The sequence below is a fragment of the Prionailurus bengalensis genome, chromosome B3 (assembly GCF_016509475.1).
Source record: "Prionailurus bengalensis isolate Pbe53 chromosome B3, Fcat_Pben_1.1_paternal_pri, whole genome shotgun sequence".
Lineage (NCBI taxonomy): Eukaryota > Metazoa > Chordata > Mammalia > Carnivora > Felidae > Prionailurus > Prionailurus bengalensis.
In genome coordinates this window covers 33,668,384-33,740,472 of record NC_057355.1, presented here as the reverse complement: position 1 = coordinate 33,740,472, position 72,089 = coordinate 33,668,384, and the positions used below count along the sequence as shown (strand labels likewise).

The 72,089-nt window shown below is 41.4% G+C and overlaps 2 protein-coding genes across 6 annotated transcripts; one reads left to right on the top strand and one right to left on the bottom strand.

The window, feature by feature from the left end:
- Positions 1-15,090: 15,090 nt before the first annotated feature.
- Positions 15,091-42,288, bottom strand: HEXA (hexosaminidase subunit alpha). 4 transcript variants are annotated; one of them, XM_043553965.1, is made up of 14 exons: positions 42,036-42,288; positions 25,957-26,049; positions 24,996-25,061; positions 23,300-23,346; positions 22,434-22,544; positions 21,442-21,543; positions 20,617-20,749; positions 19,812-19,992; positions 18,706-18,792; positions 18,365-18,437; positions 17,425-17,608; positions 17,143-17,233; positions 16,411-16,515; positions 15,091-15,335 (listed from the first exon to the last, which is right to left on the bottom strand). In XM_043553965.1, the coding sequence occupies exons 1-14, from the start codon at positions 42,286-42,288 to the stop codon at positions 15,272-15,274; spliced, it is 1,590 nt and encodes a 529-aa protein (XP_043409900.1). In that variant the 3' UTR covers positions 15,091-15,271. The 4 variants fall into 4 exon arrangements, with proteins under 4 accessions (XP_043409900.1, XP_043409903.1, XP_043409902.1 ...); XM_043553968.1 differs by lacking the exon at positions 42,036-42,288 and adding an exon at positions 41,703-41,817; XM_043553967.1 differs by lacking the exon at positions 42,036-42,288 and adding an exon at positions 26,605-26,726.
- A 242-nt stretch (positions 42,289-42,530) lies between these two features.
- On the top strand, positions 42,531-71,864 carry LOC122467576 (transmembrane protein 202-like). Of its 2 annotated transcripts, XM_043553970.1 has the most exons (6): positions 42,531-42,662; positions 43,808-43,952; positions 44,124-44,226; positions 70,336-70,485; positions 70,815-70,946; positions 71,417-71,864. In XM_043553970.1, the coding sequence occupies exons 2-6, from the start codon at positions 43,824-43,826 to the stop codon at positions 71,611-71,613; spliced, it is 711 nt and encodes a 236-aa protein (XP_043409905.1). In that variant the 5' UTR covers positions 42,531-42,662; positions 43,808-43,823; the 3' UTR covers positions 71,614-71,864. The 2 variants fall into 2 exon arrangements, with proteins under 2 accessions (XP_043409905.1, XP_043409904.1); XM_043553969.1 differs by lacking the exons at positions 42,531-42,662; positions 43,808-43,952; positions 44,124-44,226 and adding exons at positions 60,767-62,728; positions 62,949-63,204.
- The last annotated feature ends 225 nt before the right edge of the window (positions 71,865-72,089 follow it).

Genomic DNA, 72,089 nt, shown 5'->3' with positions numbered 1-72,089 from the left:
CAATCGGGTTTGTTCTTCAGGTACATGCGTGTCTCTTCAACCTGTAGTTTGAAGGCTTTTAATTTCAGAAAAATATTATTAAAATATAGTTTTAGTAGATATTCTGTTCCACTGATTTGGTTTTCCTTTTTAGTAAATCCTATCATACATATGTTAGGTCTTCTTTGACTATTTTCTTTTTCTATAACTTTCTCTCAAATCCATTTTTATTTCTTCCTTCTTTTATTTATTAAAAAAATATTTATTTATTTTGAGGGGGGAGGGGCAGAGAGAGATAATCCCAAACAGGCTCTGCGATGACAGTGCAGGGTTCAATCTCACGAACCGTGAGATCATCACCTGAGTTGAAATCAAGAGTTGGACGCTTAGCCGACTGAGCCATCCAGACGCCCCTCTTCTATCTTTTTAAAAAAGTCCTTCATTTAATCTTGTGTGTTTGAAAATATTACGCATTGTCATTTTCTCTTGTGTTCCTTCTAGTTTAGTTTTCAATTCAGAAATAACTTAGTTTATTCTCTTTCCTGAGTTCTGTAAACTTACTTTCAAAAATCTTAATTTTGGGGGGCATCTGGGTGGCTCAGTCAGTTAGGCATCCAACTTCAGCTCAGGTCATGATCTTGCAGTCAGTGAGTTCCAGCCCCGCATTGGGCTCTGTGCTGACACCTCAGAGCCTGGAGCCTGCTTTGCATTCTGTGTCCCTCTCTCTCTCTGCTCTTCCCCTGCTCATGCTCTGTCTCTCAAAAATGAATAAATGAAACGATTCTTAAATACTGAGAACAAACTGAGGGTTGATGGGGGCGGAGGACAGGGGAAAGTGGGTGATGGACATTGAGGAGGGCACCTGTTGGGGTGAGCACTGGGTGTTGTATGGAAACCAATTTGACAATAAATTATATTTAATAAAAAAAGAAGAAAAGAAATAGCTAATAAGAGCACAAAAACAGACATCTCAAAGCATTCCAGATGCCAAAGAAAAAGAAAGTCCCAGAATGCTCAAAAGAGGCTTCCAACCCACTAGAAGAAATCCCTTTGAACCTAAGAGAAAAAGAGTCCATATAAGCCACACTAAAAGTTAGAATTTATTGTTTATCAGTATGTTTAATAAAATTTATTTTGAAAAGTATATTAAACAGCACAATAAAATAATACCATCTGTATTAAAAAATCAAAAAAGAGAATAAACGTTAATTTTTTTAAAACTCTTAATTTTTTCCTGTTATCAGATTTCTGAATTTTTCTAATTCTTACTTGTAATGATTTTTATAGTTTTTTCATTTTCTTAATGGTTTCCTTCTTTTTTTCTTTTTAAAAAAATTTTAATGTTTATTTTTAAGAGAGAGAGAGAGACAGAGCAAGAGTGGGGGAGGGGCGGAGAGAGAGGGAAACAGAATCCGAAGCAGGCTCCAGGCTCCAAGCTGTCAAACCCACAAGGCTCAAACCCACGAACTGCGAGATCATGACCTGAGCTGAAGTTGGATGCTTAACTAACTGAGCCATACAGGTGCCCCTCTTCTTTTTTTCTTTCTGGGTAAATCTTTCTGTCATGCTTTCAGTGTCAATGGGGACATTACTATTTTCTCTTCTTTAAATCTTATAATGACTATGTATGGGATTCAGTTGATACTAGTTTCAATTGCTCATGTGTAAGTGTAATGAATTTTTCTGGTTACAAGGAGCAATGGGAAGCATAACTATTTTAGCTTCAAAGATTTGTTCTGGAAGGAAGTTTTGATTTGTTAGTGTCAAGATATTATAAGGTTTCAGACCACTTCAACATCTCCAGAAATTACTGCAGATCCTTTGCATTTGCCTGCAAATTGAGTCTGTATGACTTCCTCCCAGTTTTGGTGCTATTCTCAGATTGTATTTAACCATTTACTTCCTGTCAGTGATTTGTAGGTTCTCTCATTCTCAAGAATATTATACCCCTCATTGCCTTCCCTTTGCTTTTTTCCTGTGCGGATGCTGAATACATGTTGGTTGTATAGGCATTGATTTATCCCCAAATGCTAGTATTTTGGGGATTGTAGGGTGATACCTTGTTTTAAAACAGCTTTATTGAGGTATAATTGAATACATTAAAATGCATCCATTTAGAACAATGACTTTTTAAAAAAGATTTTAAGTAATCTCTACACACATCGTGGGGCTCAAACTTACAACCCCAAGACTAAGAGTTGCATGCTTTACCAACTGAGCCAGCTAGGCGCTATAGAACATATAATTTGATAAATGTTGCCATATGAGCCTATAAAATCACCACACTCAAGATAGTGACTAGATCCATCACATCCAAAGGTTTAGTTGTGCTCCTGTTATTTCTCTCTTCTGCTCCTTCCCACCTATCCTATCCCCAAGCAATCACCGATACATTTTTTTTTTGCTAGTATAGATTACTTTGTACTTTCTATAGTTTTGTACAAATGGAATCATACAGTACATACTCTTTTTTTTTTCTGGCTTCTTTACTTAGCAAATTATTTTTAGATTCATCCATACTTTTGTGCATCAATAGTTCATTCCCTTTTACTGCTGAGTACTATTTCATTGTATGTATATACCACTATTTGTTTATCCATTCATGTTTTGATGGTCATTTATTTCCAGTTTTTGGTCATTACAAGCTAAGCTGCTATGAACACTCATGTACAAGTCTTACAGGCATATATTTCTTTTTCTCTTGGGTCAATACCAAGGATGGTACAGAATGACTGGATCATGTCATAGGTGCATGGTTAGCTTTCTAAGAGAATGTCAACCTGGTTTCCAAAGTGGTTGTTACATTTTACATTCTCACTAATGGTGTATGAGAATTGAAGTTCTACTACATTCTTGTCAACAGTTGTTATAGTCAGTCTTTTAAATTTTAGCCATTCTAATAAGTGTCTAGTGATATTTCATTGCAGTTTTACTTTCCATTTCCCTAGTAATTAGTGATGTCGAGATCTTTTCGTGGGCTTATTTCAAATGTACCAGAATCTTTTCTCCAATAAGAAAAACTGGGTTTTCTTATCGTTATGTTTTGGGAGTTCTTTGGATATTCTTTAGATAGTTCCAATCCTTTGTCAAATTTACGCTTTAAAGATTTTTGTGGCAGGCTGTGGCTTACAGTTTCATTCTCTTAACAGTAACTTTGAAAAAACAGTTTTTAGTTTTATTTTTTATGATAAACAATTTATCAATTTGTAATTTAATGGGTAATGCTTTTGGTTGCATACCTAAGAAATCTTTGCATAAGCCAAGGACACAAAGATTTTCCATGTGTTCTTCTAGAAGTTTCCTAGTATTCAGTTTTGCATTTAGTTCTATGCATTATTTTTAGTTAATTTTTGTGTACAGTGTGACATATGGATTGAGCTAATTATGTATATATATACATATGGATATGTATATGGATATATACATATGGATACCATTTGTTGAGAAAGGCTATCCTTTCTCCACTGAGTTAGTTGCCTTTGTCAAAAATCAATCGCATGTATGTGTGTGTTTATTCTGGCCTATTTGGCTCCATTGATCTATTTTTCTATCTTTCTGTCAATACCATACTGCTTTGATTACTGTAGCTTTACTGTAATTCTTGAAATCAGTGTGAGACCCCCAACTTTGCTCTTTTTCAGAGTTGTTTTGGCTATTCCAGGACCTTTGCATTTCCATATAAATTTTAGAATCAGCTTGCCAATTTCTGCAAAAAAGTCTGCTGAGATTTTGCCTGAGATTGCACTGAATCTACAGATCAATCTGGGGAAGAATCAACACCTTAACAAAACTGAGACTTTTGCTATTTGAAGAAAATATGCCTTTCCATTTGTTTAGACTTTTCTCTCAAAAATATTTAGTAGTTTTCAGTGTACAGGTCTTTTATATATTTTGTTAATTTTCAAATTTTTAATTGCAAACGGTATCTTTTAAAAACTGCAACTTCTAGTAGTTGTTTGTATACAAAAATGTAATTGATTTCTGTATATTGATCTGTATCCTGCAATGTTATTAAATTCGGATATTAGTTCTAGTGGCTTTTTTATAGCTTCAACTGGATTTTCTCCACAAACAACCATGTCATCTGCAAATAAAGACAGTTTTACTGCTTCCTGTTTAATCTGTATGGCTTTAATTTATTTTTCTTGCGTGACTGCACTGACTAGAACTTCCAGCACAATTTTTTTTTAATTTTTTTTCAACGTTTTTATTTATTTTTGGGACAGAGAGAGACAGAGCATGAACGGGGGAGGGGCAGAGAGAGAGGGAGACACAGAATTGGAAACAGGCTCCAGGCTCCGAGCCATCAGCCCAGAGCCTGATGCGGGGCTCGAACTCACGGACCGCGAGATCGTGACCTGGCTGAAGTCGGACGCTTAACCGACTGCGCCACCCAGGCGCCCCTCCAGTACAATTTTTTTAAAGGTGTTTAATATTTCTTTTCATTTGTATTTAAAAATAAATCATCAAGGGGCGCCTGGGTGGCTCAGTCGGTTTGGTGTCTGACCTCAGGTCACTATCTCATGGTTTGTGGGTTCAAGCCCGGCGTTGGGCTCTGTGCTGACAGCGCAGCGCCTGGAGCCTGCTTCAGATTCTGTGTCTCCCTCTCTCACTGCCCCTCACCCATTCGTGCTCTGTCTCTCAAAAACAAATAAACATTAAAACATAATAATAATAATAAAACTTATCAAGCAAATAATCACAGAATTATAGGGCCTGACAAAGTTTGGCTAAATCTAGTTCAGTTTCCTCTTTTTATGTATATAAAAAATAAGATACTGATGGAATCCAGATCTCTGGCCAGAGTTCTTTCCCCTACATAATGGCAATACTCACTACGATCATGTATGATATACAAACTCTACCTCAGGCAATTTTGTTTTTAGTGTATGCTATATGACATATAAACCCCACCTTGGGCACATTTGTTTCTAGTATGTACTATACTATCATTACATTAATGTCTATAGCACACATCTGCAGTAAGCATCACCTAAATTCAGAAAATTGGAACATATGATTCTCCTCCACTGTAATCTTGAATATAAGAGGTGAGAATCCTTGCTTTGTTCCTAATATTAGGAGAAAACATTTAGTATTTCATCACTAAGTATAATGTCAACTGTAGATTTTTTTGTAGATATTCTTTATCAGGTTGTGGAAATTCCTTCCTCTTACTATATTGTTGAGAGCTTTTTATCATAGATCTGTTTTCTATTTTGTCCAATGCTCTTTCTGTGACTAAGAATGTGGGTTTTGTCTTTTATTCTATTAATATGTTGTATTATATTAATTTTGGATGTTCCTTTTTTTTTTTTGTATGTGGGTGCCCAGTTATTCTAGGACTTTGTTGAATAGAATAGTGTTCTCCATTGAGTTGCCTTCACTCCTTTTTTAAAGTTCAATTGACAGTATTTTGTTAGTCTATTCCTGGGTTCTCTATTCCATCCCATTGATCTGTTTGTTCTTTCACCAAATACCAAACTGTCTTTATCATGGTGACTATAGTAAGTCTTGAAATTAGATATTGTCAGACCTCTAACTTTGTTCTTCTCTTTCAATACTGTGTTGGCTATTCTGGGTCTTTCGCCTTCCCATATAAACATAGAATCTGTTTGTTAATGTCCATATAATAACTTGCTGGGAATCTGATTGGGATTTATAGATCACATTGGGAAGAACTGATAATATTGAATTTTCCTATCCAAGAGCATGAAATATCTGTTAAATCTTCTTTGATTTTTCCATCACAGTTTTGTAGTTTTCCTCATATAGATCTTGTACATATTTATTCTTAAATATTTAATTTTTTGGTGCTAATATAAATTGTGTTGTGTTTTAATGTCAAATTCCTATTATTTACTGTTGGTATATAGGATAGCAATTGACATTTGTGTATTAACCTTGCATCCTTCTAACCTTACTATAATTTCTTGTAGCTGTAGGAGTTTTTTTGTTGATTCTTTGGAATTTTCTTCATAGACAACCATGCCATCTACAGTTTTATTCCTTCCTTCCCATTATATCCTTTCCTTGTTCTTACTGCATCAGCAAGGACTTCTATTACAGTGTTGAACGTAAGTAGAGAAAGGGGACATCCTTGCCTTGTTCCTCTTAGGGGGAAAGCATCTAGCTTTTCACAATTAAGTATGATGGTAGCTGTGGGGTTTTTGTAGATGTACTTTATCATCTCTCCACTTCCTAGTTTACTGAGACTTTTTATCATGAGTGGATTGTGGATTTTGTCAAATGCTTTTTCTATATCTGTTGATATGATCATATAATTTTTCTTTTTTTTTTAATTTTTTTTTCAATGTTTATTTATTTTTGGGACAGAGAGAGACAGAGCATGAACGGGGGAGGGGCAGAGAGAGAGGGAGACACAGAATTGGAAACAGGCTCCAGGCTCTGAGCCATCAGCCCAGGGCCTGACGCGGGGCTCAAACTCCCGGACCGCGAGATCGTGACCTGGCTGAAGTCAGACGTTTAACCGACTGCGCCACCCAGGCACCCCATATAATTTTTCTTTAGCATGTTGATGCAATGGATTGCATTATTTTCAAATGTTGAAATAGCTTTGCATCCTGGAGTAAATCTCATTTGGTTATGGGGTATAATTCTTTGTATACATTGTTGGATTTGTTAATATTTTGTTGCATATTATGCATCTATGTTCAGAAGAGATATTGGCCTGTAGTTTTCCTTTCTTGTAATGTATTTATCTGTTTTTGGTATTAGGATAATGCTGCCCTCCATTTTCAAGAAGGAAGTGTGGAGAATTGGTGTCAACTTCTTCAAATATATGGTAAAATTTACCAGTGAACCCAACTGGGCCTGGTGCTATTTTGGAACAATATTAACTTTTTAGTACATATTGGCCTATTTAGATTATCCATTTCTCCTTGTGAGAATTCTGGTAGATTGTGTCTTTCAAGGAGCTGATTCATTTCATTTAGGTTATCAAATTTGTGGGCATAGAGTTATCTATAATGTTCCTTTATTATCCTTTTAATGCCCGTGGAGTCAATAGTGATGGCTCCTCTTTCATTTCTGATAAGAGTCATTTGTGTCTTTTTTCTTGGTTGGATTGGCTGGAGGTTTACTGATTTTTTACTGTTTATTTATTTTTGAGAAAGAGAGTGGGGGAAGGGCAAAGGGGGAGACACAGAATCCCAAGCAAGCCCCGCACTATCAATGCAGAGCCTTATGCGGGGCTCAATCTCATGACTGTGAGATCATGACCCGAGCTGAAATCAAGCTGGACACTTAACCAACTGAGTAGCCCAGGTGTCCCAGAACTTATTTAGATCTTTCGTCTTTGCTAATATATATATTCAGTACTATAAGTTTCTAAGTACTGCTTTTCCTGCATCTCATAAAATTTGATTTGTTTGCATATTCATTTAAAATATACATTTTTTTTTTAAATTTGAGAGACAGTGCATGCAAGCAGGGGGGAGGGGCAGAGGGAGACAGAGAGAGAGAAGTGTAGGTAGGCTCCACGTTGTCAGCACAGAGCCTGATGTGGGGCTCGATCCCACAACTCTGGGATCATGACCTGAGCCAAAATCAAGAGTTGGACATTTAACCAACTGAGCAACCCAGGTGCCCCCGTTTAAAGCATTTTTTAAAATTTCTCTTGACCCATGTGTTATTTAGAACTATGTTGTTTAATTTTCAAATATTTGGGGATTTTTGACTACACTTATTATTGAATTCTAGTTTAATTCCATTGTTGGCTGAGAGCATACATTGTATAATTTCAATTTTTAAAAATGTATTAAGGTGTGTTTTATGCCCCAGACTGTGTGTGGTCTAACTTGGTGAATGTTCCATGTGAACTAAAGGGGAATGCACAGATCTAGTTGAGTGCTGATGGTAAATTATGTTAAATGACGTTAAATTCTGTCACTACTAATTTTCTACCTGCTGAATTTGTCAACGAGTCTCCAATCGATAAAGTTGAAGACTCCAACTATAATAGTGCATCTGTCTGCTTCTCCTTGAAGTTTTATAAGTTTTTCTCTCATGTATTTTTATATTTTATTGCTAGGGCACACACATTAAGGATTATGTCTTCTTGGGAAATTGGCTCCTTTATCATTATGTAATGCCCTCTTTTTTTCCCTGATAATTTTCTTTGCTCTCAAGCTGGCTCTGTCTGAAAGATCGCTTTTCCAGTTTTTCTTTCAATCAATGTTAGCCTGGTATATCTTTTTCCATTCCTTTACTAGTAATCCATCTGTGTCTTTATATTTAAAGTGAGATCCTAAAGACAACATGTAGTTGGGTCTTAGTTTTTTAATTCTGACAATTTCTTTTAATTGGTGTATTTAGATCATTCATATTTAAAGTGATCATTGATAAAGGTAGATTACTACCTAACACATTTGTGTTTTCCATTTGTTGCCCTTCTTCATTTTCTTCTATTTTTGGTATTCTACTTTGTTTTTGTCTTTTATGGTTTTAATTGGGTATTTCATATTCTCTCCTTTATTAGCCCATCAGTTACACTTTCTTTTTTAACCTTTTTAGCGGTTGCCTTAGGTTTTGTAAAATACATTTACAACTAATTCAAGTGTACTTTTGAATAACACTATACTTCTTCACAAAGAGTACAAGAGCCTTAGAGTATTTCTAATTCTTCCCTCTCATCTTTGATAACATTGCTGTCATTTCATTTATTTATAAGGTATATTAACCAAATACACTGTTGGTATTATTATTTAACAAACTGTTACCTGTTAGATAAATTAAGAATAAAAAGTAAAATTTGGATTTTGACTCACATTTAATCTACAGATATTTAAATCCTTACAATTTTGGGTCTTCTCACTTATGAACATGTTACCTATCTACATCTGGGTCTTCTTGTGTCTTTAAGAAATTTAGTAATTTTCTCTAGAAAGTCACATCTTTTAGATTTATTCCTAGGATCATATAATTGTTGACTCCTGTTACATGAAGCATGCAATTACAGATACAATGTTACCTTTTTTCACTTAAACCAGGTTGAGGTGTTTCTTTGCAACTACAGGAGTCCTGATTAATACAGGTAGAATGTCAGGGAATGATGGAGAACTCAAGAGATACATCACTTTGAAAGGGAAAACTAGCATATCCTAAGTGAATTGAAACTTAGGGGCTATTTTGAAAAAATTAAAAGCAGAAAATGGACATATTACACCTATTTGTGTGAAGAAAGAAAGGAGCCATCTATAATGAAAAGGTCTGTAGAGCAAGGTGGGAGGAAATGGACTCGAACCCAGATGTAGTTGAGTACCCAGCTTTATTCGTGTGCCTAAGTGTAGTGTCCAAGAGAGGAAGAGTGCAGTGTGGGGCAGTAGCCAATGACCAGGTGCAGGTACAGTGTAGAATTAACTAGGTGAGCTTTGATCCATATTGCCTAAGTACAAATCCTGACTCAGCCTAGCTGTGTAACTAACTTTTCTGTGTCTGTTTTCCTTACCTATGTGATAATTTTTTTTAAAAAAGTAATAAAAAGTGAGAGAATAATATTGATACCTAACTCATCAGTTTATTTAATCCTCATCAAGTACTTATAACAATGCTTGACACACAAAGCACATAAGAATGAAGGAGCACTGTTTCCCTAGATGGATCTCCACAAGTACCTTCAAATTTCTGACTTATGTGAGTCTAGATCAAACATTCGCATAGTTTTCTCACAATTCCTATGTTCAAGTATCTTCTCTTTTATTTTATTGTATTTTTTTTTAAATTTTTTTCAACATTTATTTATTTTTGGGACAGAGAAAGACAGAGCATGAACGGGGGAGGGGCAGAGAGAGAGGGAGACACAGAATCGGAAACAGGCTCCAGGCTCTGAGCCATCAGCCCAGAGCCTGACGCGGGGCTCGAACTCACGGACCGCGAGATCGTGACCTGGCTGAAGTCGGACGCTTAACCGACTGCGCCACCCAGGCGCCCCGAGTATCTTCTCTTTTAGAATAGATTATCCAGATACTTCCATCATGCATTCTCTTACATTCAGCAGCACACCAGCACAGTAGAAATGCCCCTCTCCCCAGCCCATGTCTGCCTGCCAGCTGGTCTCTACACACACACACACACATACACACACACACACACACACACACACACACACACACACTGCTCTTTTGGGGGTGTCTTCTAAAACATTCCTTTTTAATTTGCTGTAAAGTAAAATATAAACATTTATTAACAATGAAGAAAAATCAGAAGTAAGTCTCAGATACTCCAAAGGAAATGAGATTTAAAATAAATTCTAGAAAGTGGTTATTTTGGTAAGGGCCTGGGACTGGGAAAGGGGACATATATAGTATCTCATCTCTAAAAAAATCTGAAGCAACTATAACTATTGAAATGTGATAAAGCTGGGTGGTGATTATTCTGTGTTTATTATTTTGTTCTCTACACTTTTGTTTGAAACACTTGAAATCATTAAAAGATATAAGTAGTTACTGTGGTAGAAAAGACATAACATGAATGTGGTTGGAGTACAGTAATTACTGTGAAAATAAGCAAGGCTCATGGACTTCTTCACTTTAAAAATCTCATTGAAAAATGCAGGAACACACACACAGACACGCACAGACACACACATGCACACACACACAACTGTGAGGACTGTGAAGATGTATATATAGAGTGAATGGTAATGAAAAAATTCAACAAGGAAACATTTCACTGAAATTAGCTAATACGTATTTATGTTATATATTTATTAACAGTTGGAATAAAAGGATACTAATTTTCAAATTTTCAGAGTTTATTTATAAAGAAAATAACAGAATGATTTTAACAGATAAATACCCAGTTTCTACTTATTTTCTTTCTTAGTGGGGGGGGGAAGCATATAAAACAACATTGTCGTGGCCTGTTTTGACAAAAACTATAAAAATTTAAGCTTTAGAATGAAGTAATTGTTGCCACCAGGCATGTATATGTTCATCAGTATAAATTAAATTCAGTCTATATCCATACAACCCTTTTTCACCCTTTTGCGTTATCGTTCGGCTTTCCTTACCCCTTCCGTTCTGCATCATTAGTGCTGCAGAGCACCTATACTCTCAAGTCCTCTGGTTTCCTATCCCTATGTGAATGTACAGAGGTACACTTGAAAACACGAGATTCTAAGCAGGGGGGATACCTGGCACATGCTCTCAACTCCTACCAAAGAGAGGGGAGGCTGAATGTCCTCCTAGCCTCCATTCACTCCTCCTTTACTTTTATTCCCATTAGGCCTACTTGGCATCCTTGCTAAGATTCATAGGAGAGCAGGATTCTGCACTAAGATGAAGAACCAGGAAATCAGTCTGGGCACTTCCCTGCCCCCCGGTGGTGCACTGGGAACACAAGCAGGCCAGAGCGGTCTGACCCTCTGCAGGATGGGGCACTAAATTCACAGCCAAATGAAAGAAGGGGAGATAGAGAAGCAGTGATTCTGTGCACTAGAACAGACTGGATATTTGCTGCAGGTACTGTCTCTGTGTCTCTGACCTGTCAGCAGTACGAGGTCTAGTGAGGATCTTCAGGTAAGTGCCCTCATGATCAGTGGGCCCACAGGAGCCTTGGGGGAGGCTGGGAAACAGCACGTCCCACAGGTGAAAATCTTAACTGGGCCACATTGGTTTTTTTTTTTTTTAATTGCAAAAATAGTAACATTACAGAAAATGCTTATAATAGGAATAAGAAATCATAGAAACTCACTGCTGCAACAGTGTTTTCATGGCCTCCTCCTTTATTGACTTCATTGAGACTTACAACCTAAGTGTCTGATCTTTTTATTTAACATTATCCCAAACAGTAACAATGTTAGTTATGATTAAGAAGAAAGCAGGGCATTTGAAGTGAGGAGCGTTTGTACAGGGTCTTTGCCTGGGACCACCCCACAAGCTTCTCTGGGTAATGGAGGTAAGGGGGCTCCTTTGGTAGGGCAGATGGTAGAGGCTTAACCTATATCTCTCTAGGCCAGAGCCCTGGGCTTGGCTAATATGGTCTGTGTGAAAACCCTGTCCCCAAAAGGATTCTGCTGATAAAAGGTACCCACCTTGTTCCTGTAAAAACAATACAAGAAAGCAGGGTTGGTGTACCTCCAACCAGGTCTCCAAGGGGGCATGATAAAGGGACTGAAAGATGCCATTTAAGGACCAATGTTACTCAGACCACTTCTCAGCCTGCCTTTCCCAAGTTTCTGTATCCACCTGAATGGAAACTTTCTAAAAGAAATGCCTCAGACTGCTCCATTGCCCTCTCAGCCTAGGACCAGGTAAAAGAATTAAATAATGATCAACAAAATCTTCATCCAGAACAGCTGCTTTCTACTATTGCCCCAGCCTCTGGGCTGCATCATTACCTCTGAACACGAAACCACCAAGGGGCAGTCTGGTCCAACAACGAGCCATTTCCTCCTAGGGAAAACTGGTTACATGTGCAAAGACCCTCTTCCAGAGCCACATGCCCACCTCCTGGCCCTCAGGGGCTTTCCTCTCCTGGTCTCAGCTGGGCCATCAATTCTTTGAGAAGATGCTATTGGGCTGCAAATGGGTAGGAGGCAGCAGGTGGAAACTGCTGGCATACTGGGGAGTTGGCCAGGGCCTCTGGGGACCAAGTCCTTCAAATTCAACACCTACCACCATGTCAAGACCACAATATATGTTCAATAATATTTAAATAATGGTTGAACAAAATTAAATTAACAAGAAACCCATGATACTCTATGTAGAAAGCCCTAAGACTGCACCAAAAAATTGTTAAAACTAATACGTGAATTCAGCAAAGTCACAGGATATAAAATCAGCATAGCATACAGAAATCTGTTGTATTTCTTTTGAACACCAATAATGAAGCAGAAAAAGAAATCAAGGAATCAATCCCATTTACAATTGCACCAAAAACAGTAAGATACCTAGGAATAAACCTAATCAAAGAAGTAAAAGATCTGTACTCTGAAAACAATAGAATACTTGTGAAAGAAACTGAAGACCACACAAAAAATTGGGAAAAAATCCCATGCTCATGGATTGGAAGAACAAACATTGTTAAACTGTCTATAGTACCCAAAGCAATCTACACATTTAATGCAATCCCTATCAAAATACCACAGGCACTTTTCACAGAGCTAGAACAAACAACCCTCAAATTTGTATGGAACCACAAAAGACTCCAAATAGCCAAAGCAATCCTGAAAAACAATAGCAAAGCTGGAGACATCGCAATTCCAGACTTCAAGCTATATTACAAAGCTGTAGTCATCAAGGCACTATGGTACTGGCACAAAAACAGACACATGGATCAATGAAAGAGAATAGAAAGCCCAGAAATAGACCCACAACTGTATGGTAGTGTAATCTTCGACAAAGCAGGAAAGAATATCCACTGGAAAAAAAGACAAGTCTCTTCAACAAATGGTGTTGGGAAAACTGCACAGTGACATGCTGAAGAATGAAACTGGACCACTTTCTTACACCATACACAAAAATTAATTCAAAATGGATGAAAGACCCCAATGTGAGAGGTCAAAATCTTGAAGGAGAATGGAGAACACAGGTAGCAACCTCTTTGACCTCGGCCAGAGCAATTTCTTATTAGATGCATCTCAGGAGGCAAGGGAAACAAAAGCAAACATGAACACTGGGACCTCATCAAGATAAAAAGCTTCTGCACAGTGAAAGAAACAGTCAACAAAACTAAGAGTCAGACTACAGAATGGGAGAAGCTATTTGCAAATGACATAGCTGATAAAGGGTTTGTATCCAAAATTTGTAAAGAACTTATCAAACTCAACACCCAAAAAACAAATATTCCAATTCAAAAATGGACAGAAAACATGAATAGATTTCTTCCCAAAGAAGACATCCAGATGGCTAACAGACACATGAGAAGATTCTCAGTATCACTCATCATGAGGGAAATAAAATCAAAACCATGATGAGATACCACCTCACACCTGTCAGAATGGCTAAAATTAGCAACAGGAAACAACAAATGTTGGTGTGGATGCAGAGAAACGGGAACCCTCTTACCCTGGTGGTGAGAATGCAAACTGGTGCAGCCACTGTGGAAAACAGTATGGAGGTTCCTCAAAAAATTAAAAATAGAACTATCGTACAACCCAGCAATTACACTACTAGGTATTTACCCAAAGGATAAAAAATACAGATCCGAAGGGCTACATCCACCCCAATGTTTGTAGCAGCATTATCAACAATAGTCAAACTACAGAAAGAGCCCAAATGTCCACTGACTTATGAATGGATAAAGAAGTGGTATATATACACAATGGAACACTACTCAGCCATCAAAAAGAATGAAATCTTGCCATTTGCAACAGTGTGCATGGAGCTAGAGTGTATTATGCTAAGTGAAATAAGTCAGTGAGAAAAAGACAAATATACGATTTCACTCATATATGGAATTTAAGAAACAAAACAGATGAATATGGGAAGGGGGAAGAAAGAGAGAGAGAACCAAACCATAATGGGTTGATGGAGGAAGGTAGGTGGGAGATGGGCTAAATGAGTGATGGGTACTAAGGAAGGCACTTGTGATGAGCACTGGGTGTTATATGTAAGTGATGATTCACTAAATTCTACTCCCAAAACCAATGTTACACTATATGTTAACTAACTAGAATTTATATAAAAAAAATTGAAAAAGAAACAAAATAAAACAAAACAAAACAAAACAAAATAAGAAACAAGAAATCCATAGCAGAAGAAAAGCTCTAGGGGTGGGAAGTGTGTGAGTACGCATGGGGGAGAGCCCTTCCCTCTCCCAGAACTTCCTCGGGCTGCTAATATGCCTTCTTCCATACATGGAACCCTTGGAGGTCCAAGTGGCCTCGCACTTGGAGGGAAGTGAGCAGACTGAGGATGGGGGTATGTGTTTAGACTACGTGTCAGGGGTGGGAGAGGTGTCACACAAGTCATAGGCTGCACAGGGTTTCATTCCCAGCCCTCAACTTGTAAGATTCCTCCAGGGGCAGACACTGAGCCCAACCTGGCTGGGCCCTGATAAGCCCGAACACTCTCAGGAGCAGAAGGCCAGTGAAGGCAACTCACTACCCCAGAGCCATTCACATTTTTCTTACACAGGTAGTCCATGTTCATTATGGAAAAAAAGCCACATCACTCTTTATTGGATGCTAGTGCCAACACTGGCCCCCTTCTCTCCATGCACAGGGGCACGTAGGCAAGGGGCTCCGTCCCCCGGCCGGGATGCAGTGGAAGCCTGGCCCCACTACCACTCTCCTAGGGCCAGCACCCTCTTCAGTGCCTGGGGCTGCTCAGGTTTGTTCAAACTCCTGTTCACAGTAGCCTATATTGAGGGGTTGGGCCTGGACACCTCGCCTGCAAGAGGACATGAAGAAACAGGGCGAGATGAGCCATTCAGACAGGAGTCAGTCTGAGGCCCCAGCAACACCTCCACCACAACCAACACTCTCCCCCCCCCCCCCCCGACTTCTCCTATTGCAGTGGATTTCAAACTGCCCCTGTACACCAGAATTGCTCAGGTATCTCTCATTTCCAGAGACTCTTGCTCGGACTGGGGTCATGTGTTGGCAAGAATCTGACAGGCGCTCCAGGTGATTTTGATACAGAGACATCCAGGAATTTGGGGGGACACATCCCTATTTCTAATCTGCTTATCTCTGTACCCGAGTCCCAAATAACTCAGTACTTTTAGAAAAGAGCTGATGCCTAAGGGATGCCTAGTGTTCTTGGCCCACTGAGCCCACCTTTAATGGCTCAAATGCTCTAAATGCAGTGGCAATGGGGAACTAATGTGCTGTCCTGTCCCTGCAGAGGTGTGGACATGAAATCCTTTTTAGCCTCACCAATTCCAGGATGTGACCAATCTCCATAGAGGACCTCTGGGCATGCCTCCTTTATTATCCAAGTGAGCTACGTGCTTAGAGATGGTAAGGAACAGGCTCAAAGTTGCCCAGTGAATTATACATAGTTGAAGCCTAGACCTTGCCATGGCTCGCTCTCAGCTCAGCACTAGGCTGTATCCACCAAGTCCTCAAGACTTAGTCAATAAATAAAACAGGGAAATGACCACCTTACTCAGGCCCATCCCCAACATTGGCACAGGTGTCACAGGAGTCCATAAAGGCATAACCATGGCTAAACACATAGACTTTGAAGTTGGCTTGGATCAAATCCTGGTTCTGAGTGATTTTGGACTGGTTACTTAACTTCTCTGTGCCTCACTGCCTATCTCTAAAGTGGGAATAAAACTACCTACCTTACAGAGTTGTGGTTAAGATTCAATGAGATAATGCCCATAGAGAGCTGAGAACAGTGCCTGCTACACAGTAACCCTCTGTCAGCATTAGCTATTATTAGTATTCTTTTCCTGTCAGTAAGCCCCCACTTGCCCACCACTGTGGGAAGGCCCCAACACAGCCTGCTTGCTTACCTTAGCAGCTCACAGCGGAACCGTGTCAGACGTTTAAAGGCCAAGTCCAGGTTAGTCACCGACTTGTTGCTCCACAGCCTCTCAGCAACGGCTGCTGCTCTGGGCCTGGAGGGAAGGGTCGTGTACCAGGTTGGCTCCCGCATTCCCTGCAAAGGTTCTGGACACCCATAGGCTACTCTCTCTTATTTAGGCACCCTAGACTCAGGGTCAAGGTTATTCAGAGCAACAACCTGGCTGGAGGGCTCCTAGGGACTTCTAGGGCTCAGCTCCATCGTCATTAAGGTACAGATCATTGATCCCACTCTCCTCCTCTCCCAAAGATATGGTACCAGAGTAAGTTGTAAAGGCATCACGAACTGTTATTGACAGGAGCAACAGGTGTTCTCAGAATGTACAATCTGCATACCCAGCCAGGCCTGGTCAAGCTGCTAGGAAAACAGCATTAAGGAAGTCTTATCACAGGAATCATGAACTTAAGTGCTGGGTCCCAAGCAAGTCATCTGTGCTTTCCAGGCCTCACTGTCTCTATCTGTGAAGTGGGGATAACAAACCTTATCCTGTGTGGAAGTTACGTAGGTGAGTATAATGTACAAACAGAAGGATCACTCCAGTGCTCCTTCTCTCAGGCCTTCTCTCAGGAGGTACTTTCTGGGGGTGACTGGACAGGAATGAGTCCATAAAGAAGAACCCATGCCCACAAGCCCAGCACCCACGTCCTCAGGAAACCCTTACCAGAGTCTGGGGACCAGATTTGTGCTGTCCACATACTCTCCCCACATACAGGCCTCTCCACCAATCACTAGAGCCTTCTGCTGAGCGCCACCTGAGAAAATAAGCAACAACAGGCTGCTGGGAACAAGGGGAGTAACCCTAGGGTTTCTACCACCTTCCCAATGTAGCCCTCTCTTCAAACAGCTCATCTCATCTAACCTGAAAGGTCTAGCCCAGACCCTCCTGTCTCCCGCTCTGTGCACCAGCCTCATCTGGTCAGCAAGGAGAGCTCCCTGCTTTCACCTTCAAATTCCAGGGGCTCCACCACGTAGAGATCTCTCCAGTCAGGGCCATAAGTTATGTGATTCAGGTACCAGGGGGCAGAGAGCAGGGCACGCAAGCCGGCTCTGGTAATTAGCTCCAGCTCCTTCAAATAATTTACTGGTACCTCTTCTCGCCATACCTGGATGATTGTATCTGGAGGAACCTGTCACAAAAGGTCAAATGGCAGTGATGGCACATAGCTGAGGAGATTTCTGGCCCACATTCTTATGCAAGCAAACCAGGCCAAGGGGTATGTGGCTGCTCTGTTCCCAAGCAGCAAAGTATTTCTCCATGATTCCTAACTATTGAGTTCCCAGCCCAGTGCAGAAGCCAGGGATTCTATTGGTCCTAGGAGTCCTCCCAGCTGCTTCCTCTTTCAGTCCTCCTACAGCCTCCTTGTCCACAATGAGATAGTAATACTGGCTGTAAGCTAAGGGAGGCAAGCAGTGGGGCCCAGGAGACTCGTCAAGAGCTACCATGTCAAAGAATCCCCAGATGTTTCTGAGGATGAGATAAAGTTCCCATAGAACCCCTCCATTTGGCAAGAGGCTGGGCTCTAACTGATCAAAAATGAAGAAGGTAGCCCTGCTCCCAGACCTGGAAGACCTTAGTCTATGACTCAGAAAGGAAAATCCAACCCAGCATGCCAGTCTCAGGAATCCTAAGTAACCCAGCAGCAGAAATAACTCTTGATTAGTTTGTGCTGAGGGAAGATAGACAGAAGCTCTGACACTCACACCCAGGTCTCAGACTTCTGTGACCTTTCTGGAGGAGAAAATGGAGAGATGGCCCCCGGTGCTCTGAACAGTAAAGCCTAATCTAAACTCCAGGTGGACCAGTCTGTGCAGAGGCAGGAAAGGGTTGAGAGACCAAAGGGAAGCACTACAGGTGGCTCCTTCTCTCTATGCCCCTGGCTCACCTTTACTTTATTATCAAACACTTCCTGCCACACCACATAACCTTTGCCATAGGCAGAGACGATATTCAGCAGTCTGGAGAGTAAAGAAAGGGTCTGGTCAGCTCAAATAGGTTCTAGGCTGTTGGTGCCAGTAGGGGTTCAGGCTGGCTAGGGGCCCATTCCTAATTGGGCAGTGTCTTCCCCAGTTGGGAGCTGACTACTCCAAAGCTGAAAGGATAGAACAAAGTACCCTTTCAGGGGCCCAGAGGGTGGTCAAGCAGGGCCTGGTCCTGGTATGAAAAGAGAGGACCCCATAAGGAGGTAATCCCAAGGGACCTTGCCCACCCTCTTTCCTTCCTCACGTCTGGATGTAGAAGGACTCCAGCTGCTTGAAGTCATTACCAAAGCCTTTCATCTTCATAAAGGCCTGGATATCTGGGTTGGACCTCCTGAATCCCAAGAGAAAATGGAGATTAATTCTTTCAACAGCCTCAAAAACTTGGCGATTAGTCACCTGGCCTCCCACAACTTCTTTTTTTCACTTGAAAAACTAATCAACTTTGGATCTCAGAGCCCCCAAATACGGCAGGTGTGGCTGAACAAAGCTGTGTGATGGGGGCCATTGACACAGGCTGAGAAAGGATGAGTTTGGACCTGAAGAGCTTTAAATTCAAACTCTCAACAAGAACGCACATTAACTTGTCTCGACTACAGCATGTGGGTTTGAGGTCTTGGTTTGGGGCTCTGGCACACTGGATTCTGGCTTCTCTGTTTAACCCCCTACCCACGCATATTTTGCTTTTCCCTTAAGATTGATTCTTTATTCCAGATTGGTACAAGTGTTGCTGTTACCTGCTGCACTTCCCTCCCCCAACAACGTTTATATTTTGCTCACATTTCCTCCTGGAATGTTTTCTCCCTCCTCTACCGCTCAAAAAAGCCAACTATTTCCCCAGATCCAGTTCTAGTGCCCACTTCTCAGAGAAACCCATCAACCTCTCTTGAGCTAAGTAAATCTGAGGGTTTGAACCTTACAGTTTAATACCTAGTAAACAATTACAAAAAAAAAAAAACAAAAACAAAAACAATTGCATACAGTATTCTCAAATTCACCTGTGTCTTCACTCTTCAACCAGACTATTTTAAGTCTTCAAAAGTGGGAATTATTTTTCCCTATCCTGGATTTTCCCAGGACAATTCTGTGCCCATATCTGGTTCTTCCATATGTATCTCAAGGACATGACCGGAGGAAGGGATAGTTTCATATTCACAATCTTGCCAAAATCAGGTAGGGCCTCAATACAGGGGTAAGAGGAAAGACCTAAGACTTGAGCCATCTGGACTGAGACTGTTCTCAGAAGTTAGCCCCTGAGGAGTACCTGAGATAGGTAGCCTCTCAGGAGCTAACCTCTATTCTGAGTGAGCAATTCCACACAGGCAGCAATGGGAAAACCAAAGGGGATCATACCAGCAGGTGAAATCAACCTCATCTCCTCCAAGGTGAAGATAAAAATCTGGGAAGACAGAGCTGACCTCCAAGAAAAATGTGCTCATGAATTCATAGGTAGTATTGAGAATGGGATTCACTGGTCCGAAGGTGCCAGAGGGACGAGACCCAGAGTAGCAAGGAGTCAATAATCCAGGGAAACCTAAGCCGACAAAGAACCCCACATAAGTGTCACAAATACATAGAAACCCCCCCCCCCCACAGTCATATACTTAAGGACATTAAGTTGCACAAAGTAAGATATTGTGCTCATAAAAACTGCAATGCACATAAGTAGGAACATCAAGAACTCACATACACTGGTGACCATGAACTTTTAGTCACAGTCAAAGAAATAAAAATATATTCACTATCATGAGTCTGGGTTACAGCCAGACTGCGATCAACATACACACTCTTGCCTTGACATATTGCTTCCAGCAGGGGTCACCCTTGCTCCCAAAGGCTGCTCTCCTACCGCCTTTAGGCAGGAAAGCAGAGAGCCTGATGCTGCCAAACTGACAAAATCTTTCTTCCGCTCTAGGGCACAAATTGCAAGAGCATCATTAAGACAAAGGCATCTGAGAAGAATCTGCCCAGAGGTTAATACTAAGAAGTGGCCTCCTTTGTCCAAAATAAATTCTGCCTATCTAAATTCCCAGGTGGAAGTTATTGATGGAAACCATTCTTCCAGGGACCAAGGCCAGGCACACCACATCCAAGAGTCAATGCCCTGAAGCCCACTGAGGGGGACCAGTAGGCTCCCTCTATCCGACATTATTCTTACCTGGTCCCCAGGACAGAGTGTGGCCAGGAGTGTCAAACTCTGCCAACACACGGATACCCCGAAGCCGTGCATATTCAATCACTTCTTTCACATCTTGTGCTGTGTAGACATGGGTGACAGGATTGTAGGACCCCTGAAAGGCAAGAGACACCCAAAACAATCTCACTTCCTGAAGGCTAGCAGAGTAGAAGACACTCAAAATGCCTCCAGGACTCCCTGGATATCAGAAAATCTACCTACAGGTTTTTGTTGTCGTTGTTTTAATGTTTATTTCGGAGACAGAGAGAGACAGAGCATGAGTGGGGGAGGGGCAGAGAGAGAGGGAGACACAGAATCCGAACCAAGCTCCAGGCTCTGAGCTGTCAGCACAGAGCCCGACGCGGAGCTTGAACTCACAGACCACGAGATCACAACCTGAGCCGAAGTCGGACGCTCAACTGACTGAGCCACCCGGGCGCCCCAACCTACACAGCTCTTTGGTATCAGGGACTATCTCCAAGGACCTTTATCAGAATTTCCCATAAAGCTATCACATCTATTGCTTTATCTGAGTGTCAAAATGCCAGTGAGACAACAAGGTAGGTAACAGAATATAAACAAACAAACAACACCAGGAGAGATTATCTCCTAGTTGTCACAGTGAAAATTAATGCAAAGTTTGACTCAAACTTAGGTCTCCTGATTCCAAATCCAGTGCCCTTCCTCTAAGTCAGTATGTCTCTAAAACTGGCTGGTTAGGATGAGAGCCAGTGTCCTTGCCAGCAGGGCCACAGTCAGGCTCAGACATCAGCTCATAAACTTGGTCTTGGAGAAATTGAGACATACCTTTCTGGTGAGCTCTGGAAAAGTGAAGCTCTCATATGGGAAGGAAGAGTCATCGACCAGATGCCAGTGGAACACGTTGAATTTATTGTATGCCATGACGTCCTGTAGACCAGAGCACATGCTATGAGCCCACCACAGCTTCTCTACTTCCCCAAGGTAGACATACAGGCAGGCTGCTCCACATACCTCAATAGGCCCAGCCTGCCCCAGCTTCTTGATAAGTGTTCATAGGGACTATCTATCAAATCTTCCGACCAGGGAGTGCCTGCCATAGAGGGAAGACCTAGCATATTCCTTCTTCTGCCAAGGCACATCCGAAGATGGCTGACAGAGGCAGTGCCTCCTCTTTTTGAGATGAATTTTAGCCACACCGAAAGGATGGCTGAAACGATGTGGTACACTGGTCTTCCAAAAGCACCACAGTACCTTGAAGACTAATACTTCTTCCTGCCATTTGTTTTAGGTTGTCTGACTAACGTTTATCCAAACTGTGAAGTCTATTGTTGAATTTAGTAATCTCATAGCCTATAAACCTCAGAGCCAAGACTGACAGATGTGTCTACTGCTTTGATTCCATCAGAGGAGCAAAGGAAAAGGTAGATACACGAGTTGGATCAGCAACTGTAAGATAAGACTGCTCATGAAACTCAAAATAGGAACATCGCCAGCTATGGCTTTTGAGTATCTTTCCTGTGACTTTGTCCTAAGCTAAACTGCTATGTCAAAAAAAACCAATTCCCCAAATCACCTTCTGCATTCCTGGAGATAACCTGGACATTGGTTGGTCCAGAGTAGCCAGTGGGATAGATTTAAAGCCTTCTTCTTCTTTTTTTTTTTTTTTTTTAAAGAGCGGGTCATCTTTTCCATTTTCTGAGGAGCTCCTAAAGTTACATACATTCCCCCTGTAACTCTTTAGGAATATGGCAACTGGCCTATCCCTGCCCCAACACCCCAGAACACTAAGGGCAAAGATGGCCTTAAGGCCTGGGTACCAGAGTGTCCAGGATGCTAGTCAGTGGCAGGTAATGGCGAGACGTATCCAACAACAAGCCCCGGTGAGAGAAGCGGGGGAAGTCTTCAATCTCGGTCTTGTTGATAAAGAACTGTGTGGATCAAACATTGAAGCAGTCAGGATTCAAAGGGAACTCAACATGGGAATGGAGGGGGGATGAGGAAAAGTCTCCTAATCTTTCAAAAGCCAATCTATGACTGTTCTGTAGAGTACCTATCTCTCCAAATGCCCCACATCTCTACCTCAATGACCACCAGGAGGCACCTGTCAGAGAGTAACAGTCCCACACTAGCCATATAGAGCTGTCCCACACACCACTCAGCCTACAAATTCTGGATTTTCACTTTCATCTGTTTCCTTTTTTTTTTTTAAGTTTATTTATTTATTTTGAGAGAGAGAGAGAGAGAGGGAGAGCGAGCATGCGCACACATGTGCGTGAGCAAGGTAGGGGCAGAGAGAGAGAGAGGAAGAAACAGAATCCCAAGCAGGCTCTGCACTTCAGTGTGGAGCCCCATGCAGAGCTCGATCTCACAAACTGTGAGATCATGCCCTGAGCTGAAATCAAGAGTTGGACACTTAACCGAATGAGCCTCCGAGGCGCCCCTGTTTATTTTCTTTAAAGCAGTGTGGTCTCAAGGTCATTACTCAGGGGAAGTGAATTACAGTGATTCCAAACAGGCCAAATCTACCAAACCAGTTTCTACCCACACCTCCTTCTAACTCTTGCTGGGGCCATCTTGAGCCACCAGGACTCTGTGTAAGGCAATAAGTTATTCTCTGGACTCTCAACATTGAGAGACAACTCCAGAGATTTAAAAGGAGCCTCTTTGGAGGACCCCCACTTACCGTGCCCTCGGGAGATCTCCAAATTAGCTGGCTAAAAGTCTCCAGACCTATGGGGAAGTAGAGAGGCAGGGTAAAGGCTTAGAGAGGTGGGGAAAAAGATGCGCCCGTTTGGAAGGTTCCCAATGTGGCAGAGGAGAATGCCTGGGCACACAATAAAAGCAGATGTAGTACGGGCTTAATGAGTCTCCACACGGATGCAAAGGGGATACTAGGAAGCCGGTAGCTATTTTTACTCTGCATTTTATTTTGGGAGGTAGCAGTGTAAGGGTAGCAGATTAGTACCCCTCCTTGAACACACCCTCAAAACCCACAGGCTTCTTATCCATAATTTCCAAGCCTTGAACTCACAAGAGTATTAAGAGAGGCCAAGATGTGTGCTTGTGTGGAGAGGTGCAGGGACAAGCCAGTTCACACATTTAAGGCTTTCCATAATTAATACTGATCAGGAGCTAAGGAAACAGAGAAAAAAGGGTCCTCAATCTACTGCCCCTTCTATTATCCCAGATTGAATTGTGAAAAAGTGATCATAAGCTTAAGTTTCCAAGGAGCCTGGGTCCACGGCTGGACCTAGAAGACAAAGAATCATCCACCTTTCCTCTTCAGAGCTTGAGAAGGGAACCAGCTATAAGGAGAGAGCTGAAGTATGGTAGGCAGCAAATGCCCCAGTCCAGTGGACACAGACTCCTAGATTCTGGTAAGGCCTAAGGGCAGGCATGCTGAGTCCAGAGCATTGTATGGACTCAACAGCTAAAGCCCCTCTTCTGAAAACCTAGCAGAGGCCCTGTGAAGGATTTCCAGAGTCTCAAAATTTCAGAATGAAAGAATCTGAAATCTTGACAGTCACTCAGCATCTACTTCAAGGCAGACTGCTTCTATACCGTTTTGGCTTCTTTCTACCCTGACTCTGACACCCAAAATTCTGGAGTCCCAGATTTTCCCTTATCTCAACCTGACTAATCATTAGCCCCTGCATGGAAGGTGTAAGAGAGCAGAAAGGGGAATCAGCATGCTGTTTCTCCAAAACACAGGAGAGGGAAGAGGAGGGGTAAGTGAACAAAGACAAACCAAAACAAGGTTTGAAATTCTGTTTAGAATTTCCCTACTCATTCACCAGCAGAAGTTTTACAAAAGTAGTAGAGGTATCTGGCTAAGTCTATATCTAAGGACCAAATACCTTTTCAGTAAACCAAGAGGAAGGGCACAGGCCCATCACCTGTTAGCTAAGAAAGTCTTCATTTCTCCTGAAATAATCTAGTTCTGCATGTTTTACTACTATTTACTTCTTTTTTGACATTTATCTATTTCTTGTGATATGGTTGTCCTTTACAATGCATCTTTCTAATAATGTGTGTTTAGTGAAAGCCGAACAGGCAGTGTTGTGGTGGGGTTCCCAAGCAGCCTGTCCCCTGCGGCACCGAGCATCAGCCTGCTGGGCCTCTCACTGCTGTCCCAGAGCACCTGCCCAGGAGGGCCACTGCTGCCGCTGCACAGGCTGACACCCATCAATTTCTTGGGACAGCTGTAAGGAGAACACTCCCTTCAGGGAGACCGGGAAACACTCCAACTGATCTCCATAAAGAAAGCTTCCTAAAGTGGGGGTATGTGCCGGACCCTCAGCCCTATTCTCCCAACCCACTGATGCCAACCTTCCCACATCACCCCTTTCTCCCTGTCCCAGCATCAGCTCCCATGTTACCTCGGAGAGCTCCCCAGACAGTCTCAGAGAGGAGGAAACAATGATCATCATTTATGACCAGGGTGTCTGAAATGACAGAAATGACTCCATTGGTTAAGGATTCTACTCTCAGATTACAGATCACATGTTCTGTGTAAATCCTCGGATTAAAAAACAGCAGAAAGATCACATTTTTTTTCCATTCAAAGAGGAGACATCCCCAGAGGAGAGCATCTGCAGGTCAGCTAGGCCTTGGACTAGAGTGAGAGGGAGGTCACCCAGCAGCTCTGCAGGCCTTAAAAGATAATGCATGATGAGGGTCTGGCTAGAGCAGAAAAACACCACCTGCCTTGTGGTTCAGTTTCCTCCCCCTCCAGAAACACGAGTTTCCACCAGCCCTTAGCTCAGAGTATGAAGGGGACAGGGATGCTTGGAGGCATGTGTCCAGGTTACAATGTTCCCAAAGCCTTTGCAATCACCCTCCTCTCCCTTCATCTTCAGGTTTCATTCAGCTACTTCATCCAAGAATGAGAGGAGGAAGCCAAGACTAGAACGTTCACTTTGAAGACTAAGAAGTTCCCAACTGCTGCTGCTCAGGGGCACGGAGGCATCACAGTGCTAATGATTTGGCTTTATTTCAATCATTATGTCCAAAAACTCTAGTCATGCCCAAAAACTCCTTCTCTCTTAAAGAAAATCATCAAATTCCTAAAATGGCATTGGAATTATATGCAGTTCAGAAGACAAGTGTCCTGTGGGACTCGGTGAAAAGCCAATGTGACATTCCACAGTCAACCTTCAGACACTGGTTAGAGTTCATACAAAAGATTCACCTCTGTGTCTCTCAGCACTTGGTGACCTTGGGTCTCCACAGTCATGGAGGGCTCTGGGCCTAGCATCAGGAGCTTAGGCCAGGCCAACCAGAGTTATATCTCCAGACAAGTGCTTCCTCTTCTAGAACAGGGAACGGGGTGGCACTTACAATTTTCCACCGACTCCAAAGAAGGAAGCTGGTCACATCCAGGAAGGACCACAAGGATAACCAATGAATTCTTCTCCGGTGTATGCTGTTTTCCTGCAAGGACAGGGCAAACTCAACATGGCTGACCTGTCACCAGAAGCTAACAGGCAAAACCAAGGTCTCATAGGAAGGTCCTTAACTCTAGTCCCTTCTGCTCGCATGTGTGTGGGGAGAGGCAAGGGAGGACAGGGCATTTACCCTTGCCATAGACACTGCCTCATCACTTGTTCAACTTTTTCATTTTCGTTGTGCTGCCCTCTCTCCCATAACCCGCCCTGACCCATGTATCAAAGATCTGGCAGCAGCTCTTTGTAGCCAGGGCTCTCTATTTCTAGTTTGGGTACAGTAAGCACATGATTCCAACACCTCAACAACTGCTTCTAAACTAGAGACAGCTTGAGAGCACTTCTACCCAAAGTGTGGTCTGCAGATTAGCTGCTGACTTGCAAACTGTGCTACTGGTTGAAAGGAAAGATACTGATAGACAGAAAGCTTATACAATGCTGGAATGTAAATCAATTATGTCAGAATAAACACACTGTTCAGTTCTAACATTTTTTCATTACACATTTGTTTTGATGAAGAGAATAGTTTTACATTCTGGCGTACCTCCCCTCTCACTGCAGACCGTCACTTGAAGTAGCACTGTTCTTGAGGGCTCCAGGTGAAGGGTTTCCCATTTTGTAAAAGCCCAGGAGCTGATGCAAGCACACGAAGCAGATGACAGAAGGATCTCCTATGCAAAGGAGGCCTGAGATAATCTAGCTGGTGCCCCAGCAAAGGGACATGGTCACCATCCCATCCTGCTTCCTTCCCTCTCCCAAACAGGTTCTCTGTCTGAGGCAGACTTCTGTCTAGCAGTGGGAAGCCATCCAGTATGAGCCAACACTGAGCATAGTTCTACAGATGCCACCCCTCCCCACCGAAAAAAATAAAAGAGCCAAAGCCAAGATACTAAAGTGCAGTCTCTCCTCCTCCTCCTAAGGGTTCTTCCTTGTGACCTTTGAGGTGGTTCTGATTGTACAGCTCCAAGCCTGGACCCGAATGTGCCCCTTTCTATTCTTTTCTGGGGCCACATACATCCACACTGGTACCACCACAACCATGACTTCCTATGGAACCACAAAGTCAGGGATAGGATAGTCTGGAAAAAGGCAGGGTGAGAATTCAGAACCAAACTGGATCCCTTATGGTATCCATCTCTAGGCACAAGGAATCCAAGAGCCTTGAGCCATTTCAAGGAAGCCTTCACGGAGCTCAAACTGCTTGAGCACTACCACATGGGCGCATCTCAGCTCGCAGATTTGCCAAGAAGCAAGCCAATAAGGAGCCCATTCCTACCACCATAAGCAAATGCATTCTTTCCTCTCCCTGTAAATAACCTGTATCCCACACTAATACCTGCCTAAATCCTGCAGGGAGAAGGAAATGTGAGGCTACTCTGGGCCAGGCCAACTCACAACTCTATTCTAAACCCTGAAAACTCATCCCCAGCAAGACAGGATGACCAGACTGTCAAGGCAGAAACTACCTTCAAAGCAGAATCTGTAGGGCCCTCCCAAGCTCCCCAGGCAGAGAAGCCATCTCTACAAACCCCAAAGACCAAGGAGGACTTAACTGAGAGGGAGGAGTGAAAAAAACTACAAAAGAATATTCTTCCTTAAACTATGCCCTCATCCCTCTCTTCCTCACCCCCACTCCAATCCCACACATCACAGTGCCCCAGTATCATTGTGTGGAGGAGGGATCATCTGCATATCTATCCAAAAGAGGGCAAAAGTCCTGGGCTTTAAGTGTTAATTCCGTGGACTTCAGGTTACCAAGCTGAGGAGAAATCACAACTATCCGTGTACAACTGCCATGGTCACTGTCCTAATGACACGAGAGGCTGTACAAATACTAGGTTTATCTGAACAATTGCTTGGAACATAAGAAAACATCTAGCTTCTGTTTTGTTGTTAGTATATTTTTATTTTTCTAAAACACACCTGCAGGCCATTCTCTAAATCCATAGTCCCTTTGGGGGAGGGTGGTAGACTCCTTACAAGATCTGATGAAAATGAAAATGAAAGGATTTTTTTCCCTAGAACAATGCCCCTAACTAAGGGCTTATCCCTCCGCCCCCTGCCACTAATCTTATGGTGAAGATTCCCTATCCTAAATGCTCTCAGTGACTCACTTGGGCTTGGGCTGATAAAGGAGATACAGAATCATGGCTGCTATTTAAACAAGTTATGAGGGGGAAGGTCTGGAGGCAGTGGTAATGTGAGAACTGGCAAAACAGGAGGGACACTGGGTCACTTAAAAGGATATAAACAGTGTATCATCATTGTGGTTTTCCGCCTCCAAGTTGCTACCCTGAAGCAAGCAGGAAATAGGCAAGGGACAGGCCAGCTGCCTCTATATGCACCCACACACTCTGCACTGGGAAGAACTGAGGTGTAGGAAGCATGGCCCGGCACACTCAACAATGAGCCTGGCTGGGACAACAGGAAATTCTGAAGTCTCAAGTGCTCAGGAAGAAGCATGGCCAACAGAGCACTGAGCAGGGAGATCAGAAAAGGTTGGTTTTGTTTTGGTTCAGCTGCTGCTAAGCTGAGTGAATCTCAGGACTATTTTCTCCCCTGTAAATAATGGCAAGGTAGGACCAGATTCCAGCTATTCCTCTAAAGAGTTAGTACTTTGTGATTCCACACACAGATAATATGCTCCAGAGTCCCATTCTGTGGCCAGTACCTCCTATCTCCACGGCTCCCTCATCCCCCTGCTTTCATGTACACCTGCTCTTTTCTTCTGGTTCACTGAACAGTTTGCATTTTTCTAAATTTAAGAAGATAAAAAAAATTCAAATAGTACAGAAGTATTTACAACAAAAAAATTAGTTACCTTTGGCACCTATCCCCTTTTAGCATAATTTAGCCTATTCCTCACAGACAGGTCAGATCTGGATGTGGAACTGAGACCCTTTTTCTACCCACTGTTGAACCTTCTCTAGATGCCAGTGCCATAACCCTTCCATTACTCTACTGTTCTCAGTCCTCTCCCATCTTCTCTTCAGCCTGGTGTGCTGATCTCTCACTTCAAACACAATCTAGCCAATTCTCCTAACAACCTATCATTTAATCTACTGCATGCAGTGAGCAAAACCCTCAACTCTGGATCAATCTCACATCTGCCTTCTGTGCACCGACCCTGGCTACTGCATCCTGCTGGAGGGAAGAGAGAAAATCATGTAATGATAGGATTTGGTCACTATAAAATCATGGTCTGTCAACTTGGCTGGGCCCTTGATGCTGCCCTGAAAATCTCCTATCTCTACCACTCCTTTCTTCTATTCTCTGCAACAGCTATTTCAAACTTGAGCCACTTTCCTCAAGCCTGTAACTTGATCACCACTGGCTTTACTCTCAGTAGACAATCAGAAGAGAACTCCCATCCATCTCTACCTTCCCCTCTCCTTCCTGACAAAAACACGTGTAACACACGTCTGGTCTTTACCTTCTCCTACCTGGGTGGAAGGGGTTTCCTTTCACCTGTGCTCTGGATCTCTCCTGAGGCTCCTCTTGTATAAATGCTTTCCCCTTTCCCCTAAATCTTCAAGTTATTTCTTTCTACTGATTCTTTCCCATCAGCATTCAAATATTTGCAAGTCTTCCTGATTTCAACTCCATGTTATCTCCAACAGATTCTTTCTCTTGCCTACTGTTCCCAAAGAAACTCTAAAGGAAATGTAGCCTGAGCAGTTAGGTGCTGAACTCCAAAGCCAGACAGATGTGGGTTCAAATCTTAGTTCTAACACTTTCTAGCTATGAGATCCTGAGCCAGTTATTTTCCCTCTCTGTGCTGCAGCTTCCTCATCTGAAAAATAGGGATCATGATCAGCACCTACCTTACTGAGTTGTTGGGAAGATTAAATGAGTCAATATATGTAAAGGGCTTAGTCATTGCCCAGCACATCAGTGATCACAGAGTTGGCCATGCTTAGTCCTCTCTTGGTAGCCACTTCTGACATCCTATCTACTCCTTAGTCCACTATAATATGGCTTCCTTTTCTACCACTCCTCTGAAAATGCCTTCACCAAGGGTCTGTGGTTCAGTAACTAAATTCAAGGGATCTTTTTCAGTTTATTCATTCATTCATTCATTCAACAGTTATTTACTGAGTGCTTACTATGTGCCAGGCTGTTCTAAGTGCTGGGGACACAGCAATGATCAAAACAGACAAAAATCCCTGCTGTCACACAGGTAATATTCTGGTGGCCGCTCACTTCTTCTAGGACCTTTTGGCAGCATCAGACACCCCTGATGTTCTTTAAACTAAACTCCGTAGCTTAGAGGACATAGCTCTCTTTGAATATGCTTCCTCATTCTCCCCTTCCTTTGCCAGCCCCTACATGCTAGTGTTCCCAGGGGTTTCCAGGCTTCCGGACTTCTCTTTTTCTCTTCACTTACACTCTCCTTGGGCAATGTCATCCACCCCACAGTAGGTTGATGATTCTCAAATCTACCTTTCCGTGCTAACTCTTTTTCTGGGACTCGGCTCACAGGCCTACACTCAAATGGCTTAGAAGCCCTTCAAATCTTAAATACGAAATTGAACTAACTCTTCATTCCTTTTCCTGGATGATCTTCTCTCTGTTTGATAACAGTATCATCTATTGATTTATCCTGACAGAAACCTCCTCCTTCTCCCACCTTTCTGTGTACATTAAAAACTCATTCACCCCATATTTATCGACTGAATACCATGTGTCAAACACTGTGCTAAGCACTGAGATTACAGCACTGAAAAAGAAAGATCCAATTAAGTCTTATAACTACAAAATCCTTATTATCTCAAAATCATGACCACCTTCCCACCTCCACTGGGTCAATGCCTTAATTCAGCCTCTCATAAATTCTCCCCTGAAAGACTACAAAACCTCTCCATTGCTTTCCCTGCATATATACCCATTTCAATCTACTATCCTCTGTGATCTTTTAAAATGAAGATCTCTGCTCGGATCCCGTGCAGGGAGTCCCACAGCAACACAAAGAACTCTTTACAGAATCCTGAAATGCCACATTTTCTGCATACCTTTCTTTGCACATATTGCTTCCTCCAAGTGAAGCAAACTGCATTGCCTCCTCATCTCACCTAATTATGAAACAGCTCTGGTTTCCTTTTATAAAACTTTTCTATCATTCCCCCACCCTTTCCTAAGAGATTTTCCTATGAGATCATGAAGCAATGTATACATATATTTTCAACACTTATCTTAATATATGCTGTTTATTTGTCTATCTCCTCACCGAGGCTGTAAGTTCCTCAACAGCAGGGACCAATCTCAGTGCCTTTGTATTTCCAGTGCCTGACACACGGTAGTCATTCAATAAATGTTTGCTGAAAAAATGAATGATGCTAGAATTAAAAAATGCACATTTAATGCTATGTATGCATAATGCTTGTGCTACATGATAATCAGGCATAAATGGCAAATAGTTAATGGCGAGATTACTTCTATACACCCACACCTAGTATTTGTGAAGTCCTGGAATTAGGGTGGGGAATGGTAAGAAGACACCCAGGCATACAGAAAGTGTCTTTTCAGACACTACTTTGAAGACCCTTGGTCCATTAATCCAAAGATTCAGGTCTTTTTACTTCGCTGGAAGGGGGAGCTCATTCCTGCATTAGGGTACCCAGAAACTATGTCTTTACTTCAGTGCCCAATAGCTTCTCCCTGCACCAACCTGCTCCTCCCTGAATCAAAACATTTCTATCATATCAGTGAGTTTAATTCACAGAATTTTAGCAGCATAAAGAAAACATTCATTTTGGTTATAAAGTGGCATTTGGTTTGGCTTCTGGAGTGGAAACTAGGAAAGTCAACCCAGCTTTTGGCACCCTCCTACTCTTTCAGGTGTACCGTGCCCCCCCTTGTGTCCTGGTACTCTCCTAGGCTGGTGCCAGTGTCGGTTCTCCAAGCCTGTATTATTCCCCTTCCCCTTCCACCTTTATATACGTCACATCCAGGCCTTCTCTCCCCATATTCAGGCTAATGAAAGTCCTAGAAATCATTCATTTCCCACTCATCTCTTCATTCCAACCAGAATATATTGAGCTTTTTTTTCTACATCAGGAACCATGCTAGGTGCTGGGGCAGTTAAAAATAAAAACAAGCCCTAGTCCCTGCCCTTGAGGAGCTCAGAGTCCAGTAGGAGACAAATAACAAACAACTATTATAAAACAGTGTGATAGGGCTAGGGTAGATATTACAGCTACCTCCACAAAGGAAGGGATGCTTCACTTTAGAGAGGACCTCTGAGCAGAACCTTGAACCCTGAGGTGGTGTTTGCCAGGCTACCAAGAGAAGAAAAGGTACTCTAAGGTTGGGAAGTAGCCAATGCAAAAGTACATTGTTGTGGATAGGGGAAGAGGCAAGGCCACCCCTATCCAACTTCTTATCCAAGTAGGAGTCTGAGAACCCAACTGCCCCGAGCCTAGAGCCTCTCCATAGTGCTGCTGAATTCAGTCTGGACCATAGTGCCTCCTCCCACAAGTCCCAAGACTTTTCACCCTTTAGAGGCTACTAATACCTAATCAGAAGTGCAATCTACCTAGCCCAAAAACAAATCCTGAATGTTCTCCCTTCCATCTTCTTTTGTAAATGTTGTAGTTAAAAGTTTCCATTTTTTCTCTACTTTTAAAACTTCATCTGTTCTCCTCTCTCCTCACCCCTTGCCCACAAGAGAGCAATTCCCTGTAATTCTAGATCCCAAAAGATAACTTTGGTTAACATTTTGCACAGTCTTTCAATTTTTTTTCTAAATATATAGATTACTTTTGAAACAAAAATGAGATCTTAAACATATTAGTCTGTAACTTTTTTCCACTTACCACAATAATTTGTAGATCTTTTAAGGTCAATATACATAGATCTACAATCTTTACTTCTAAATGCTGAATAAAATTCCATTTTTGAAATATACTTTAAAAAGTTCAAAGTCCTAACTTGTCTTTGTGGACATGATAGAATGCTTCTAAGTTTTTGATCTTATAAGCAATGTTCTAGTAAATATTCTCTCTCTCTCTCTCTCTCTCTCTCTCTCTCTCTCTCTCTCACACACACACACACACACACACACACACACATTCTTTTCTTTAAGTTTATTTATTTTGTGTGTGTGAGAGAGAGAGAAGAGAGAAAGAGTGCACGTGCATGCCAGGGAGGGGCAGAAAGAGCGGAGAGGGAGAGGGTGAGAGAATGAATCCCAAGCAGTCTCCACAATGTCAGCATGGAGCCCAAAGCGGGGCTCAAACTCATGAACCATAAGATTATGACCTAAGCTGAAATCAAGAGTTGGATGCTTAACCAACTGAGCCACCCAGGCACCCCACATATATATATTCTTTTTTAAAGCACCTGTCGAGGGATTTCTGCAGGAAAATTCCTAAAGGTAGAAATGCGAGGCCAAAGATATGAAAAATTTCAGTTAATGACACTGCCAAATTACTCTTCCAAATTATTGTACTGATTTACATCTGAACCAACATACACAGGCCCAGCTCTTCACATCCTTCCAAAACTAGACTGTCTCAATTACTTTTTATCTGTGCCAGCTTGATAAAACAAATATATATATATATATATATATATATATATATATATATACACCATTTTTTTGTCCATATTTTACTTTTTTTTTTTTAGGTTTATTTATCTTGAGAGACAGAATGTGCAAGTGAGCAGGGGAGGGTCACAGAGAGAGAGAAAATGCCAAGCAGGCTCCATACCGCCAGTACAGAGCCCGACTCAAACTCACAAACTGTGAGATCACGACCTGAGCTGAAATCAAGAGTCAGACACTAGGGGCCCCTGGGTGGCTCAGTCGGGCTCTTGACTTCAGCTCGGGTCATAATCTCAGTTCGTGGGTTTGAGCCCCACATCAGGCTCTGTGCTAACAGCACAGAGCCTGCTTGGGACTCTCTCTCTCTGCCCCTCTTCTGCTCATGTGCTCTGTTTCTCTCTAAAAATAAACAAATTTACAGAAAGTTTTTTAAAAAGTCAGACGCTTAACCGACTGAGCCACCCAGGCATCCCTCAACTGTATTCTAAATATAATGACTGAATTTGAGAATCACTTAGCATTTACTGGCCATATATTTTGCACTTAAAAAAATTTTTTTTATTGATTTATAGAGCTCCTTTTAGAGTTTAACCTTGTCTTTTAAGGTTGCAAGCGTTTCCCCCATTTGGTCCTTTATTTTTTTAACCTTATGGCTCTCTTGCTTTGATTTTTATGTAGTCGAATCTGCTTGTCTTTCACTTTATGTAGTCAAATCTGTTTGTCTTTTCCTTTATCTGTTTGCTTAAAAAGGCTTCCTCTGCCTCTGGGGCCATATGAACATTCTTTTAATATTCTTCTAATAATTTTATGGCATAGCCTTTATCTTTAGATCTTTAATCCACCTGGAATTTACTTTTGTGTTTGATATGAGGTATAGGTTTAAATTTATGTTTTCCAAATGGATAACAAATCATCCACACATATTTATTGACTAAACATCTTTTCACTTTTGATTAGAAATGTTTCCTTTACCATATATTAAATTCTCCCAGGCATATCAACTCTTGCTGGTCTCTGGAGCTTATTTTCATGGCAATCCAACAGGAGGATCTACGATGTCATAGTGCTATCATCTTTTGTCATTCTGCCCAGTATTTAGACACCTCTGCTCATTTCTGTTCTGGACCCACACTCCCATTCCTATAAATGTTGTTTCCTCTCCTCCACCAAGCCACCTGGACTTCACATCACCCACCCCCACAAGCCCTCTGGAATCCTGTTCCATGGTTAATGAACTACCAACATCCTGAGTCTATTTCCTTTTAACTGAAGTAAGGCTCTCCCCAGGAATACTATTTCCCCTACAACTTGCTCTGAGAGGCAGCTTCTTCTCAGCTGCTTCCAGGACATCTAGCTTCTACCATCAAGTAAAAAAACAAAAAAACAAAAAAACAAAAAAACCACCTCTTTTCTCTGGCCCATGACATTCAGTTGTAAAATCTTGAGCTTCTCCTTGCTACCAACACTCTGCAACATCCTGGTCACCTCTTTATTTACCCAAGATTTTGGAACCTGGTCCCCAGTCTTCCTCTCCATTCCAAGGTTGACTATCATCCTAGGTGATTTCAACACTCAAGAGGAAGAACTAACCCACATTCTAGCATAGCAGTTACCCAACAACACCTTAACACCCTCTCATGGTCACCTTTTGAATCTTCCTGTCCCCTGGAGGTGTTCCAACTCATTCTCTCAAGCTTCTGTACCATATAGCTAACTTGCTGATCCTCCCTAGCTCTGTGTGCTTCAACCAGTGACTGAGTTTCTTAAATACATGACATGAAGGCTTCTTTCCTGACAGCTCTTCCCATGTACAGTTCTTCCCATGTGGATTACTACTTGTGTCCCCATCAACTACTACTTTCAAAGATGATAGGACAGCTTTTAACGGAAGTCTTCTCAAAATGTAGTCTCCCCTCCACTCCAACACATACACTTGGGCCAGGTGTTCCCAAAGCACTTTGTATCTATCAGCAAAAATCACTTTACTGATACTTTACTGTAGGTCTGTATTCCCACTTCTAGAGACTGTAAATTCTTTAAGGACAAGGACAGTTCAATTCATATTCTTGGACAAGTGCTGACAAATTATAGTTGCTTAATAAATACTACTTGTACTAAGGATGGATGGAAAGAAGGAAGCTGGCCAGAAATACTACTGGAATCTGATAATGATGGGCCCAGGATCAAAACATTCATAATGTGAGTGCTAATGATTAAGCAATTAGATGTTAGAAGTTATTATCTGAGGTAATTAATGCTAAAGTATGATCAAAGCTTACTCCTACAAAAGGCCAGTAGTTTTCCAAATTGCTAATTGGTACAATACTTGGTGAAAATATTTATAAGTAGTAGATTGCCCTAAGATTGCACATTGAAAAGAGCACAATCTCTGTAGACAAACAGACTTGACTGGAATTTCTGCTCCACCACTACTGGCTGTGAAACCCCGTACATGTTGCTTAGCCTCTGTGAGTCTCAGTTCTCAAAGATGGAGATAACACCAACCTAACAAAGCTGTTGCAAAGATTAAAGGGCATAACATATAGCAAGCGCCAGACACTCTTTAATAAATGCTAGTTTCCTTCCACCTTCTACTTCCTTTTTCTTAAAAAGTCAGTTTTGCCACTTTGCCGGAGGAGCCCAGCATCCGGGTGCCTCGTGGGATAACCACACCATAGGAACAGCTTCTGTGAGGGCTTTTCATGAGCTTCTCACAGGAGCCTGAAGGCTCCACTACTGTGTGATGTCACTCTGTATGGCAAATAGGCTGAAACTTTAACATATAAAAGGGACATGAACTTAGAACTCTGAATCAAACTAGGACTGTGGCTCTAGTCCAAAGACCAAAGCCACTAATGTGGATCTTAGTACTAGCTACTACCAGGACAAGGTCAAATATGACAATAGTTATTTCATCTAGGACACAAGGTACCTGATAAGCCGTCTCCTTTGCTCCCAAAGCTTTACACAAAAGGGAAGGCTGCCTACTGACACCAAAGGTGGTAAGCACCCAAACTTCCCGCATCCAAGCACACACTTCCAAAGACAAGAGTTCTACACCATACCCAAGTCTAACCACCTTCAGGAAGTGGACATAACAATAGCACACCACTATGGGCTAGGGATCAGGGCTGAGTGCAAAGCTAAGCTTAAGCAATAACAAAAGCTTTAAACAGAAGCAAAGGAAATGAAAAAGAGAAGTTGACACAGGAATGGGTCTTATTCACTATAGCCAGGAACTGAGAAGGAAAGCAAATCCATTTCTCTATTATGATGGATTATAGATGTATAAACCTTGAGGCAGATCACAGAAAACCCTGCACACATAAGACTTTCACCTCTACAGATCCAACCTTCTCTAGTCAGCTGACTTTGCTGTCAGGGGCCCCACGAAGGTGGGAGAAAACTCCTAATCCAATGGGCTAAACCTCTTGGTGATGCATATTGACTTCTCATTTATTTCCAGGGCTGGCAGAGGAAATTTAGGAAAATGCAGAAATATAAAAGTAACCTCTTTCATTTCTAAAAGAAGTAGTGGTGGGCAATAAAACTCCTTTTCTTCTGTGTAATCCACAGGAAAAGGATTGAGGTTTATGCCTTTAACAGGCAAAGAAATCGACAATAAGCCCCAGTAAAAAACTGTGCAGCCATAAGAAAAAAAGAATTCACACTTGCTGATAAAAACAAAACACAAAAACAAACTACCAATCGGCAAAAAACCTGCAATGCCCTGCTTCACTCTTCTGTTCGGAGATGAGGAAGTCAGGCGGAAACAGATGGGAGGAACGGCAACTCTGAGGCTTAGACTTAGTTTTTGTTGTTTTATTTTAAAATCACCAAGTTCTTCCTTCTACTGTATCTTCCTTCAAAGATTGTAAAAACATTCATCACTATCTCCCTGTTATCTTCAGAAATGCTTGGAATGTAGAAGGATTAAAAAAGGAGCAGCAACTACTTGGCAATTAGGTGATTTGCATGAGGGCACATAGTTAAACAAGTGATTGCTAAATATTCTCTGGCTGACTCCTGAATAAATCTTGAGTCTACTGTATAGGTTTTCAAGCAGAATATCCAGGGGGAGCAATGATAGCTCAAGGAGATGAGACTTGAATTTTTCATAACCAGGCCGAGGCTACCCACACACATCCTGATCAAGATGAGCTTTGTGGAGTCAGTACTATCCCAAGCTATTGGGGAAATATTATGATTTAACAATAAAGAAAACACAAGGTTGTGGGAAGAGAGGCTGGTGGTGGCCAAGTTAGTCTAGGCCCTGGAATTCAACATGGAGCACAATTATTTTGGCCCTCACAAAAACTATGCTCCTGCTACTCATCCCCTTCCAAATTTTCCTATTTCTCCTCCTTATATATTCCTCCATTTTCCACATACCCCTTCACAAGAAAAGTAACTCAACTGCAAAACACTCTTCCTGCATGGTTTTCTTCCTCTTAGCTTTAAAACAATAAACTTAGGGGCCATCAAGGCTTCGCAGGAATAACCTGTCCTTGGTTAAAGTGTACATAGCCACTAGTACAATTAGAGTGCAGCACTAATTAGCATTGCTCCTGCTCCCCACCCCTGCTGCCCAACCTTATCTGTTTCCCTCCTACACTCCCTAGATGCACTTCCAAGGCATCTCCAAGTTTGTGAGAAGACTAGTCCCAGTTGGGACCACAGCATAGTGGGATCCTCCTTTCCCTGGAATCACATGCTAATACTCCAAATTTAAAACTTGAAAGTCAATCATTTCTAAATGAAACCTGCAAATCATCTCCTTTATGATGATCTTAGAAATAGAAAAAAATCATGGCACTTTCTACTTTATACAAAGTAGCCCTTTTAATATATCCAACAAATAATTAAGTATCTATTATATTTCAGGCATCGCAATAGAAGGCATGGCCAAAGGAGGTATTTTAGGAGATTTAGGTTGTAATAAACTATGCCACTTACTAACTAGTCACTTGTTTCATATCTGAGGATGAGCAAATCAAATATTGATAATGATTGCAGAAGGATCCAGATAGTCACATAATAATCTTCCTTCCATTTTAGAATAAAAGGAGTTATTCTGTTCAGGGACAATGGTATCCTAAGTAATTCACAGGTATGAGTGTGTGAATATCACAACTAGATGCAAACTTCTAATAACCATTAAATACTACAGCTTCAATCAACTAGTTTCAGAAAAGTAAAGACTTCAGCCAAATGGCATAATCAGACTTAGCACTTTACCTGAAAAACTTGGGCTTTATCAACTCCACCAGGTACCCAAAAAATGCATTCGAGGCAATGTCAGATAGGTACCATCCCAAGGAAGCAGATTTTTGAGTCATAAACAAGATGTGGCTCAATAATCAAAACAGGGAGGTAGGTTCACTCAAGTATCTAGAGCTTAAAATAATTCCATTTAACAGGTTTAACAACATGCAACACACACCCTCCAGTTGGCAGAAACACCTCTAACGACAAAAACAGGTAGCAAATACTAAACAGCTTCCTAGACCATTCAGCAATCAGTGGACTACAGCTAACTCCTGAAGGTGAATTCAGAATCAAATCAAACCTCCAAAAGAGATTTGTTTTTCAGAGAAGTATGGATTGCACTGAATTCCAGGTTCAGACCAAAACCAGAAGTTGTGCTACATTAAAAAGAACACTGGCCCGGAACCTACAAGGAAGTTAGGTGGAAGAAGGAGATGGAAAGCTGTCAGCCAAGATTTAAATTGCATATGTTGTTTTCTTTCCTAAAATCAGCCCCATAGAGAAATATAGTCTGGTGGGCCTTGCTGATGTTGCTTTCCCCTCCAGGGATTCATCCTTGTTTTTGCAGAAGAAGGATTATAGTTCAAGCCATCTGAAAGCCTCCCAGGAGACTAATGTTTCAAAGGAAAGACTCCAGAAGAAGAATAAAGAAGGAAGCTACTTCTGTGTCTTTGGTAATGTTCATCCAAACCAGTTTTCATTATCTCTCAAGGGATAAGAACCCTCAAATATAGCACATTCATTCACAGTAAGGTAACAAATTGAAATAAACATCTTATTTAGTTTCTTATCTGTCTCTGAATCTTTTATTAGAGAATTTACAGGACCCATTGTCACATATTATCCCCATTTCTATTTTCTTCATTAAACTCTAGACCTATAGCAATGGAGGTAAAGGCTTAATTTAGAAATACAGGAATTATCCTAATTTATACAACAGTGGCAAACATTCTAATTATCTTTTGGGCATTTTAAAATACATTGTGTCCTTTTGCTTCATATTTCTCTAACTGGACTGCAAAGCTTGAGCCTACTTTTTTTTTTTTTAACTTTAATTTTTTTTTTTTTTGAGACAGAGCAAGAGAGAGGGCACAAGTGAACAAGAGGCAGAGAGAGAGAGAGAGAGAGAGAGAGAGAGGGAATCCCACGAGGGGCATAGAGAGAGAGAAGCGGGGCTCACATTCACCCGAAGAGATAATGATCTGAGCCTAAGTCTGATGCTTAACGGACTGAGCCACCCAGGCGCCCAAGCCTACTACTTCTGAGCATACTTTTCTTGTAACCTCCAGAGTGCCTGGCACTGGAACAGGCACATACCAGTTAGATGACAATTTTTTTTTTTCTTGCACAAGTCAGGCCCTAACTGCTCTATACCAAAGCAAACATTTTGACTGCCAATCTTGTCTAAGGCATTACTTGTCATAAAGGATTCAGAGAAATACGTGACCTACCACACACACACACACACACACACACACACACACACACAATACCCTTTTATCCTCCCCAGCCTAATCCATTTTATCAGTTGAGAACTACCCTGATGCTGAGACTCTTATTTCTTTGCCTCAATTATCTGTCACTCTCTCAGTACCATCTGTTTAATGAAATGCCTTTAATTCTATAAATCAAATGAGAACATTTGCAAAAGTAATTCGATCGCACTTGAAACACAGTACAAAATGATGTTAATCATATGGCCCAATCATAAATATGGCTTCCCCATTAACACCTATACATCGTCACTTGAGAACTAAATTCCAAAACAGTTTCAAGAAACTCTAAATTTTAAGCCCAGAAAGTAGAATTGTATCCCTATCTGTTGCTGACTCTACTTACCAATTTGCTGTGAAATAATAATCCTCAAACACAATTTTCAGCAACTGACTTAAAGAAAACTGCCAGCCCCTTCTGTTTTAGATGAAACCAATATCCAAAGCACTCCTGACTTCAGTCTCGCTTTCCCCAACCTCATTCTGTAAGGGTTAAATTGTACTGTAGGGCTAACGCTTAGCTTGAAAGATAACAACTTTGTTCTGACAACTGAAGGTCAAAAGATAACAGCCTTGCTTTTACTCTTGTAAATCATACTTCATACTCTTGTGAATCAGGCTTTACCAATGAAGGAAACAAAAGCTCAAAAAAAGAGCATCAGAGACAAGGTCAAGGAGATCCACTGGTTGCAACTTAGCGGCAGAAAGTCTAAAATAATCACCTCATTCCATAACTGTTTCTGACTCATCTGGCAACTGTTTCTAACTCATCTGGGAACTGTTTCTCTGTTCTGTTCCCAGACAATGATAAAACGATGTGATCGGCTTTAAAAACTCTGTCCCCGGGCTGTTCGGGGCCACATTCTTATCAAGAGTGTTGGTCCCGATCGGTCGGCCTTGCCTCTCCTTGTAATAAACTTTGTTGTGACTGTCACTGGTGCCCGTAGCATTCTGTTTCAGGAGTCCTGTGGATGCAACAATTCTTCCTCACTCTCAACACACACATCCTCAAAGCACTTTGAGCTCAATCAGAACCACCTGTACCTCTGGTCAAGCCTTGCTTCCTCTCTGGAATACTCTTTCAGTCCTGGCCAATTACATCCACCACCCCACAATAAATGGCTGCTCAAAATTCATTTCCCTATGGAAGTGTTCTCTGATTTCTCTCACTGGGCATGCTACGTGTCAGACACTTTTATGTAATTTTGCACAGATCAATTCATCTCTAATGTCTTATCTTGCCAATTTTTGGTGTCAGCTCTATTGTCCTCTCCCCAGTCCTAGTCAGAGCCTCACTAGGACCCTGCGACACTTGCACACGGTCGGAGGGATCACCTTCGATGTCTCCCGGCACAGTACTTTCAGCAATTTGATATCCAGATTGAACTGTAGTCCTGCGGCAGGCATTCTTGGTGAAACAGAACCAGGGGACAGGATTACGGAGAAATCCTGGCTCCAGAAGTCAGCTCAGCGAAGTAGAGAATGGAGCTGGGGACGCTGAGATGACGGCTGGAGAAAAGGCGCAGGAGGAAGTGGAGGCCAGAGGGTTGTGACTAGACGACAGGGTTGGGCAGGAGCCAAAAGGAGGGCGTCCCAGGAGGTCTGGCGAGCTGCCCCCGGGCAGGACCTCTGAGAGCCGGGAACGAGGCGGGGGCAGGTCCGACTCACTTGTGGGTTCAGGAGGCTGCCAAGAGCTGGAGCCGAAGAGCAGGTCGCGGTAGCGCTGGAAGGCCTCGTCGAGGACGGAGCAGCCCGGCTGCGCGGCAGAACTGACGTGGTACTGGAACTGGAAGTTGTACGGAAAGATGGCGTAGTGCGAATCGGAGGTTTGGATGTACTGGGGCCATGGCCAGAGGGCCTGCGCCTGGCGGGCGAACGCTGCCGCCAGCAGCAGCGAAAGACAGAGCCCGCAGCCCGCCATGGCCCGCCGGTCCCCTCGTTCTCGGCCGGCCGGGCCACGTGAGCCCCCGGTCAGCTGAGCGGCGCCCGCGTGACTATCGGCGTGCCACGTGACCGGCCTACACCCCCTCCCCCCCTCCCCTCTTACGCCGCGACCCCGGAGGACCAGCTCCCTGCCCCTCCTCTCACGGAGCGGTGCGGCGGTGACGAAGACCGCCCCGCGGCCGCGCCTCGGGCGACCTGGAGCTAGTAGGCGCGGGCGCCGGGTGGGAGGGTGGCGTGGGCGAGCGGGAAGGGACAGTCTCCCAGCCTGAAGCGCGAACGAGATGGGAGGTGGAGGACGTCCTGGGCCCAGAGAACTTCAGAAGCAGAAAAGCTGGAGGATGAAAACCACAGGTCGTGGTGATGTGAAATGCTGGGGGGCGGAAAGGGGCTGGAATTGGAGAGTCTGACTGGCTCTGCTTCACAGTTATCACGAGATCACAAAAATGTGATGTATTTATGACTGGAAAAAATCTGTACTTTTCAGAGCGAGCTGGAGGCATCCCATTCCCCGCTTCTAGCGTGGGCTCTTGCCCTGATGGTTGATAATCTCTTAGTAATTGCCCCCAAGTCCCCTCCCCCCCAAACAGTATATACTTACTGCAAGCATTTAGACATTGCCTAGACTTTGGGTGCAAGATTGGGAATACCCAGAGATAAAGACAGGCCCCTGCACGGGCTTACATAGCAATCCCAAGAGTCAGCACTTTGTTTTGTGGACAATTGAAAATCATCCCAAAGACTTGGCCTTTTAGCAATCTCACGTTGAATGGTTGCATGGATAAACTAGTTAAGGGGCCCTTTTTTTATTGCAAGTGGAAGATAATGACAGCTTGAACAGCTGTACAGCAGCAAGAGGACTGTAGATCCAGGAAATAATGGGTATCCAGAATCGGAGGGGTAAATACAAGAGCAGCAGGTCGAAGTGTGATTTCAGGACTGAGCATGTGGGAAGGCACTCCTTTATGTGATATTCAACGTGTACCAAGGGAAAGGAGTCATTTACTTAAGTCACAGAATGAAGGAGCTGAACTCTGAATAAAGAGATTGTAAAAATTACTAATGAAAATACAAAGATTTTTCCTGAGAGAATATTTTAAACATATTATCCTCTAAGAAATACATCAATCAGAAAAGTAATGAACAACCATTAAAAACTTAAAGTCATAATCCATGTAAATGTTTAGAAACCAGATAGAGATAGTAGCAAAAATTAAAATTAAAGTTATTTAACAGTGTGAATTCTTTAAATTAATATATATACATTGCCATCAATTTTAACAGATGAATAACAAGAATAAGGACACAGATAATCTAGTGTATGATATTTGGTTGTTTTTTGCTATTTTTCCTTTTATTAAAGAGAGCTTGTTAAATGAATGAAACATAATTTAATTTCATATCTATAGCTTCTAATAAAATTAGTTTACATTATCAGAAAAAGAATTCACTATCAGACAATGTGTCCAGAATTTTGATTCATACACTCATCATTGTAGAAGCAGAGAGGAGGGAATGACTAAATTTTGCCTGGGGAAGTCTTTCACAAAGGAGGTGACTTTCCAGCTGGCTCCTAAAGCAAGAGCTTCCCAACCAGGGAAGAGGAGCATGGGCAAAGCACAGAGGAGTGAAAAAAGATGGCATGTAGGTATACCTGCTTTTTGAAAGTTGTTATTAAGCCACTTTGGTTTTATGAAAAACCTCCATCACATCAGTACCTGTTTTGCCAAAGAAATCTGGAGGATTTTTGTTTTTACAAAAAAGAAAAAAAAAAAAAGCAAAAAGTGAAAATAGTGTTCAGCGTTTGCTTTGCAGCAAGCCATTATAGAGGCAGTGTGTGCCCAAAGCAGAAAGAGTGGCTGTGTCAAGCCCCTTCCCTGGGAACTATGCTCAGCCACCACACCTTTGAACCGTGTCTGTGAGTATCTGGGCTTTCTCTCCGTTTATTTGGGGCCTCCATTAGCAAGATGTGTCCAAAAGTATCAGAAAAGCCTCAGAGAGATTATTTTTTTGGTCTGGGAATACTCAAATTAAAATTTACCATATAAATTAAGGGTAATTGCTGCTGCTTTGCTTTGCACTATTTTGATTTATGAAAGGTTTCATAGGAATGCTCTACTTTATTTTTTTTTAGTTTTTTTTTAATTAATTTATTTTTGAGAGAGAGAGAGAGAGAGAGGGAGAGAGAGGGTGCGGGGGAGGGGCAGAGAGGGAGAGAGAGAATCCCGAGAACACAGAGCCCGACGCAGCACAGAGCCCGACGCAGGGCTCGAACTCACAAACCATGAGATCATGACCTGAGCCAAAACCAAAAGTCGGACACTTAACCGACTGAGCCACCCAGGAGCCCCAGGAATGCTCTACTTTTAGATAGTGGGGAACCTGTATTAAGGATAGGGCTTATGGGGATAGCAAAAGGAGATTTGCCATGATTATCTCACTTTTACCATACTCTCTTCTTGGAATGCCTTTCCCACCTCCCACTCACACTCCACCTACTTGAAGGTCTAAACTTACATTTTTACTATCCTGTAAATCTCTGACTTCTCAGACTTGGGTAAAATCCCATAACCCTTTGAGCTTATCTCCATTAGAGCACTTATGTCATAGTATCGTAATTGCTTGTCCATTTGTCTGTCTTCTCTGCTAGAGTAAAAGCTCCTTAAGCACAGGTTCTGTGTTCACTGCTGTATTCCTAGCCCCAGGCACAGTGTCTAGCACATAGCTCGATAAAGACTTGTTAAATGAACACCTACAGGACTCTGAATATCTTTTCTACAGTTTCGCATCTACTTACCCTTCAGGCCTTTGCCTAGACCAGACCAGCATGTATGCTGTGACTGGGGTACAAGTGTGCTGAGACAGTGATCCTCTCAATCCTTAGGGTGGCCAGGCAGAGCCTGGGGCAGCTAGGCATCCTAGCCAGTCACCTCCAGCTAAGAGCCCTCTCCTACATGTGCTATGAGAAACTTTGAGAAGCACTCAGACATCACTTCCTTTTGGGTGCTTCTTTATGGCACTGTCACTTTATCTTCTTTACTTGTTGGTGTCCCCCACAAACCACATGCTGAGTGAGTGGTATCTTTTTCACAGTGGTATCCTTACTGCCTGAGCCAGGATTCTGCATGTGGTAAGTGTTCAACAGATATTTGTTGAAAGAATGAATAAATGAGGAAGCATTTGTATTAACTTTTTAAAGATAGTCAGAATTTCAATGTGTAGACGAAAAGCAGTCCGTGGAGAAGGGCTACAAATTTGAGGAGAACTTCATCTAATTTGTTTGATTTAGGATCCAGAAGGTCCTAGAACAGTGTCTGGCTCACAGACACTTAATGAATATTTTTGAATGAAGAGAATGAACCTAGGCAGAGATCTCTGAGGAATCTGGAGTACTATGGGGGTGTGACCAGTTCTGTTTGTCCAGACTCAATAGTGCATGAAGAGAAATACTGATAAAAATGTTAGTTTCCCCTTTACCATAGGCACTATTTGATTAAGGCTTTTGCCTACTTTAAGCTTACATCTAGGTCAGATAAACTCATGGGAAAACATCAGAAATCCTATCCAGGTTGGGGCAGCAGCCTCTGATGTTGGGATTTTTAGACCAAAAAAGGGCAAATTTATATAGTTAGGATCATTTTGTGGTGTTTAAGGCCTTTTCAATAGGGACCCCTTTTGCTTAAACTGCATCCTGCTCCAGGCAACCTGATGGCTTCTCTGGCCTAGGATTATCTTGGCTCCAGTCTGATCTCTTAGGCCTTTATGCCTGGAGCCTCAGTGGTTATAAATGCTCATGCTGGCCATAACCACAGACATAATCTGAAACCCCCTTTAGGGAGGTGGGGCACCAATGAAACCTTAAACTAGTTATGTAAGTCCTTTAGAGAAAATCATTCAGACCCTTTGCCCACTGGAATTTCCCAGTTGGCCCTAAAATTTATCACTCATTTCCTTGCCTTCTTCCCATTCTCCTCCTGCCTGGGTCTATTCTCCTTCCTTGACTAATAGGCTATAGACTCCAAGAAACCTAGAGCGCAAACCCCTGTTCTTTGGCCATCTATTAACGTTTGACTTCAGAAAACATTACTGGCATATTACTGTGAATCAGATTTCCAAAATGTCCAATATCACATGCTATGGGTAGACCTCTTTGTGGTAAGAGCACAGTTAAAATGTCTTACTTCTGTTGGGAGTGCCTTTTGGATCTTTCTCTTGGATTTTTTTTCCATCCTGGGATTGATTATCCTTCTTTGAATTTTTCTGCCACAGAAAATGCCCTGGGGCTTCCTCCCATTTGGGAGAGAACTGGAGAGAGGAGTCAGGAGGTGTCCAGAAGAAGGGAGGAGTGGGACATGATGCAGGATGTAGGCTAGGCAGAAGGAATCCTGTGGCCCCAAGGTAGTAATGCCTAGCTCACCTGTGTAGAGTATTCATTCAAGATCTGGGTCAAGGCCCTGGCTACAGTGTTCCTTGGCCTGGAGTATCCTCAGCATGTCTCTTCCATAGGGACTTGGGTTATAACCACATTAGGCAGTTGGCCAAAATTCAATGGTTTGAATATTCTGCTCCTGGCCTCATACTATCATGAATAAAGATCAAGCATTCATGAAATTCCAGAGAGAGATTCAACTCTTAACAAAGATCTTAGGGAGAGACATTACATTACTGAACTCAAATCAATATATGCTGTTTGGGAAAAAAACCAATATATAGTTTTCAAACATACAAACCTATGCATGGTTAGATACATACTATAGTGTATGTTTGAAATCTGATCTACAAACAGTATATATTTACTGTTCGTAATGTATGTTTGAAAACTATTTAATCCTCTTTTGTAAATGTTTGCTTGAATTAAAACAACAGAACAACCCCCTTGGCACTCCCAAAAGGGATACAGAGATCTAGGGGAGAATTCTGGGAGGCATAAATGTTTAGACCTAGATATGATCTTCGAAATTATCTAAGTTACTTCTCATTTAAGATAAAAGAACTGAGAACCAGCGAGGTAAAGTTGAAGTGCTATTCCTCAAGAACAAGAATAGGATGTTGTTCATAGTGAAACTTCCAGCACTTAGCACAGTGAATGTACATTGTAAGTGCTCAGTAAATTTTTGTCAAATGACAAAATCCATTCCTTGATACACATAATACAGTGCTTTTCATGCAGTAGGCACACCAATAATTTTTTATATTGCAGTTACCCAACCAGCTGCAAATATAGCCAGAGAGTGGTAAGGCTGGAACCAGACCACAGATGTGTGGCCTTCCTAACTGGGACTCTCTCTACCCCACTGGATTGTGCCTCTGGAAATGCCTGCAGTCATCTAGTCTCCTGGGAATTGAATGCGGTTTAATCATGGAGTCCACTAAGCCTACATCTTGTTCTTAGCCCGCTGCCTTATTCTAGAAAGGGACGATCATTGAATTTGAATGTGCATGGCAACTTTCAATTAACTTTAGAGCTAGAAAGAAGCAACGATGCAAGTAATAAAGTCACTGTGTTTGGCCAATTTTTCTCTCCCTTGACAGCTGACTTCCTAAAGTTTGCTTAGGAAAACAATAAAATCCGTTAACCTTCCTTGAGTCCACATTAGGCAGATAGTGGGAGGAGGCCAGTGGAAGGATAAAGAATTGTTCAAATTCAACAAGTGAACACACACATGGGGCGCCTGGGTGGCTCGGTCGGTTGAGTGTCCAACTTCGGCTCAGGTCATGATCTCACGGTCCATGAGTTCGAGCCCCGCGTCAGGCTCTGTGCTGACAGCTCAGAGCCTGGAGCCTGTTTCAGATTCTGTGTCTCCCTCTCTCTGTGACCCTCCCCCGTTCATGCTCTGTCTCTCTCTGTCTCAAAAATAAATAAAAACGTTCAAAGAAAAAATTAAAAAAACAAAACAAAACAAGTGAACACACAAGTAATTATGAGGTAATTAGAGCTCTTCCATGCAGTCAAAGGTCAAGTAAACAGTGATCCTTCCAATTACTATGAGTGATAATACGTAATATAAGAATGCTTCAAAAATTAAAATGATTCTTCATGTTCTACGTGCAAAAGGTTAAACACTTACTATTCGTATCAGAGTTCTATTAGTTGTGAGGAAGAAAATGCCAACTAGCTTAACAGCGGGGAGTTAATCATCTTCACAAGCATCTAGACATAAGAAGGTAGCTATAGCCAAGGTCAAATAGGCAGTAATATCTATTAGGAATCAAGGTTACCCTGTGGTCTCTCAGGACCCATCCAGACTCTCATCTCCACCCCTGCATCTGTTTCATTCTCCTTATCTCCCTAATTTATTCCCTCAGTATTCCAGTTTTCAGTTCTCCAGAGACAGGATATGATTAGTCCCGCTAGGAAGAGATGTCATTCTTGATCATAACAGCTGTGGCTATTGGTAAGACATGGCAGTCATCTAACCCACAGATGATCAAAACTCCCATCTTTGAACAGATGCTAGTGAAGGAATAGATTCACTTAGAAGGGACTCTATGGGGAGGTAATGACTGTCATTACTTTATTATAAAAGCAATATATATTTATTTTTTAAAATTCAAAAAGCACAATATTGTATGTAGAAGGATGACTCTCAGTTCACAAACTCAGCTACACAGGAATTACAGAATACCTCATGACCCAACCACCTGATCTGCTGGGTTCACCATCATCCTCCCCAATGTTTATACCCTTCCCAGGGCATATTTCATGCTTTTGAGCTCTTTTAAGTGCTAAGGGACCACATAAAAGCCAGAAAGATAGGGGCACCTGGGTGGCTCAGTCGGTTAAGCGTCCAACTTCAGCTCAGCTCATGATCTCACAGTTCGTGAGTTCAAGCCCCACATCAGGCTCTGTGCCAACAGCTGAGAGCCTGGAGCCTGCTTCTAATCCTGTGTCGCCCTCTCTCTGCCCCACCCCCACTTGTGCGTGCACTCTCTCTCAAAAATAAATAATAAACATTAAAAAAAATTTTTTTTAAGCCAGAAAGATAAAGACTACTGGCACTTTAGTACAAATTTATAAATATATATGTGCAATTTTAAAAATATATACACATGTTTATATTTTTCTGGTTTTAATATTTTATGGTCTAAGAACATGTCCTGTAAGAATTCTACTTTTTCCTTCTCATCACAAGAAAAAAAAATGTAACTATGCTGATGATGTTAACCAGACTATTGTGATGATCATTTTGCAATAATACAAATATCAAATCATGAAGTTGTACACCTAAACTAATGTTGTATGTTAGTTATATCTCAAAAAATGAAAAAAAAAAGAATTCCACTTTTTGGAACTTAGTAATATTTGGTTTTTGACAGTTTTTCTCAATGTCCTATAGACATTTTCTTTTAAGTTTATTTATTTATTTTGAGAGGGGTGGGGAGAGGGAGAGAGATAATCCCAAACAGACTTCAGGCTGACAGCACAGAGCCCGATGTGGGGCTCAAACTCACAAACTGTGAGATCATGACCTGAGCTGAAACCATATATATGACAAAGTATGTATGGTTATTTCTGTATAAGACCATTTTCTATGCGCATACATCCATAATCTCTAACAACAAAAAATGAGAGCGTGATATAACTATTGCCATGCTCTCATCTTTCAGTTAACAATGTATTATGACAAGTGAAATAAGTCAGAGAAAGGCAAATACCATATGATTTCACTCATACGTAGAACTTAAGAAACAAAACAAATGAGCAAAGAGAAAAAAAGAGAGGCAAACCAAGAAACAGACTTCTTAACCATAGAGAACAAACTGATGGTTACTGGAGGTGAGGTGGGGAGGGGGGGGATTGGGTTATATAGGTGATGGGGATTAAGGAGTGCACTTGTTTGTTTGTTTTTTTAATTTTTTTTTCAACGTTCATTTACCTTTGGGACAGAGAGAGACAGAGCATGAACGGGGGAGGGGCAGAGAGAGAAGGAGACACAGAATCGGAAACAGGCTCCAGGCTCTGAGCCATCAGCCCAGAGCCTGACTTCGGACGCTTAACCGACTGCGCCACCCAGGCGCCCCTAAGGAGTGCACTTGTGATGAGTACCGGCTGTTGTATGGAAGTGCTGAATCACTATATGGTACACCTGAAACTAATATTTGCACTGTATGTTAACTGGAATTTAAATAAAATATTTTTTAAAACCAATATATTAAAAAAAATTTTTTTCCAACTTTTTATTTATTTTTGGGACAGAGAGAGACAGAGCATGAATGGGGGAGGGGCAGAGAGAGAGGGAGACACAGAATCGGAAACAGGCTCCAGGCTCTGAGCCATCAGCCCAGAGCCTGACGCGGGGCTCGAACTCACGGACCGCGAGATCGTGACCTGGCTGAAGTCGGACGCTTAACTGACTGCGCCACCCAGGCGCCCCTAAAAACCAATATATTATGTAAAAGCTAATATTCTAGGGGGGGTCCCCCAGTTTTATAGAGACATACTTACATACAGCACTCTATAAGTTTAGGTTGTATGGCATAATGACATATATATCATGCAATGATTACCACAATAAGTTTAGTTAATGTCCATCATCTCATATAGATACATATAATATATTTTTTTTTCCCTTGTCATGAGAACTCTTAGGATCTACTCCCTTAATGACTTTCATATATATCATACAGCAGTATTAACTTTAGTCAACATATTGTACATTGCAACCCTAGGATTTATTTCTTATAACTGGAAGTTTGTGCCTTTGGCCACCTTCATCCAATTTCCCCTCCCTCTACTCCCTGTAATATTCTGTTTTTAAAAGCGAAATAATAATAATAATAATAATAATGGTAGCTAACATGCACTAACATACTTATCATGTGCTGGACACCATTCTAAGGGCTCTACCTATGTTAACTTATTTAAGCCTCATGATAACTTTATGTTTGATATATGTAGATGCTCTTATTATTCTCAGTTTATAGATAAGGACATTTGAATTGAATGGTTAAAGTTCCATAATTGTGAAGCTTCCATAATTAATTAGTCAGTTCCCATTAATGCACATTTAGGTTGCTTCCAAATTTTCTCACTTATAAGCAATACTACAATGACCATCATTGAGGATTTTGGTTGCCAAGCCAGCATCTATTTTCATCCTATCCCACCATTAATACCTTGTTTTCACTTGGAAGTTTCATCCTTCAGTTCTGTACCTTGGATGAGATTGACCACAGTCCTAGGCCTTTCCTGGCTTAAGCCATATAATTCCCTCTCACTCTCTGTAAATTCTTGGAAACATGGGATAAATATTGACATTCTCACCAGTAATGTGTGAAAATGCTCATTTAATCAATCTTTTTCAATATTAGTGTTATCCTTTCATTGCTACTGTTAATATCTTAAACTTAATTGTAAATATATGTATAATGAAATTGGTAAGATCTAGCAAGACAGAAACAGCATACATGACATACATGTCATTATAGAAAAAGAAAAAGATGAAAGAAAACTGGATCATTCTGGCAAATAAGAGGGAAAGAGGAGGAAATAAGAATATGTATTTAACAGAAAATACAAAGAATGAGGATAGGACTAAGCCGAATCAATCTAAACTATCATCACATATGTAAATAGGTTAAATTCCGCTAATCAGAGACAAAGACTCAGATTGTGCAAAGAACCGTCTAAATGTTGATAGAAGACATTTATTTTTTTAAGTTTTTTTTTTTCTGACAGAAAAGTGAGAGGGGCACAAAGAGGGAGAGAGAATCTGAAGCAGGCTCTGCACTGTCAGCACAGAGCCCAACATGGGACTTGAACTCACAAACCATGAGATCATGACCTGAGCTGAAGTCAGACACTTACTTAACCGACTGAGCCACCCAAGCACCCCAATTAGAGACATTTAAAATGGTACCAAAATGTCAATCTATGACAAAGTAGGCAAAAATATATAATGGGAAAAAGACAGTCTCCTCAATAAATGGTGCTGGGAAATCTGGACAGCTATGTGGAAAAGAATGAAACTGGACCACTTCCTAATACCATACACAAAAATAAGCTCAAAAGGGATGAAAGACCTATATGTGAGAACTGAAACCATAAAAATCCTAGAAGAAAACATAGGCAGTAATCTATTTGATGTCAGCCATTGCAACTTCTTACTAGACATGTCTCCAAAAGTAAGGGAAACAAAAGCAAAAATAAACTATTGGGACAACATCAAAATAAAAAGCTTCTGTACAGTGAAGGAAACCATCAACAAAACAAAAAGACAATCTACTGAATGGGAGAAGATATTTGCAAATGATATATCTGATAAGGAATTTATATTCAAAATGTATAAAGAAATTATACAACTCAACACTAAAAAACAATGTGATTTAAAAATGGGCAGAGGACTTGAATAGCGATCTTTCCAAAGAAGATATACAGATTTCCAACAGACACATGAAAAGATGCTCAACATCACTAATCATCAGGGAAATGCAAAATCAAAACCACAATGAGATATCACCTTACACCTGTCAAATGGCTAAAATAAAAAAAAGATAAATAACAAGTGTTTGCAAGGATGTGGAGAAAAGGGAACCCTTGTGCTCTGTTAGTGGGAATATAAATCGCTACAGCCACTGTGGAAAACAGTATAGAGCTTCCTCAAAAGTTTTTAAATAGAAATACTATGTGATCCAATAATTCCATTACTGGGTATTTACTCAAAGAAAATGAAAGCACTAATTTGAGAATATATGTGCACCCCTATATTTATCACAGCATTATTTACAATAGCCAGAATAGGGAAGCAATCTAAGTGTCTGTTGACAGATAAATCAATGAAGAAGATATCACACACACACACACACACACACACACACACACCTTTATACATTGTATTTAAATATCAATAAGACCGGGGCGCCTGGGTGGTTAAACGTCCAACTCCTAGTGTCAGCCCAGGTCATGATCTCACAGTTCGTCAGTTCAAGCCCCACATTGGGCTCTGCGCTGTCAGCCTAGAGTCTGCTTTGGATTATCTCTCTCCCTCTCCCTCTGCCTCTTCCCCGCTCAAAATGCATAAATAAACTTAAAAAAAATTTAAAATGTCTATAGAACATTGAGAAAACTCAAAAAACCTCAAATATTACTAAGTTCCAAAAAGTGGGACTTTTTTTTTCATTTTTTGAGGTATAATTGACATATAACATTAGTTTTAGGTGCATAACTTAATGATTTGATATTTGTATTATTGCAAAATGGTCATTACAATAGTCCAGTTAACATCCATCAGCATACATAGTTACATTTTTTTCCTTGTGATGAGAAGGAAGAAGTAGAATTTATAGGACATGTTCTTTGACCATAATATATTAAAACTGGAAAAAAAATCTAAACGTGTTTATATTTTTAAAATTCTGAATAATTCTTGGGTCAACTATAAAAACAAATACTCCTAGAAGTATATCAGAAGAATAACAGATGTCTTTTATTTCTTTTTGTTGTCTCATTGTTGAGGCTAAGACTTCTAGTACTATGTTAAATAGTAATGGTGAGAGTGGACATCCCTGTCTTGTTCCTGACCTTAGGGGAAAAGCTCGCAGTCTTTCCCCATTGAGGATGATATTAGCTGTGGATCTTTCATATATGGATTTTATGATCTTGAGTTATGTTCCATCTCTACCTACTTTGTTAAGGGTTTTTATCAAGAATGGGTGCTGTATTTTGTCATATGCTTTTTCTCCATCTATTGAGAGGATCATATGGTTCTTATTCTTTTACTAATGTGGTGTATTATGTTGACTGATTTGCAAATATTGAACCACCCCTGCAGCACAGGAATAAATCCCACCTCATCATGATGAATAATTTCTTTTAATGTACTGTTTAACTCGATTTGCTAGTATCTTGAGAATGTTTGCATCCATGTTCATTGGGGATATTGGCCTATAAATTCTTCTTTTTGGTGGGGTCTTTGTCTGGTTTTGGAATCAAGGTAATGCTGGCCTTGTAGAAAGAATTTGGGAGTTTTCCTTCTGTTTCAATTTTTTGGAACAGTTTGAGTAAAATAGGTATTGACTCTTTTTTAAATGTCTGGTAGAATTTCCCTGGGAAGCCATCTGTCCCTGGGCTTTTGTTTGCTGGGAGATTTTTTAATTACTGATTCAGTATCTTTGCTGTTTATAGGTCTGTTCAAATTTTCTGTTTCTTCCTGTTTCAGTTTTGGTAGTTTGTATGTTTCTAGGAATTAATCTATTCTTACAGATTGCCCCTGTTTGTTAGCATAGAAGTGAAACATTCACTGTTCACAGATGACATGACATTTCTACTCTGTGTAGAAAACCTGAAAGACTCCACAAAAAACATTAGTTGCTAGAACTAATATATGAATTCAGCAAAGTCACAGGATATAAAATCAATGTACAGAAATCTGTTGCATTTTTATTCCCCAGTAATGAAGCAGCAGAAAAAGAAATCAAGGAATCAATCCCATTTACAATTGCACCCAAAACAATAAGATACCTAGGAATAAACCTAATCAAAGAAGTAAAAGATCTGTACTCTGAAAACTATAGAACACTTGTGAAAGAAATTGAAGACCACACAAAAAATGGGAAAACTTTCCATGCTCATGGATTGGAAGAACAAACATTGTTAAAATGTCTATACTACCCAAAGCAATCTACACATTTAGTGTAATCCCTGTCAAAATACCACTGGCATTTTTCACAGAGCTAGAACAAACAATCCTCAAATTTGTATGGAACCACAAAAGACCCCAAATAGCCAAAACAATCCTAAAACAGAAAAGCAAAGCTGGAGGCATCATGATTCTGCACTTCAAGCTATATTACAAAGCTGTAGTAATCAAGACGTATGGTACTGGCACAAAAAGAGACACATTGATCAATGGAACAGAACAGAAAACCCAGAAATGGACCCACAACCACACAGTCAAGTAATCTTTGACAAAGCAGGAAAGAATATCCAATGGAAAAAATGGTGTTGGGAAAACTGTACAGCGACATGCAAAATAATGAAACTGGACCACTTTCTTACACCATACGCAAAAATTAATTCAAAATGGATGAAAGACCTCAATGTGAGATAGGAAATCATCAAAATCCTAGAGAACACAGGCAACTTTAACCTTGGCCATAGCAACTTCTTACTAGACACTGTCTCAGAAGGCAAGGGAAACAGAAGCAAACATGAACTATTGGGACCTCATCAAGATAAAAAGCTTCTGCACAGCAAAGGAAACAACCAACAAAACTAAAAGGAAGCCTATGGAATGGGAGAAGATATTTGCAAATGACATATCTGATAAATGGTTAGTATCCAAAATCTGTAAAAAACTTATCAAACTCAACACCCAAAAAACAAATAATCCAATTCAGAAATGGGCAGAAGACATGAATAGATGTTTTTCCAAAGAAGACATCCAGATGGCTAACAGACACATTAAAAGATTCTCAGTATTCTCAGTATCACTCATCATGAGGGAAACACAAATCAAAACCACCACCTCACACCTGTCAGAATGGCTAAAATTAACAACACAGGAAACAACAAATTTTGGTGTGGTTGAGGAGAAAGAGGAACCCTCTTACCCTGTTCATGGGAACACAAACTGGTGCAGCCACTCTGGAAAATAGTGTGGAGGTTCCTCAAAAAGTTAAAAATATAACTATCTTACAACCCAGCAATTACACTACTAGGTATTTACCCAAAGGATACAAAAATACAGATTTGAAAGGGTCCATGCATGCACCCCAACATTTATTGCAGCATTATCAATAATAGCCAAACTATGGAAGAGCCCAACTGTCCATCAACTGATGAATGGATAAAGTAGATGTGGTATATATACATAATGGAACACTACTCAGCCATCAAAAAGAATGAAATCTTGGGGCGCCTGGGTGGTGCAGTCGGTTAAGCATCTGACTTCAGCCAGGTCACGATCTTGCGGTCCGTGAGTTCGAGCCCCGCGTCGGGCTCTGGGCTGATGGCTCAGAGCCTGGAGCCTATTTCCAATTCTGTGTCTCCCTCTCTCTCTGCCCCTCCCCCGTTCATGCTCTGTCTCTCTCTGTCCCAAAAATAAATAAACGTTGAAAAAAAATTAAAAAAAAAAAAGAATGAAATCTTGCCATTTGCAGTGATGTGGATGGAGCTACAGTGTATTATGCTAAGCAAAATAAGTCAGAGAAAGACAAATACCATATGATTTCACCCAACGTGGAATTTAAGAAACAAAACAACTGAACATATGAGAAGAGGGAAAAATAGAGGGAACCAAATCATGAGAGACTCTTAACTATAGAGAACAAATTGAGGGTTGATGGAGGGAGGTGAGTGGGGGATGAGCTAAATGGGTGATGTGTATTAAGGAGGGGATTTGTTGTGATGAGCACTGAGTGTTATATGTAAATGATGAATCACTAAATTCTACTCCTGAAACCAGTATTGCACTATATGTTAACCAACTAGAACTTAAATAAAAATCTGCAAAAAAGAATAATGTATCTTATACAAACATTTAATTACTGTAATGCAAACTTAGATAAACATTAGGAAATGTATAGACTAAGAGAGAAAGACCATGTTCTAGAGGTTAAGAAAGTATTTGATACGGCCATTCTAAACGTTAAATCTTGGCAAAACAGAAATAGAATGAAACTAACACAAAAATGAATATACATATGAAACAAAAAGGAATACAAGCAGTTCCATTAAAGTCAAGAGTAAAATAAGGATGCCTACTACACTTCATAAACATTGTTTTGGAGGGTCCAATCAATCCAATAAGGCAAGTTTTGTCAAGGAAGAGAGAATTGTTATTATTTGGAGTCGATATGATGTTTACTTAGAAAATCCAAGAGAATTATCCAAAGGAATTATTGGAATTAAAGTAATTCAGTCAAATGGTCCTATAAAATACTTACTTTAAATACTATAAAATAACTTATTTATATGTCAGCAGTAACAAATTAGAAGATGAAATGGAAAAATGTGATTCACAAAAACAAGTGGGTTAACATATGTAAAGCACCTAGTACTGTTCCTAGCAGATAAGAGGTTTTATCAACAAGCTATAAAACTAATATTTATTTCCTAGATTTCTAGAGGTGAAATTACTAAGACAAATGATAACATTTTTAAGATTCTTGATTTTATATTTTAGCTTTTTATTAAAGTATAGTATACATATAGAATGGTAATCAACGCCCAGATCAAGAAATAGAACATTTCCAGCACCCCAAAGTCCCCTTAGTGTCCCCTCCTAGTCCCCAGTCATCTTCCTCCCAAGGGAATTTCTGACTTCTGACAACACAGATTTTGCCTGTTTTGTACTTCATATAAATGGAATCATACATATTCAGTCTTTTGTATCTGGCTTCTTTTGCTCAACATTGTGTCGATGAGATTCATCCATATTGCTTCTGTGCTTGTAGATTATTTATATTGCTACATAGTATTTCATTGTATGAATGTACCATGATTTTTCCATTCTTCTCTTTTTAATTTTTTTTAATGTTTTTATTTATTCTTGAGACAGAGAGAAACAGAGCATGAGCAGGGGAGGGGCAGAGAGAGGGGGAGACACAGAATCTGAAGCGGGCTCCAGGCTCTGAGCTGTCAGCACAGAGCCCGACATGGGGCTCGAACTCACAGAGTGTGAGATCATGACCTGAGCTGAAGTCGGACGCTTAACCGACTGAGCCACCCAGGCGCCCCTCCCTTCTTCTCTTGATGGGCAATTGGGTAGTTGCCAATTTGGGGCTATTATGACAAGTGCTGCTATGAGCATTGTAATACATATCTTTTGGTGGACATGTGGACACTTTTTTCTGTTGCATGCCTACCTAAAATGAGAAGGACATGTATCTATTCGGCTCCAGCAGATACCGCCAAGCAGTTTTTCAGTGAACATACCAATTTACGCTCCCAACAGAAGTGTATGAGGGTTCCGGTTGTTCTACATAGTTGCCAACAGTTTTCCATTTGAGTCATTCTGGTGGATGTGTAGTGATATCGCATTACGGTCTGAATTTGCATTTCCCTCATGACTAATGAATCTGAGCACTTTTTTATGTTACATATGTATATGTTTTTATTCTGGCAAAACATCAGTTAAGGACTTTGCTCATTTTTTCTATTAGGTTGCCTCTCTCATTTATTTGTAAGAATTCTTCATTGTATTCTTGCTATGAGTTTTTTTTTAGATACACATATTGAAAATATCTTACCCCACTCTATGGATTGCCTTTTTACACTCTCAGTGGTATCTTTTGGTGAATAGAAGTCCTGTTTATTTTTTTAAAATGTTTAATGTTTTTAGTTATTTTTGAGACAGAGGGAGACAGAGCATGAGCAGGGGAGGGGCAGAGAGAGAGGGAGACACAGAATCTGAAGCAGACTCCAGGCTCTGAGCCGTCAGCACAGAGTCCAATGCGGGGCTCGAACTCACAGACTGTGAGATCATGACCTGAGCTGAAGTCGGATGCTTAACCGACTGAGCCACCCAGGCGCCCCAGAAGTCTTGTTTAAAAACAATTCTTGGCCTACTGTAAGGTCACAAACATGTTACTCTATTTTCTTTTAACCAAACTGCTTTTTTTTTTTTTGCAAGGCCATGAAATTATTTTAAGTTCTTTTTCTTCATGATTGAATATACACAGATAATGGAAATTATTGTGCTGTAAAGATGGGTGGACTATATAAAAATTCACTTGTCGAATTTTCTTTAATAGTCCTCCAGAGCAACTTGAAGAGAAGCAAGGGGATGCTTTCACAAGAATACTTTTGTGGAAGGACCTAGCATGCTTTAAGCACCAGTGTGCCAGGCTAGCAATGGCATATACTTTGTCTCTCACATTTTGCTTAATTCTTCTGTAGAAAATCCTCTCGTGAAATATCATGTATTGTATTTGTCAAACATGCACATATCCAGGGGAAGGAACGCCCTTCTGCTACCGTGATAGGGCGTTGCTCTCAAGCATGTGACGATGCCTTGTGCTTTACCATTGTGACTTGTGGCATGATCTGTGTGAAGTTCCTTTTACCCAATATTTCTAGCGTTTTTTTTTAAATGTTTATTTTTATTTTTGAGAGAGAGAGAGCGAGAGAGCAAGCACACAAGCAGGGGAGGGGCAGAGAGAGACACACACAGAATCCGAAGCAGACTCCAGGCCCTGAGCTGTCAGTGCAGAGCCTGACGAGGGACTCGAACTCACAAACTGTGAGATTATGACCTGAGCCGAAATCAGATGTTTACCTGACTTAGCCACCCAGGTGCCCCCCCCCCCCAGTATTTCTAGGGTTAAATGAAAAGGAGAGGCCTGTGTGTTTTCAGCATCATTTTTCAGTTCCTGGATGTTATATGTTTTGTCATCCAAATTTTGTCTCCTTTACTAATGATTTCCATAAGCCAGTTTTTCCCAGAGTATGTCTTTTGCTAGCAGCTTCCCAGCAGCTTTTTCTTCTTCTCAGTATCCCATGGTGGGGGCCTGGCTTTTCATTCCCCCACTGGAGGACCTCTGCGAGGTCAGCATGGGGCCCAGGAGCAGGGCCTGCCTCTGCCAGTGCCTCCGCTGGTTCACTGGCTGCTGTGGTGGAATGTTACAGTATACATCGTCCACGTGTTTTTCCAAAACTGCATTCACATCAGTCCAATTGTTTTATCAGAGATTGAGTCCTTAACCAGCTTGCGCCAGTTCCACAATGAAGGGCATCAGTGCAAGAGCAGAGCTCCAGGCTTCTGCAGGGAGGGACTGGGAGCCTAAATAGCCCCCATACTCTGGTTTCTGCAGCAACTCCACATTGTGTTGGGTTGGTGTTGGAGACTCAAGATCCACTGGCTTGAGCTATGCTCCTCCTGGACCCTGCAGGCTCTGGGGCAGTGGCTGCCAAATAGGCAGGGGACCCCAAATTGCTTTTTATTTTATTTTATTTTATTTCATTTATTTTATTTTTTCCAAATTGCTTTTTAAAGTGGGGGAAGTGGCAATATACCCAGTCACCAGTGATGCATGAATAATGTTTTGTCATATGCATCCGGGCCCTAGCAAGTTCCCAGCAGGCCAAGAACATCCTGCCTTTTGTCCAGTACTGCCCAACCTGTTCCTTCAACAGCTGGAGGGTTGCATCATTTGCCAATCAGACACTGTTCACAAAATGACTCTTGATCTTGGGGTCATGAGTTTGAGCCCCACATTGGGTGTAGAGATTACTAAAAAATAAAATAAACTTAAAAAAAAAAAAAAACAGGGGCGCCTGGGTGGCTCAGTCGGTTGAGTGTCCAACTTTGGCTCAGGTCATCATCTTGTGGTTCATGAGTTGGAGCCCCACATCGGGCTCGCTGCTGTCAGCCTGTCAGCTTGTCAGCACAGAGCCCGCTTCAGATCCTCTGTCTTCCTCTCTCTGCCCTTCCCCTACTCACACTCTCTCTCCCTCAAAAAATGAATAAAACATTTAAAAAATGCTTTATAAAAAAATAAATAATAATAGTATTTACTGAGCACGTATGAAGGCACTGTGCTAAGAGCTTTATGCATATCATCTCATTTAATCCTCACAAAAATTCTAATGAGGCAGGAATGAATATTAACCCAGTTTTAGAGATTAAGAAACTGATGTTCAGTGAGGTTAAGGAAACTGCCCCAAGTAACCTAACCATGAGTATTGGAACTACTTAAGTAAGTGCTAGAATGGGGACCGAAAGGTAGGCCTGTGTATTCAATGCCTATGTCTAGCTCCCTAGGCCTGAGTGCGCATCTAACAGTCATGCTGTACAGCCAGTTTGCTGCAAATGGAAAAGTCTTTCCTATAATCACTCCAGTGGCACTAGCGTATTACAGCAATTGAGACTTCACAATATAATTGCATAGCATAGCCTAAAGGACTCTTTGTGATCTAGCTCTTGCTGATATCTGCACCCTTCAACCCTCACCTTTGAGTTTGTACCTAGTAGAACCACATTGCTTCTAATGTCCCAAGAACCTCATGCTGTCCATGGTTTCCTGCCTTGAGACATATCATTCTCTTTGCCTCAGTGCCCTATCACCTCTATCACCTGGAATATTCCTTAGCTGGAAATCCAATTAATACATCACCTCTTCCAATAAATCTTTCCTAAATTTCCCCTGAAAATGTTAACCATTCTGTCCTCTGTACCAACCTCTGTCCTTTATTTAAAAATATATTGTTCATTTATTCATTTAACATTAAATACTATTCTTTCCAGGTGCTAGGCTAAGTTCTGGTAGACAGAGAGTCAAATAACACTTTTGGAGAGGGAGGGCTTCATGCTAAAGCATGGACATAAACAAGCTAACTGCCAGGTGTTCCCACCAGCTAACAAAGTATAGGTTTCGACAGGCTTGGGCGGGCGAGGAGAGGGTATGCTGGGAGAAATGGGTGATAGGGCATTCTAATTCAGCCCAAATTTAGGAATCGGAGTTTATCTGTTCATGGAAAACAAGAGCTGGCAATACAGCTGGTCATTTATTTGAATAAATGTCCATAATGTGGAACAGGATGGTGTCTGTTCAGCATCTTGGACTGCTTTTGAGCCCTTGTGAGGAGTTAGGAGCAACACTGAGAGAATTATTTGAAAAGAAGACTTTGAGCTACTCTGGGCACAAGCTGTGCTGGCTGTGGAAACAGGGAAAGGCTATTCTTGCTTTCACATAGAACCCAACACTGCTGCAGTATTGAGAATGGTAGCTTTCAGCACGCAGGCTGGTAGCCCCCTGCGCTGGGGATGCTGGCATTTTCACAGTGGGCCCTGTCAGCACTGGCAGTGGCAGGACCGTAGCACCCTTGAATGGCTTCATGAGAAGGCATTGAAGAGAAGGTACTCGAGCAAGAAAGGAAGAAAAGGTGGGGGGTGGGGTGGGGAGGGGAATACTGCATGATGATCTATGGCTGACAGACTGGTTCGTGAGCCTAATGAGACACACCCAGGGCCTTCCACTTAGTGTTGGGGCAAGACCATGAATGCCAGGCTACTTGTAATCTTGAATTCTAACCACAAGCTATGGAGTCCCGAAGACACCTGAGTTAACTTTTTTATTGGCTATTAGGGAACTGTGTCTTATTCATCTTTATATCCCAGGACCTAAGACAAAGCCTGACACACAGCAACTGCTGACAAAATATTTGTGGATTTATTTAATGAAGGAGTTGAAAGGGTCAGAGAAGGGAGAGGTGGGAGCATCACATATGCATGCACTTGATTAAAATGTGATGATTTGTTCCTGATCTGATTAGACCCAGAATATCAAACGGACATGGAATCTGTGCCATGGGTTCTGGCCTGTTTTGATGCTGCCAGCACATGTGGGAGGTGCTGAGACAAATTCCGTGGCAGTTACAAAGCGAACTGGCTGCCAAGATGGAGAGCAGGGAACAAATGGCCTTGACCTTCTATAATCCTAAGGTTCCCAAAATTAAGGGGAACCGGCACTACCAAAGGGTGAGGAGGTACCTAATTGTAGGTCAGATGGGAGGAAGAAGACTTACTTAAAGGTGGGTCTAGATAGAGTATCCTAAAGAAAGAGAAAAGATCACCCTGGGTAGGGATAGACAGCCACAGATCAAGCCCACATGGAGACACTTAAGGTAGAGATGAGTAGGAGCCCCTGGGGATCAATGATTATCTTTTTGGGTAGGCAATATTTCCCTCATCCTTGTAGCCTACCCTCCCCGTCAACAAATATCCGAATGCCTCAATGCCACCCCAGAGGCGGCAGCAGCATGTGAATCAGACACACATCTACATCCGAACGTTCTGTGGCAGCCTGTGTGGTTTTGGTTTCCTAATGGTGATCTGCATGTCCCCACTGAACTGGGTGAGGTTCCTGGTGACCAAGAATGGCTTTGAGCTCTACGCAGGACTCTGGATCACATGCAACTATGAGCTGTGCTGGAGCCACACACCCAAACCACCCTGTGAGTTCCACCAAATTAAACACCACAGGCCCCACAGTTCCAGAGCTTTCTGCCATGTTGGCCCTTCATCTTTCCTCCTCCAAGATCTCTTTGCCCTCACCTCTCCAAGTCCAGGATGGATTTCAGCCAAATTGTGAATGTAGCCATCCTTTTCTTTGGTGTTCTCAGTGTAACCTTTCCCAACTCAGTAGTTGATACTCTCTTTACTTTCTGGGAAGAACCCATTGGGCCTTTATAAGCTGTCCCTGTGAAGCAGTATGGTTGGTATTCTAACATCACTTGCAGAAATAGATGTAATTGATCATAACCGGGAAACAAAGCAAGGTGTCTCAGCCTCCATCAGATTTAACTTTTAAGGTCAGTGTGTTCTTCTGCCAACAGTAGAAGAGAATGTAAATGCATGTCAGCTAAGGGTGTATAACAAATGCTAGCTATTTAGAGTAAATTATTAATGTCAAATTTTATGTGAACTTAAGCAGATCTGAAAATGCAATATAAAACATTGAAAAATAAGTTTCTAGGGCTAGAAGATACCATGTGCATGAGTTTTTCAATCAGAAGCAACACTTAGAGGAAAGACAGAACTACATGAAACAGTTTTCCCATTATCCACAAGAGATAGAGATAAGCAGAGGCTCCAGATGCTGGATGTGGGGTTGGAGGGGTTGCACCTAGGCTCAGACCTGAGCTGGAGCATCTATGACATGTGGAACTCAAGGGCAGGACCCAAACACAAGATCTTGAGAAGGAACTAAAATCAAAGGCAGGCAGACAATTCAAGTGCACCTTCAACTTAAAAGAAAAACTAAAGAAAATATTTGCAACAAATATGAAAGATAAAAGGCTAATGGCCTTAATATTTTAAAATGTATATTATTAATAAAAAGGCAAATACTCAAATAAATTCTTTTTTTTAATTTTTAAAATATTTTATTTATTTTTGATAGAGAGAGACAGAGCACAAGTGGGGGAGGGGCAGAGAGAGAGGAGACACAGAATCCGAAGCAGGCTCCAGGCTCTGAGCTGTCAGCACAGAGCCCGATGCGGGGCTCGAACCTATGAACCATGAGTTCATGACCTGAGCTGAAGTTGGTTGCCCAATCAACTGAGCCACCCAGGCGCCCCTCAAATAAATTCTTGATAACCAGACAATTCACAGAACAAAAACTAAAAATGTTTAGTAAACATAGGTAAAACTATTTTAACCATAATAAATCATTAAAGAAAGGCAAATCAAATGAACAGTAAGATAAGATTTTTCAAACGCGACATTAGCAGAGATTTTTAAATGATGATACACAATGCTGGACACTCTCATATACACTGGGGACCATGTAAATGGCTATAACCAAAGCAATATGATTATGTGTATCCAGAGATTTACACTCACAAATTCCATTTCAAGAGAAATGGAGTAAAAGATACAGGCATAAAAATTAAACTGCAATATTTATGTAATCATGCCCAGGTTAAAATTTAGGACTTGAAGATTATTAAAATTTTAATGAATGAGAGTCTTGGAATTTTGTCACTTACAGTAGCAAATAGTTTATTTCTCAGAACCTGGATATTACCTATGAGGCCAACTGTTAATGATTTAGAGGTGGTCAACTGAGTCCTTTAAGTACACAATTTTAAGTCAAGTATCTATCCTGTTTGCAACGTTAACTAAGTTCTAATTCTAGGATCAGTAAGTAGTCCGCAGTTCTCATAATGAATTTCCCAAACGTCATGAGTGTGTTCAGCTCTCACTAATCTGTTATGTTATTACTGCCCAAAACACTATTGTCCAAATTCAAGAACTTTAAACTTTTACCTACTAATTGCAAGAATTTAGCCCCCTTTCCCATGGAAAGGTGTTTTCAGGATGATCCCAGTCAATGATTCTTGACTTCAGAGCACCATCAGGTAGGATATAAAAGCTACCAAGACTGGAAAGAATACTACCCTACTGGAAAGCAGTAATGTCATTTCTGTGAGTTTCATGGGGACTCTCTAAGATGGGCTCAAGAATGTGTGTGTTCATGTTCCTCTGTTGTGGAGTTACATTAGGCCATTGTGCCTCTGCCTCTGATTTCACCTGGTTCTAGATGATTGATAGCCTCTCTGCTGTAGCAGTTGCTAACAGAATGGAGAAGGGGTGGGGAGTAGGGGACACCATCCTTCACTTTTATTCTAGGTCTCAAGTGTGGAACAGACCCTTCTGTTAACTCCCCTGTAGCATAGGTGAGATCAAACCATAATATAAAGGAATGTTTTGCCATAGAGAGTAGGTTGGACCATTTGGAAGACTGTGGAGAAAGAAGATTAGGTCTTTTAGTCAAAGCAGTGGACCCTCCGGAGCCAGGGCCTGAGAACCATTGCACAATAAACAAGGCCAAGCTGTGTGAGGAACCTAAATCCTAAGTTGATTTCACAGCCTCCTCTCCCAGGTGCTAGGTCTCCATCTTTTCCATTCCAAAACCACCTTCTTTTCCATGAGGCTGGGGAAGTTTTGTCTTGGCCTTATGTGACTGGAATAAAAATTTTGTCTTGGCCTTATGGCAACAACATGGAGGTTTAGATCTGACTAAATAAGTGGGCTGACTCCTCAGCAGCACCTTCTTCATTCTCAAAATCCATAGCCACACCCCACCTGCACTCAGTCTGGCTCCTTCATAGTTAAAAGGAGCTAGCCCTTTTGGAGCACTGTCTCCCTATTCTGGCTTTGATTTTTGCTGAAGGACCCAGGGTGCAGTAAGAGGAATCCCACCCCCAAATCTCTTTGGCACAGCTGAGTACTAGGTGCTTAGCTTTTCCTATGGCTGGCTTCTCTCCTATGCTTCTTTCTTCTCACGTCATCTTGGCTTCCCCATTGATTCCTTCCAGAGTGTCAACAGCTGTAAAGGAAAAGAGAATCTAGTGTTAACTAAGCTTATTTGTTCACAAGAGCAAGGTGGCTTATAGCCCTGGCCCTCTCACTTTCCAAAACCTCCTGGACCAAGTTTTACTTTCATAACAATAGAAGGAGATCTTGCCCAGCCCGAACTACTGAATGGTGAGTGTTCCCAATTCACTGAGAATCATTACTGCTTTCCAGTATGGTAGTATCCCTTCCAGTCTTGGTAGCTTTTATGTCTTACCTGATGGTGCTCTGAAGTACAGAATCACTGACTGGGATTATCCTGAGAACACCAGCAAGGATCTTATCAAGCTTTTCGCGTGATGTGGGCTTCTTCCTCTCCAAATTGAGAATGACATCCCCTCTCTTCCCAGGGCATTAGCTTCATTGCCTTTAGCAAACTGGGAGGTTTGCCTTGCTATTCCTGCAACCTACGGCCATAAAAGAATATTACTAAGGAAATCTTCAGCAGTGTTTTGATACATGTCACCTACGTGGGTGTTCCTTATATCTAGGGCACTTCTCTTTCCCTGGACCAAAACTTCTTACTGACAAGTAGGGCCTTTTGTAACTTAGGTCCTAAGATCTTTGAAACTTTGACAAGTAAGCTGCTGTAAAAACTGATGTTTAAAAGCTGAAATAGCTTTTGGTTTTATAGGAGATGGAGACTTGAATTCAGCTTTAGGATGTTTGTTTTGTTTTGTTCAATGAATTAGGAAAAAAACTATGAAGTTAACCAAATGTGCAGCCATTTTATACTATGGAGTTAAGTGTTTAGTTTGGTCAGATAATTAGTTGTATATAATTATTACTAGTAGACTTGCTTCCTTTTGGGGTGAGATTATTCTATGCTGCAAATCTTCAGTTGTTCCTTTGGAGTTGTGAGTGATCTTGTTCATGTGGTTTCAGGAGATAAGGAGCCAAAATGGAGAAGATTGTAAGAAAAACATGAAGTCAATTCTTCCTCTCATGGTGGAGGAAAGGCTGGGCTGTAACATATCTTAGACAGAACTTACACCGAGTATCTTAGTGCACTTTTGTGTTTTAATGATCAGATTTCATTTGAACTAGTATAAGCTATAGAGTGAACTTATTTATTCAGAAGAATCTCATAGACTCCCAAAGGCAGGAAGTTTGCTGTACCTTAGGAAATTCCAGACAAGACTGGGGTCTCTGATGAAGAAAATCAAGCCTGCCAGTCACTCAGTCTCTCTAGAGCTGCATTGTCACTCATCTTAGTTTACACTTTGTTTTATCACTACAGCTCAGTTTCTCTTGTTAGTGTACAAATCCTAAAAAGTGAGATCCCAGTCTAGCTTTGTATCTTCTTGGCTCAAACAAGCAAAAGAGGAAATTAACATGAATCAGTCTCAAATCCAAATTTCCAAGCATAAGAATCAAATTAGTCCAATATGGGTCAGAGCCCATTCCTTGGTCCAATTAGCTATAGTCATATAGGCAAGGGCTGCTAGGTCTAGTTGGGGGCAGTGGGCTAAATACCATGAACGATGCCTATCACGCTGGGCTTCATGAAACTCAATGTAGGCTGATGGTTCTTACTGGCTACATATCCTGCTAGTTCTGAAACCCAGGTTTCAGAAAATGTGTTGCTTTGGGGTCATCATGTTTTAATGTGGCTAATTTGTTTGGGCCACAGAACAACTCACCTCTGTGGGTAGGGGTGTGGTTTCTTTTCATGGACTTTCCTATTATTGATGATGTAAGTGGTGAGTTCTAGAGAACGAAGTAAAACTTAAGAGTCAAATCTTAAATTGGGATAAGCTTTAACATATTTTCTTCTCTCTGGGTTACCTGGAAGCCGGACTGTGATTCTCAGACATAAAAGTTCTGAGAGAACTTTTAGTGGTAAAGCCCATCTGGCTTAAGAAAGGAAAAAAGCTAGACAAGGAGGCACCCCCTAAAGGATACTGAAGACATTGCAGGGTCTGCAGTATCTCAGAAGAACTATATTTACTCGCAATTGTGTGTTATCCTCTATTTCTTTTTTTTCCCAAGTTTTTATTTAAATTCCAGTTAGTTAAAATACATCATAATATTAGTTTCAGGTGTACAATCTAGTGATTCGTCACTTCCATACATCACCCGGTGTTCATCACAACAAGAGCACTCCTTAATCCCCGTCACCTATTTAATCCATCGCCCAACTACCTCCTCTCTGGTAACCATCCATTTATTCTCCATAGTTAAGAGTCTATTTCTTCGTTTGCCTCTTCGCTTCTCTTTTCTTGTTTGTTTTGTCTCTTAAATTCCACATGTGAGTGAAATCATATGGTATTTTTCTTTCTCTGACTAATTTCACTTAACATAATACTCTCTAGCTCCATCCATGTCATTGCAAATGGCAAGATTTCATTCCTTGTTATGGCTAAGTAATATTCTGCTGTGTGTGTGTGTGTGTGTGTGTGTGTATGCATACATACATACCACATCTTCTTTATTCATTCATCAATCGATAGATACTTGACACTTGGGCGGTTTTCATAATTTGGCTATTGTAGGTAACGCTGCTATAAACATCAGGTGCATGTATCTTAAAACATTGCTGTGGGAGTTAAGGGAAGGATCTGCTTGATATTAGGGAGATGTTAGGAAAAAGTAATGTTTAGCATGCCCCTTCTCTCTTACCAACATCCAATCTGCAGAGAGCAGAGATCTTGAGCCAGGAGATGAAAGAAGTGGCGTTATGGCATTTGGGTAAGGGCTTTGGAACAAAAGGATGTTAGCAGGCCTGTCCCTGAGCAAATGTGACGCAGGACCTTGAGGGACTCTCAGGAAAGAAAAAAAAAAAAGAAAGATATTTTTAGGGATTGAAATTCCTACAATCCCGAAAATTCAGGCTTGAAATCTTACAAGAGAGGAGTTCAAGTAAATGGGACGTCGTTTTGTGGTCAAATGCAAGATAAGGCCTGTACAAGCCAGATCTACTTGGAAGAGAAAAAACAAATAGAAACAAACTACCCGTCCAAAAACAGTTAAGTCATTAAGTAAAATATGTTAATATGATAAGCTCCTTGGTAGCCATTAAAAATGATGTATACAGGGGTGCCTGGGTGCCTCAGTTAAGTAACCAGCTCTCGATTTCAGCTCAGGTCTTGATCTCATGGTTCGTGGGCTTGAGCCTTGCTCTCTCTCTCAAAAATAAATAAATAAACATTTTTAAAAATTAAAAAAAATGAAAATGATGTTTACAACAGGTGATTTGGAGGATAATCTTACCATATAATCTTAAGAAAAAATTCACTTGATATGCAGTATCATATCCACTCAGTACAGAGGGTAGAAAAATACCGGAAAGAAATAACATAAAATGCTAGCAGTAGTAGCTGCCTCTAGGTAGTGGGCTTGCGGCTGATTTTCTTCCTTATATTGAACATGTATTACTTTTATTTATTTAAAAAAATTTTTTAATGTTTATTTATTTTCGAGAGACAGAGCACAAGCAGGGGAGGGGCAGAGAGAGTGGGAGACACAGAATCTGAAGCAGGCTCCAGGCTCTGAGCTGTTAGCACAGAGCCCCAGGCAGGGCTCGAACCCACGAACTGTGAGATCATGACCTGAGCCGAAGTCGTATGCTTAACCGACTGACCCACTCAGATGCCCCCATGTATTACTTTTAGAATTAGAATTAGGAACAAGAAAATGTTTTAATCTGTGTTGTGATGTTAGAGTCATGTCTCCTATAAGCTAGTTTACATCTAGGTTAATGTGTTAACGCACCCAGAACTATTTGTATGTTTAGTTTTATAATGAAGGCTTTGCCTTCACAGTAAATAAATTCCAAGTATCAATGAAAAGCTGGGAAACGGGAACCTGGGTGGCTCAGTCAGTTAAGTGTCTGACTCTTCATTTCAGCTCGGGTCATGATCTCACAGTTCTAGCCCCATGTGGGACTCAGCGCTGATAGCTCAGAGCCTGCTTGGGATTCTCTTTCTCTCTCTCTGCCCTTCCCATGCATGTACTCTCTCTCTCTCTCTCTCTCTCCCTCTCTCTCTCTCTCTCTTTCAAAAATAAATAAATAAACTTGAAAAATTAAAAAGAAAAGCTGGGAAATAAGATCCTTATTTATGCCCTGGACGCCACATAGTAAGCTCTGTTTCATCCTCCCTAGTCCTCACGCCCTTTTCTAAGACTCTATCTGGTTTTCTTAAGAAAACCCTGCTGGACTACCCAGACCCTGCTGGCCCCCTGCTGGACTACCCAAGCCTTTCCTTTCTCATTCTCCTTGGCAGATTACCTTCAATATTCCAGGACTTTCTTCCTCATCTCTATCTTCTCCATACTCGTTGCCCTTGGCTGGCTCATCAGCTCTTGCCTGCCTAGAAGAGGAAGTACGACCACCAACTTCGATCTGAAGGTATCCATACTGAGCTTCATCTCAGGTACAGACCTAGACTGGCAGGGAAATGCCAGGGTAAAACTGTCAAATGAATCAAGTTTCTCTATGGGGCTTTTATTCTCTTTTCTTGTCCCTTTCCTCTTCTTCAGTATCACATCAAGTTGCCAGCTTCCGGCCCTGTCTTACTGCATAAAACACACTTTAACTGACTTATACCAGGGGGAAGGGAGAGGCCCCTTTCTCTTTCCCATATTGGTCAATTTTAATCTTGCTGTGCATATGGCGTGGAGGTAGAAGAAGACTTGGGGGGGGGCGTGGTCAAGGAAGACTGAAGACACTGATGGGTTGTGACATCTTTTCTTTTGGTCCTAGCCATCTCCTTGCTCCTCTGCCTTATCCTGTTTCTGGCACAGGTTTACAGGCATACTAAGGATGCCTTGGAGCCAGATCTCCTATGGGCCTATCATATTAATTGGTGGAGTGACTGCTTATTCACGTTTTCTGGTGAGTCAGTCCCCTGTCTTATGCTAGAAGGATAGCAGAAGAAACCACTTCTTGAAGGCAAGGTAGAATTTAGGAGAAATAGAAGAAATGACTGTTCCTATCTGGAACATTTATACATGGAGAGGCAGAGTGGTATGGCAAAGAAAGTATGGATTTTGAAGTCTGGAAACCTGGATTTAGTAACCTGTTCTACCATTAACTGAGGCAGGCACAGGTTGACTGACTTGCCTAAGATCACACAGAAAGTTGTGGAACTATCATTTGAATCTAGGAGGTTCAAGCTTTGTCTTCACCATGTGAGATAATGCAATGGGAGCACAGGAGGGTAAAGTAACTGTGCTGGGGGAGAGAAGGGTTGGCTTCACTAAGAAGAGGTCTTTAGAACCTCTTCTAAAGCATCACTAAGAATTTTGAAAGCCAAAAGACCATCTGTCTACTGAAACTCACCTCAAATTCTTCTCCTCCTTTAGGGATCATGTCCCTCCTCAACTATATAACTTTCAGATTTCCTCCCCTTGATCAAAATGTCACCGCGAGTCCCACGGAGAAGTCAAGGCTGGGGGTTGGTCCAGTGACCAAAGAATTACCTGCTGAAGATGAAGGGTTAAGGTCTGATATGGAAGCTCCAACTGAGGAAGAGAAAACAGCCCCTGAAGCAGAACCGTGATGGTGATAGGAAAACCCAACTACTGCTTGTTTTAAAAACGGAAGAGAGGCTGAGTTGGAAATGATTGTGTAGATTCTAGGAAACTCTCTTAATGTCATGTCCATGCTATTGAAGGAGATAGCAGTAAAGCTATCTTTTGTGTGCACTGGATCCAAAATATGTATTATAGAAATGTAAAGAAAATAATAAAAATCCACTTAAGAAAAAAAATTTTTAAGTTTATTTATTTTTGAGAGAGAGAGAATGAGAGGGGCAGAGAGACAATCCCAAGCAGGCTCCGCACCATCAGCATGGAGCCTGATGCAGGGCTCGCGATCACTAACTGTGAGATCATGACCTGAGCCAAAGTCAGGCACTTAGCCAACTGAGCCATCCAGGCTCCCCAAGAAAAAATTTCTTTTTTTTTTCCAACTTTTAAAATTTATTTTTGGGACAGAGAGAGACAGAGCATGAACGGGGGAGGGGCAGAGAGAGAG

Bases quoted from the DNA above. Each gene is read 5' to 3' on its own strand.
- HEXA (XM_043553965.1), bottom strand. From the start codon at position 42,288: ATGGCGGGCTGCGGGCTCTGTCTTTCGCTGCTGCTGGCGGCAGCGTTC. The intron at 26,050-42,035 runs GTGAGTCGGACC...CTGTCCTTGCAG, and splicing joins GCAGCCTCCTGAACCCACAA to GAAAACAGCATACACCGGAG. The intron at 19,993-20,616 runs GTAAGAATAATG...TTGTCGGCTTAG, and splicing joins CACTCTGTCCTGGGGACCAG to GTTTCCCTGGATTATTGACT.
- LOC122467576 (XM_043553969.1), top strand. From the start codon at position 62,591: ATGTGGGAGGTGCTGAGACAAATTCCGTGGCAGTTACAAAGCGAACTG. The intron at 63,205-70,335 runs GTGAGTTCCACC...TCTCCTTGGCAG, and splicing joins CCACACACCCAAACCACCCT to ATTACCTTCAATATTCCAGG. The intron at 70,486-70,814 runs GTACAGACCTAG...TTTTGGTCCTAG, and splicing joins CATACTGAGCTTCATCTCAG to CCATCTCCTTGCTCCTCTGC.